Source organism: Mobula birostris, chromosome 1 (genome assembly GCF_030028105.1).
Source record: "Mobula birostris isolate sMobBir1 chromosome 1, sMobBir1.hap1, whole genome shotgun sequence".
Lineage (NCBI taxonomy): Eukaryota > Metazoa > Chordata > Chondrichthyes > Myliobatiformes > Myliobatidae > Mobula > Mobula birostris.
Window position 1 is genome coordinate 216,986,368 of NC_092370.1, and position 72,089 is coordinate 217,058,456.

A 72,089-nucleotide genomic window follows, 5' to 3' on the forward strand; every position below is an offset into this window, starting at 1 on the left:
AGCACCTCTGGTGGGGGGGCCTGCCGTACCCTTTTCAGGATAGCTCATCCACCTTTGGTCCCCACCTGGCGCTCAGCTCTCACTTGTGGCTCCAAGTTGCTGTAGCACGCGCAATGGCAATACCCCGGTAAACTGTCTCGGCAGTCGGGCCAAACCAGGTGAGGGCAGCCGATGGGTATCGGACCCTCGGTGAGTAGGGGATCTGCCTGTCCCAGCATGTGAAGTCTGGCCCTGGCAGATGGAGCAGAGGACACCGATTGATGGTCCAACGGTCAAGGAGGCAGGTCAGCAGGTGTGGTGGAGCGCTGAGAGCACGATAAAGCACTTAGACGTCCTGGTCATCCACTGCAAGAGGTGATGTCCTCTTTAAACTCACCCGGCAGAAGGCAAAGGCAAACCATTGCTGTAACCTGCCGAGTACATGACTTCCCAACATGTCAGAGCGGCGTGGAGGGAAATGATCTGCCAACTGGAATTTCCAGGTGCGACCTAAAGTGAGCGAGAGATCAGTGCCTGAAATAACTGATAAATCACCTCCATAATGTTGTATTCAATTCTTTGAGCAATACGTGATAACTTTCCATTAACTTCCCTCAGTACGTATTAGATATTTCCAAATCATTCACCAATACAGCCAGCAGGTGTATCTAAGAACTGTGCAATCTCTCTATCCAATCATATTATGCCTTTTCCTGTTTCTTACCAAAATAGTCAATTTCACACTTTTCCAACAGTTTGCTTCATTTTTCAGACCAATGCATGCTCACATAATATACATATATCTCTTTATAGCAGGGGTTCCCAAACTCTCTAAAGCCATGGACCAATACCATTAAGCAAGGGGTCCGTGGACCCCCTGCTTCATAGCCTCTCATGTCTTCTTCAGAACTTTTAAGCCTTGATACATCTTGTCTTCCAGAATAGTGACATTTTAAGATCACTTCCAAAAGTAGGATATATATAAAACTAACTTCAAGATGGAAAATTATATAGGATTTTGAGATGGAAACTCAATCATTTGCATACAGCAAATTATTTATTTATTTATTTGTTTATTTGGTGATTACAGCTATTGCCTACACTAGTTAATCTCCTATGGCTGTGAAATTTAGCTGCTTCCATGTTTTGACCTTTGCATGGCACAGTTGATGTATGGTCTACTAACATCTAAACAATTTTACAAGTTGTAAATGGTAGCCAAGGATAATTAAAAGTTGGTGATTTTTGGGATCCAGGTGAGTAAAAACAGAATAGACTTGGTTTATTTCTTTTAATATTTTTCTGCAAAATGTTCCATTTGTTTATGTTCCATTTGAGGGAGTTAGATATGGCCCTTGTGGCTATGGGGATCAGGTGGTATGGAGGGAAGGCTGGGGCAGGGTTCTGAGTTGGATGATCAGCCATGATCATAATAAATGGCGGAGCAGGCTCGAAGGGCCGAATGGCCTACTCCTGCACCTATTTTCTATGTTTATCTCCAATAATAAATCCCTTAGTAAGACGAAGGAAGTAGTTTTATAAGCATACCAGTGCAAAGGAGTGTGAAGAAGAGTGCTCTTCTCTTTGGGTCTTACTATATGTCTCTTTAAAGCCTGAAATTGTAAATGATCTCTACCCTTGAAATGAATGGCCAGTATATTTACAGGTCTGAATGTTGCTTTCACTTATGAGTATATCAACTCCATAATCACACAGTATACAGTTCTGAACGAAATAAAAAATTTTGCCTTGTGGACTGCTCTATCCAGTAGATCCAGAATATTAGCAGATCTGCTACTGCATCACTTTAAAGGAATTGGATAACAATGGAATTGTCCATGCCCTACCAGAAAATTATACATTGGCTACCAGTTTATAGAGGCAACCAATTTTTATTTTGTGTGCTTGACTGTGGTTTTGCATTTCACTTCCTAATCTTTATGAGAATGATAAATAAATGTCATTTATTCCTTTTGGTACTTACATTTCCAAAACAGTGTGAATGATGTACTAAATAAGAGTTACATTTCTAGCTACCTAACTGCACTGCAAGATTCCTGGTTGATTAAAGGAAGGAAAATTTTTGAGGTGGGGCCTGGTTATTTTGGAAATAACTTGTCCTCATTATATTTATATGATGAAATCAATTAGCTACCTGCAGCATTCATTAAATTGCCTAGAAAGATTCTTCAGCTTACATAAGGGCTTCTGCCATATTTGGTTTCAGTACAATACACATCATCTTAATCAAGGCCTTTAGAAACACTCCACCCCTTTGCTAGACTAATCAACCCCAAGGGCAATCACTCACCACGATTGGCAGGAAGCCCTGAAACTGAGGGATGAGTTATTAGAAGAGCTGCAAGGATGCCAGAGCAGTGAGCTTAACTGGAGGCAGCCCTGCACTCTGGAGACATGAAGAAATCATCTTTCTTCTGGCAGATCTAATATACATGGAAACTCCTGCATTTAGCAAATCTTGCGATCCTTCAGGGCATAAACTGAGGCTGCTACTGTGGTAAAGCGGCCACTGCAACAATATCTGTTCCTAGAGCCTTCAACAAGCAAATCTGGAGAGTCACAGGAATGTCTGTTGTGACAGAGCTCACAAACACTGGAAGTGGACCTGTTCTCAAATCTCCCGATGTAAATTGCTCATCTCTTATGATGCATTCTGCCATACATTTACTGCCAAGAGGTAACGGGGCAAAAGTTACACATTGGTCACCAGAGGTACCGTAAAATATACAATGCCATCAATGGCTGGTCATATGCATCTCTGCACCTTCAGTTAAAGTCAATGGATTTTCTGTTTTAAGTCATTGTAAAACTGTAAGAACTTAAGACTCTTTTATTAACAGTGATGCAGCTGGCCCAGCCGTTATCTCATTGTGTCTAAGACCCGGGTTCAATCTGGACTTCGTGTGCTGCCTGTGGGAAGTTGCCATTCTCCTCGTGATCTTGTGGGTTTTCTGAGGGTGCTCCACTTTCCTCCGATGTCCCAAAGACACAGAAACATAGAAAACCTACAGCACAGTACAGGCCCTTCAGCCTGCAATGCTGTGCCCAACACCTGCGTGTATGTTGGTAGTTTAATTGGCCACTGCAAAGTGCCCCAAGTGTGTAGATGGAATGGCAGAATTTGGAGGGAGATTAAAGAATGAATGGACAATGGAATTAGGGTAGGGCCAGTGTAAATGGGTGGCTGATGGTAGTATGGACTAGGTGGGCTGATTGGCCTGCTTCCAAACAGCCTTACGACTAAGTATAAGACATCATCATGACGTTCTCCACCTAGTTATGTATTTCAAGGACAGCATGGCGCCGCAGCAGTTAGTGCCATTGCCACTCAGCTCTGGGGACCTGAGTTTGAATGATCTGCCCATGGGTAATCTGGGTGGTGTTTACATGTCCTCCACCGGGTGTTCTAGTTCCCTCCAAAACATGTTGGGCTAGGTTAGTTGGTGGCTATAGATGATCTCTCAGTGAAGATAAGCAGCAAAAGAATTTAAATGGAGTTAATGGGACTGATGAGGTTGCTCTGCTGGGAGTTGGCATGGTCCTGAGGGCCATGAGACCACTTTTTGTGTTGTAATAAGTAAGATTTGCTGTTTACATTTAAGAATAACTGTGACTTTGGAAGAATGCATGAACTTTTCAACAAGACTCTTAAACATATTTTCCCTGCTTACCAGATACTTGGGAAAACTCCTCCCGTCCCAAAGAGGACTGGCCAATGTGCTGCCTGTCCTCACATCCACTCCCTTGTACTCTCTTGACTATGGGTCAAAGAGAACTAAGATGAAACAAGAAGAGCAAGAACCCCAGTCATCTGTGTAACTCACTGGAGACTCTGAATCACTTTGGGACATCTCCCAGGCAGGGGAACTGGGATAGAAAACATGGAAATTGCCAGTACCGCAGCAAGGCTTAAGAGGTTAGGCAGCATGGGGGCAGGGATTGAAACCTTTAGCCCAATGTAATTGATAACACACTTTTACAGTTTTCAATCTCTAATTGAAAAAATTAAACAAAGATCTCATATTAGAGCTGGTTGTTTATTTTGATATTGAACACATATAAAGGAAGTATTTTGGAGACTAGTATCGTTGTATATTGGGAAAGATTGATCTTTTTTTCATCCCTCATTTGAATGGTGCTGGTGAGAAGTCAGCATGACACAAATGTAAAGTGGCAGCTCAGAACAGGAAGGCAACTCCACTGTGCAAAAAAGGTGGAAGCAAGTGTTAAAAGTGGAAAGATGCAAACCAGGGTTGGCCCAGGGCAAGTGACAGCAGTTGCTGAGTATTCTGTGGGGCCAGAGTGCTCCTGTCTAGTTTGTTGAGTTGTCTTTGGACAGATGTCAAAAATAAAATCTTGTACCAATTTTTCACTTGTTCAGAATGACAAATCAATATAAAAATCACCCAGATTAAGTGTTTGTATGTACTTTGTTCCTCTACCAATTCAGTACCTGTAATGAAGTTTGTAGACTATACAACTCCAAAACGAATGAAAATTGCCAATCTTTAATTGTCTGTCAATTGAAATATTACCTGAATAGCCTTAACAATTCATTCTCTACTTTTCATAGTTATACAACACAGATACTGAGCCTTCAGCCCAATGTACAATAATCCCAAGTTATTTTCCATGCATCATGCACCCCCACCAATTATATCATTAGAGCAATTTACAGTGGCTAATTAATCTACCAACCTGCAACCCTTGCAAATGGAAGAGCTAACCAGCATATGCAAAGGAAATCCCACACATTCATGGGGGTATGTGCAAACTCCACCAAGACAGTATTGACCCCAGTTACCGGAATGGTGAGGAATGCTACCACAAATACATTCTTTGCATTTTAACCTGTGTGCCTGATTGGTGAATTAAAAATGCACATTATAATTAGAATGTGTGTAAAGTGGTTGACACATCATAATATTCCATTTTAGAAAGCTGTCAATCACATTTTAGAATTTCATTTCTATAACACCTGTCCTATTCACTGAAAGTTAGATACTGTCAGCTTGCAGACTACCAAGATGGAATATCCAGAGTTGTTGCTCCATCCTGTGCTTGGCCTCATTGTGGCAGAAGAGGACGCTGTGGGCAGATGTGTCAGTATGGGAATGGGAAGTGGAATTGAAATAGTTGGCTATGGGAGATCCTGGCTGTTGTAGCGTATTGAAAGAAGGTGCTCGACGAGGTGGTCCTTCCGTCTGTGTCAGGTGTCACTGATGTTGAGGAGGCCTCACTGGATGCAGTAAATGATGCCGGTGGGTGAAGCACTGTCTCAGCTGGAAGGGCTGCTTAGGGCTCTGAGTGGTGGTGAGGGAGGAAATGTAGGGGCAGGACTAAAACTTTGCATGGTTGCAGAAATAAGTGCTAAGAGGGAGAAAGGTGAGGAAGGACAAGTGGACAAGGGACAGAGTAATCCTTGCAGAAAGCATAGTGGTGGTGTCTGATGGTACGATCCCCTTGGAGCTGTGGGCTTGTGGGGTGGTAAATGAAGACAAGAGGGACTTTATCCCTGTTACGTTGGGGTGAAGAGCATGGGGGGAGGGTAGACGTGCATGAAATGGAGGAGATGCAGGTGAGAACTTCATGGAAAGCAAGTAGTGATAAAAGCCAGCTTATTTATCAGTGTAATGACACTGAACAGGTTCTTTCTGAGAGTCCTTTGTTTATTTTTACAAATTTGTAAAATGGGCAACCATCTCAAAAGTTTTTGGGATGGCTGTTGGTAGAAATGGATTACATAGGCACGGATATGGGATTCCAAACAGGAAAGGCAGAAATCCATGCTGCCCCCACATGCACTGGAGCTCAAACATAAGTTTGCATTTCTTGGATTTAACATGTTCACCACCTGAAATCAGCCTGATTGACAGGCTTGGATTCCAGGAAGCAATCTAGAGCAGACAATCTGACACAGGTTGGTGACGTGGCTGGGGATGGTGCAGTTTTCATAGCTCACAGGCAGAGCTGGAAGCGTTTATGTAAGATTGCTAGAAAATGGAATTGGCTATGTGATTTAAATGTAACATTTGACATTCAGTGAGATAAAGAGTGATCTTCTACCACAAATTCACTTTCACTCGCTACCCCACAATCCCCTTGACATCCAAGAATTTATTAATCTCTTGCATATACTTTTCCTTTGTGGTAAACAATTTAAAAGATTCACAATACTTTCAGGTGAAGAAATTTCTCCTAATCTGAGACATTAGCCCCAAGTAAGAGGCACCAGCCACACTCTCTCCAATCAGGGTAATCATTCTTAGCTTCCTCTCAAACCAGTTGTTTCCTTTCAGTTGCTGGGTTTCCTCAAGTCCTGAGATATCAAGCTAGTTGTTGTTAATAATGCAAACAGACTAAATTGGAGACCACATATATTATTAAAATATTTTAATTATCCATGCATTTTTAGGAACTGACTGACTACTCCCTCATTGAGGTTAGGTTCATACACAAAATGTAACATCTCACCTAACCTCAGCTCATCAGCTTATCATTTTATGACTCTGAAGCTGAAAACCATTCTGCAACAGAAGGAAAGAATGTTTTCACCTGACTTGCCAGGAACCAGACAAGCCACTGAGTTGTGACAGTTTCCAACTAAATACTGTATCAGAATATTTTTGATATTGGAAGATCAGGGGAAGAGAGGCATTTATTCACAGATCCAAGGTTGATTCTGGTGCTTTTTTGGAGAATGAAGGAAGTTATTGTGCTGGGAAGTACAATATTCCAACAATATTTTGTGTAATTGAAAATTTTAAAGGCACCGGACTCTTGAGCTGACATTTCCGTCAGCTCTAAAACAAATACTAATGGAATTTATTGTTTTGTATCAGCCACTACCCCATTACCTGCAAAGTAACAGCAAGTCATGGTGTGCAAGGAAAGCTAACAAGGAACAACTCTTCCTCTGTGTGTTAAACTTCTGCAGTTTGCTCCTGAGGGGGAAACACCCCTCAATAGAACCTAAACATACCTAAGTGACAGCCGCTACAAAAGAATTGGCTTATTCAATCTCACTACGTAATTAAGATATCAGAGAGATCACATATTCATAGCTTTGGATACAACATGGTTCTACAATGATTTAGTAATTCTCCTCTTCATTACCAGCAGGTCAGTGGCTGAATATTTAGTACAATACTGAGACAAACTATCTGATTCAATCCCTGCATGGTGTTCTGTTAACTTAAAATCACAGCAGTAGCTCCATACATCACCCCCAATGCACCAGTGGTGAGTGAGGCTTTATAGCTGCTGCAGACCCAGCAGCAGTGTGTATGGCCCACTGTTTGATGCAGCACAAAGAAAGCTGCACTGCCAGAGCTCCAGCTCATCCCGACTACCCACAAACCAACCTACATTTATACATTTGTAGGGATGGGTAATGTACTCTATAGCTGGGGCTTCCAACCCAAATGAAAACACCACAAGGTTTCTGATGACAACAAAGTTTTAAGACCATAAGCTACAGGTGCAGAATTAGGCCATTCGGCCCATCGAGTCTGCTCCGCCATTTCATCATGGCTGACCTATGCCCCTCGCAGCTCAATCTCCCGCCTTCTCCCCGATAACCCTTCATGCCCTGAAGACAAGTATATGCCACCTTGCTCTGAAAGGAGGTCTTTCGTTGTCATGTTAACAAATGAGATGGGAAGCTACTATGATGATAATTGCTAGCTACGCAAAAGTTAAATCAACCAGCCAAGAACCTGACCCAAGTTCTGAATTCATACACAAGTTCAAAAACATTCATGAAATGCAATAAATTAAAACAAAGGACAATACAAGATGTATAAATATAAAGTTCATTGAGTATAGGGTTTAGAAAAATAAGTTCAAATCATTTCAGGATATAAACAAAGGTCATATAACAGTATAGACAAACCAGATTATATGTCAAAACTATCATTTAAAATATCTTTGGTATAATAAGGGTGAACACAAAACACGAATACATGCTCAATGTACCATCACCAAGAAGTTAGTGCAGTATAGATGTTTTAGCTATCCATATACCTCACACTGGTTTGATTATGTCTATGTTTATACAATTTAAAAAGTTTATAAAGTTTCATGCCAAATCTACCGTACAGTAAAACAGACTTGAAATCAAAGTATATAACTTGCAATGGCTAATTAAACCTTCCCTTTAAATTAGTACCCCTCAAGAGTAAGCTACAAAACATTAACTAACAAATTCCTAGATATCGAAAAGACATTACTTTTCTTCATGTGCAGTCAAATAAGGAGGTGACATAGTGATACACATCACTTCACACCCCAATAATTATTTTAAGGATCATCAAAATGTTATTTTGCAAGAACCGTTTAGAATAAGAGTTAAAAAAATATAAAGTATAAATAATGCACTGTCTCATACCTTACATGTTCAAAGGTCAGCAGTTCAAAGATGAATTGAAAAGAGGTGACGAGGATTTACAGTAAATCAGGCCATATTATTTTACTAGCTGTTATGTTGATGTTGGAGTACACAAACCCAATAATTATTATCGTAGAAGAAATATGGAGTGTCTTTTTTTCCCAAGATTCCTCCTTAAACTAACTGCAAAACAGTCCTTTTTTGGAAAGGATTTTTAAAAAAATAATTGATGCTTTGAAAGAGGTTTTAAATTTTAAAACAAATCTTAAGGTGAGCATCATTAAAATCTTTGTTCAAACCTCCTGCTGACATTGTCATTTCCTCTGGGAAACTTTTATGCTCATATAAAAATACGCTTATCCAAATAATATGAAGATTGTCTCAACATACAGGCAGGCTTCACATATCAAAAAAAAATCATACTTGGCTACAATTCAATTCTGCTTGGAGAACAATCGTTTTTTTTTCTTTTTTCAATGAGTTAGACAGGTTTTCAGATGCCTAACATTCTTGAAATATATTTAAAACCAAAGAGGCACTGAATGCAAGAAGGCATATTAAGATAATGAACATATTTGCATAAATTTAAAATGCATATATGAAGAGTTACAGAATTTCCATTTCACAAACAGAAAATATGTGTTTACACTTTTTAAAAACGTCATAAGGCACACAGGTTCGGGGAGAAGTTCAAGTAATTGGAAAACATGAGGGTCTGTACCAACAATTTGATTTCTTAGATTTAAAAATCTAACAGCAACAAACTTTCCCAAGTTTAAATTTGCAAGAAACAGGTACGCATACTGAATAGTATGAATTACAATTGAATTTAGTACCATGCCTGTTGAATTTTTGAAATAGGATTAGGTTGCCTGGTAGAAATTGATAATAAATTAAAGTGTTTCTCTGAATGGTAGTTAGGTTGCAAAGTAACAGCATTTCAAACAGTTGAAAAGGATTTCATTAAACTCGCTGACTATAGCTGAAGGTGTTCACCATAAGATTAATGTCACTGTATATACCTACAGTATTATTTTACTGATATAGAAATGTTATATTTACATTTTGTTGGCTGTTAACATAACTGAAGACTTACAAATCAACAAGAGTGATACCTTGACCTATCTTGTTGGCTCTGTGACTACCTTAACTTCAGACAGGAAAACTGCAATGCTGTAGCACTTAATGACTGGGGAAGATCATATAAACCATGAAAACATAACCCCATTGTGGGCATAATCTGAAATCTTGATTAATTACAACCTAACAGTGCAATTTATTTGCTAACCTGTGTGTAATCGATTGTTATATATGGTTATACATTTAAGCTTCCTGTATAATCAAAGACAAATGTTTGAAAATGTTAAAAAATGGCTTAAAATGCAACAGAATCCAATACAGAGTCAGTGGCCATTTTATAAGGTACACCTGCTAGTTAATGCAAATACCTACTCAGCCAACCATATGGCAGCAACTCAATACAGAAATGAAATGGTCAAGAGGTTCAGTGTTGTTCAGACCAAACATCAGAATGAGGATGAAGTGTGATCTAAGTAACTTTAACCATGGTTAATGTCTGATGGGGTGGTTTGAGTATCTCCAAAACTTCTGATTTCCTGGGATTTTCACAACTGACAGTCTCTAGTTTACAGTTCTGTGGGTGAAAATGCCTCATTGATTGAGAGAAGTAAGAGGAGAATGGTCAGACTGGTTCATGCTGACAGTAACTACATGTTACAGCAGTGGTGTGCAGAAGAGCATCTCTGAAAACACAACTTATCAAACCTTGAAGTGGATGGGCTACAGCAGCAGATCATGTTAGTGTACCTAACAGGTATGCCTAATAAATCAGCCACTGATTGTATGCTGGTAGTGAGCAGGAATTGACTCATGAAACAGAAAGGTACTGTACTGGAACAAAAGAGATAAAGGGGTACATTGTAAAGCACAAAGATATTAAAGTCATTTTACTTTTAATTTTGATATTAATAGTATGACAGCTTTGAGTAATCCCAGTGAATGTGTGTTAAGGGACTCAAATCAATGTACAGAAACACCATAAAACATGATATCCCTGGCCAAGATTCAAGTAGTTAATTGAACTAGTCACATGCACATAAAAGTTAATAAAAAATAAAGTTTCCTTGCAGTGCTTTTTTCATGGATTGTACCAATTTGTGATATTCATTTTTACTACACATCCCACCTGCATTAGTATTTTGTGCAGGTTGGTGAGCAGGAAAGGCAAACTTCCTGTCAATTTTCACAGTTTTTATTAGACTCCAGGATATTTAAAGATAAGTTTTTATACTGTCATGGTAGTTCTAGTTATAGTTCTAGTTTTGATATTGATTGTCAGTTAATAGTCATATTAAAAAATGTCAAAAATGTTTCCTATATGATTTTGGTACTGTCTTTAAAAAAGCTGTTTGAAAATATGCAGAGAATAAATTACATTTGAAGAGTATTTCTTTAAACATTTGTCTGAGGAGGAACAAACTGCTTTTTTTTCCATTATATGTGTCAGTTTGTGGACAGTGCATTGGAAATGCTGAAAATAGTGTTAACATTTGCTGATGGCAGGTTGATATCAAACCATGCATATAATACAACTGATAGATTCAAAAATAATAATAATAGACATGTACTTTGAAAACAATAACCAAACTATATTCTTAAGTTCCACTGACTAGATGAGTTTTTTTTGCCATCTTTATACTTTGGAAAAATAAATACCAGCTTAAAACTAAGAATTCTCAAGACTCCAGTAAAAATGTGTAACAGACAATCTTCAGTTATCTCAATCAATCTGCAAGTTTTTTTTTTAAATTATGAAGCACATAAAGTTTGCTATCAAAAACACTTCTGTATTAGGATGCCTTAAAATGCAAGGACGGAAACTATTGAAAAGTTTAATCTGCAAAAGTTAGCCGCATAAGTGTAGAGTGTTATAAATCACCGATATCTTCATCCATAGGAACATTTTGAAGTTTTGCTAGTTCTTTTTCTTCCGTTTCTAATTCTTTGCAGACATTATTAACCACATCATTTACAACGTATTTGGATTTAGAGTCCATCACTGTCAGGTGGTTACTAGGTTTGTTCTCCAAGACTACCAAGTAGTTTTCTTTCACAGGGGGGTGAAGTACTGACACGTGCCCACTACTGAATACATGTGCCTCCTCAGTGATGGGGTTTCTGGGTTTATCCCGCATGTCAGAAGCTCCAGTATTAGATTCTGTTACAGTCTCTTGGCCGGAGTGTGAGAGCAGATTGCAGTTCTGGAGTGTAGCATACTCGTTGTTGGCCATTGACACAGGAACGACATTTGTTTCAGTAGATGGCAAATGCTGATCACAATTTAGAGATGCAGTTGTCGACAGTGGGAGACTCACTGTGAGGCTGAAGCTTAAGGTATTTGATGTATTCAGTAGATTTGAAGTCGTCAAAGGCAGGCTATGAGAAAGGCCTGTGTTTACCAGAGGCGACGACTGAGTTTGTAGTGCTGAAACAGCTTGACTCCCAGTAGAAGTATTAACATTCAATTGATTATTTCCATTCACAGACATCAATTGTGAAAAAATTAGGCCCCCATCCACTGTTTCTTGCTTGACTGGAGGTACAGCCTGTCCTGAATTAGGTAATGCACACATCACTGCATTTGGAGGGAGGGTGGCAGCCAAGAAAACCTTACCTTGCTGAAGACTGGCTGCAGTGCCACTGAGGAATGTTCCTCCCTCAGATGTATTTGTTATCAAAATGTTTCCTGTAAAACAGGATAAAGCGTAAATCATATTGAAGTGTGCACGTAATAACAACCCACTGTAAAAACATATACATGAGGCACCCTATTTAAACTGTAAACATTGTACTGATTTATGAGAACGTACAATGTTGTTGCCATAATTATTTCTATATAATCCGTTTTTTTTTCCCCCTAAACTGGACGGGAGTATAAAATGCTCGTATATACAAAATAACAATAAAGTGATTCAAAACATTCCCAGAAACAAATTTAAGAAGTTTGGGTTACAATCAACTTTTTAAAATTACCGAATGCAATTGCGTTGTTAAAAGCAGAAACTTAACAGTTTAAAATCTATTGTTTATTTCATTCCACATTAAAAAGACATACTGTTATACACAGTAATTGTTAACTATGTTTTCCAACATTAGCATTGCATTTACTTCTGCAGGACATAGCGAACTCGAAACTACTGAAAACCCCAAGCCAGTAGAAATACAAATAAACACAGAGGCTGTGTAATTAGTGGCTGTACTGTAGATGTTTCCCCCAATACAATACCATAGTTGCATCCTTTCTACCCCACTCAACCATACTTGATAATTTTGTTTTTGCCAGGTTAAATCCCTGCTGTCACAATTTTAGCACAAACAAAGGCTGTACTATAACAGGAAAATCCACTTTCTTCAAATGCTACTGTCATCTATGACATGTATTGCACAGATGATGCAAGCATTCTTGAGGAACTGCTGCAAGTTAGTTTAGTGAACCCGGTCAGGTGCCAAATTATTGGTGGACGAGCAATTTGGAGACAGTGACCACAACTCCCTGACCTTCAGCCTAGCTTTGGACAGGGATAGGTGCGATAGGAGCAGATGCTATGAGAAAGTATCTGATTAGGGGAAGGCACAACACCATGGGTCTAGGAGCCTGTACTGTGCTGTTCTATGTTCTATAAAACAAAAAACTGAAATGTAACCTGCGTTAGAAGCAATATAATACTGAAAATGAATACAATTAAACAATCAAATAAAGTGGCATGATACCGTAACACTTCATGGTGCCAGCAATCAGAAGATTGGGGTTTCATTCCCACTGCTGCTGGTAAGGAATTTGTACATTCTACCCATGACCGCATTGTTTCTTTTGGGTGCTCCAATTCCTTCCCACGCTCCAAAGATGCACGGATTAGTCAATGAGTTAATAAGTTGGCACAAGAAGCATGGCGACTCTTGCAAACTGCCTCCAGGACATTCCAGACAACGTATCTCACTGTATGGTGTGATGTACACATGACAAGTTAACCTCTGAATGTTTGGAGCCGAATCGTGGCACAGTGGTAGAGCTGCTGCCCTTGCAGAGCCAGAGACTCGGGCTCAATCCTGACCTTGGGCACCATCTGCATCAAGTTTGCACATTCCCCTCGTACATTGCCTCCCACTGCTCCTGTTTCATATTGGCTCACCGTTGTATATTACCCCCAATGAGTGAAGGAATCTGGGAAAGTTGATGGGGATGTGGGGAAAATTTAAGAAAAAGGCTTTATGTAACTTTGTGTAACTTAGTTTGATGGCCGGTGCTGAGACTATGTAGCCAAAGGGAAAATTTCTACGTTGTACCTCGATGATAATTCTCAGTGTGTGGCACGGTAGTGCAGCGATCAGCACGTCATATCCCAGTGGCAGCAACCGGTTTTCAATTCCCACCGCTATCAGTAAGGAGTTTGTACAGTCTCCCCATGACCACGTGCATTTCTTACAGGTGACCCAGTTTCCTCCCACATTCCAAAGACGTACGGTTTACGCGGTTAATGGATCACATGGTTGTAATTATGTGGCTTGGGCTTGTTGGGTTGGAACGGCTGGTTACTGAGCAGGAGCTCGAAATTAAAATTGAATTAAAGTGCAACAGAATTAAAAACTAAAATGATGGAATGAAATGCAGTGTCTGTCTTTCAAGATCCCTCAAAACTTTTTAAAGAGTCATCACTGTCAGTCAGGGTATTGAGTATACAAATTATGGTGCAATTCTAAAAGACACCAATGAGGCTTCACTTGGAGTATTGTGTACAGTTCTGGTCACCCTGCCATACAAAAGATGTTACTAAACTGGAAGGAGTGCAGAAAAGATTTATGAAGATGTTGCTAGGGACTGTGTTTCGGGAGAGGTTGGATATAAGATTTTTTCCTTGGAGTGTAGGAAACTGAGAGGTGCTAGGAAGGATAGACCTTAAGAGATCCTGGACTACCTGAAAATTATTGCAAATTTATTAATCTAAACTTCCCAGCAGGCATTCACAGCATAACACTAACCAAATTACTCATCAACAGGAAGATTGCACAGAGAACAAAACTATTTCTTCTTCTTAGATATATAGCACAGTAACAGGACCTTCTGGTCCAACAAGACTGCATCACCCAATTACACCCATGTGACAATTAACCTATTAACCCATACGTTTTTGGAATAGAGTCATAGAGAAGTATAGCACAGGAATAATCCCTTCGGCTCATCTAGTCCATGCCGAACTATTTAAACTCCCAACTACTATCAACCTGCACTGGGGCCATAGTCCTCTATACAGCTACTATCCATGTACCTATCCAAACTTCTCTTAAATGTTGAAATCGAGCTTGCATGCACCACTTGTGCTGGCAGCTTGTTCCACACTCTCATAACCCTCTGACTGGAGATGTTTTCCTTCATGTTCCCCTTAAACTTATCACTCTTCACCCCTAACCCATGACCTCTGGTTGGAGTCCCACCCAACCTCAGTGGAAAAAGCCTGGTTGCATTTACCCTATCTACACCCCTCATAATTTTTATACTTCTGTCAAGTCTCCTGTCATGGTCCCGACTGGCAATTCCCCATCTTGCTATTACCTCCTTAATTGGGCCTTAATCCCCTCGTCTGATTTCCAGTCACTCCCAGTTCCACTAATTACAGCATACCTGGTTCCCATGAGCAAACATAGGATAAAACTCGGGCGGCGCAGCCATACTTTGCCAGTTTGTTGGTTGACTCTAGTGTGAATAAAACTGGTTTCCTGATTCCTTGGGACTGTCAGTTCTAAGCTCCGCATCATTTCCTGGATACTCTACATAAACCTTGTCTCCGTGTAAAGACTCTCCTGGATACTGGTTCCCCGTTCGCAGCGGTGCTAATGCCTCACGACTCTGCCTCCACGCCTGTGTCCTGCACTTGGGTTTGTCCTCAGCCTCGTCCTTGCAACAGAATGAACTGGAACCCTATGCTGGGGACCTAGGGAAGTGCTGGGCCTTCTTATTACAATGCTCTTTGGTCTTTGAGCAACAGCCACATACGTACACCTCAGACAGATCAGAGATTGCATACATCATGGGGCTGTTACGAGGGGATGCCTTGGCATAGGCCACCGCGATCTGGGACAACCGTCCAGAGGTCTGTTCCTCTTTCCTCTCCTTCGTCTCCGAAATGAGAAAGGTCTTTGAACAGCCCATTCACAGTAAGGACACCGCTAAGCGCTTGCTAACTCTCTACCAGGGTTTGCGAAGCGTAGCAAAATACTCCATCGAGTTCCGAACATTAGCAGTCGACTCTGGGTGGAATGACAAGGCAGGGCCTCTCAGATAAGATAAAAGATGCACTGGCAGTGAGGGATGACGCGGACAGCCTGGACTCTCTGATCCCTCTAGCCACTAGGCTCGATAATTGACTTCAAGAGCGCCTGAGAGAAAAGACCAGTCCCTCGGGTCAGCCCACATCCCACCCTACCATCTTCAGCCAGCCTCCCGTCCCCAGCCGCTCCAATTATAGCTCCTGCTCCCACCGTCCCCACTACCCTGGGGGAGGAACCGATGCAGCTGGGACGGAACAGTCTCTCACCGGTCGAAAGACTTCGGAGACGGAGAGATGGGGATTGTTACTATTGCGGCCAGCTGGGACATTTCCGGGATACCTGTCCTCTGCGGCCAAAAGGGAGGGCTCACCAGTAGAAAGGGGGACCCTGGTGAGCCAGGCGACACTCCCTTCAGTCCCCCAGACCCGGATGCAGATCCCGGCTACCGTGAACTATCAACGACAGTCCCTGTCTCTATCTGCCTTGGTGGATTCTGGAGCCGAGGGAAATCTGTTGGACGAGGACATAGCCTTCCGGGCCGGAATACCTCGGGAGCCGTTAAGTACCCCTCTAGAGGCCTGGGCGCTGGACAGGAAACTGCTGGCCCGGGTTACCCACTGTACGCCACCCCTGACATTGATTCTGTCCGGAAACCATTGAGAGGAGGTACAGTTTAATCTCATCCATTCCCCTCAAGCCCCTGTAGTTCTAGCATATCCCTGGCTGAACCACCACAACCCCTACTTCAACTGGTCTACCAGGAGGATAGCCAGCTGGAGCCCGTTTTGCCACACCACCTGTCTGCGGTCGGCTCCATCCCCTAGGGAGGCTACCGCGACCCTGCCTGACTTGGAACCCTTCGACTTGTCCTTAGTTCCCCCGGGATTAATAAAGTATGACTATGACTATGAGAATACCATGACCTGGGACAGGTATTCAGCAAACAATGGGCTCTCTCCCTGCCTCCACACCACCCGTATGATTGTGCTATCAACCTTCTCCCCGGGGCCTAGTTACCCACCAGACGTCTTTATAACTTATCTCGACCAGAGAGAAAGGCCATGGAGAAATACATCAGTGAGTCCCTCGCGACGGGCATTATTCGACCTTCATCCTCCCTGGTGGGCGCCGGTTTCTTCTTCGTAGAGAAGAAGGATGGGTTGCTTTGTCCCTGTATTGATTACCGAGGCCTAAACAATATAACAGTTTAAAAATAAGTACCCACTACCCCTCACTAACTCGGCATTTGAACCGCTTCACGGAGCCACCATTTTCTTGAAGTTGGACCTTCGTAGCACCTACCACCTAGTCAGGATGAGGGATGGAGACGAGTGGAAGATGGCCTTTAATACACCTTTGGGCCACCTCGAATACTTGGTCATGCCGTTTGGCCTCACCAATGCCCCCGCTGTTTTGCAAGCCCTCATCAATGATGTACTGAGGGACTTTATTAATCAATTCTTGTTCGCCTACCTAGATGATACCTTAATATTTTCTAGCAGCCCCCAGAAACACATTCACCATGACCGTCTAGTCCTCCAGAGACTGTGGGAGAACAAGGTATTTGTGAAGGTGGAGAAATGTGAGTTCCACATCCCTTTGGCCAGCTTCCTGGGCAACATCATTGAGAGCGGGCAGGTGAGGGCAGATCTCAAGACGATCTGGGCAGTGGAATGGTCCAGACCCACAACCCGCAAGCAACTTCAGCGTTTTTTGGGGTTTGCAAACTTTTAACGCTGATTTATCAGGGATTACAGCTGGGTGGCAGCACCCCTTACCCGACTTACCTCGCCTACCACACCTTTTTGTTGGGACTCCGAGGCTGATTCGGCATTCACTTCCCTGAAGAGGCAGTTCACAACCGCTCCCATCCTGGTCCAACTGGACCCCTGCCGTCAATTCATTGTTGAGGTTGACGCCTCCGACTCCGAGGTAGGAGCGGTCCTGTCCCAATGTTCAAGTCCGGATGAAAAGCTTCATCCCTGTGCCTTCATTTCTCACCGACTGTCCCCCGCTGAGTGGAATTACGACGTGGGGAATCGGGAACTACTGGCGCGGCAGTCAAGCTAGCATTGGAGGAGTGGAGGCACTGGCTGGAGGGGGCGGAACACCCATTTATTGTTTGGACTGATCATAAGAACCTGGGATATATTCAGACCGCCAGACGTTTGAACTCCCGCCAGGCCCATTGGGCATTATTTTTTGGACGGCTCAAATTTTCCCTCACGTACCATCCAGGGTCCAGGAATGGGAAGCCGGATGCGCTCTCCCGCCAATACAACTCCAAGGAGGACACTTCCAGCCCAGAGACTATCCTCCCACCGTCCTGTGTGGTGGCAACCCTCACTTGGGAGATTGTCCACAATAAAGGAAGCCCAACAGGATGACCCTGACCCCGGCAATGGACCCGCCGATCGCCTGTTTGTGCCTGATTCCGTCAGATCTCAGGTTCTCCGGTGGGGGCACACATCTCGGTTCGCCTGCCACCCCAGGAGTGATCGGATCCTGGTTCTCCTGTAAAGACACTTTTGGTGGCCTTCCATGGAGACGGATACCCTTTCCTGTGTCTCTACATGTTCCGTCTGTGCCCGTGGAAAAGCCTCCCATCGGCCACCTGCAGGTTTACTTTATCCCCTACCTGTCCCTGGTCGTCCTTGGTCACACATCGCCCTAGATTTGTCACTGGTCTACCCCCTTCACATGGAAGCACCACTGTACTCACTGTGGTAGACCAGTTCTCCAAGACGGTGCACCAGAGATCCCAACACACTAAACTTTGTAGCCCTCCCTAAACTCCCTTCTGCTCAGGAAACCGCAGACCTTGTCATTCGCCACATCTTCCGCCTCCATGGAATCCCCGCAGATATCGTCTCCGATCGAGGTCCCAATTCATCTTGCAGGTATGGAAGGCCTTCTGTGAAGCCTTAGGTGTCTCGCTCAGCCTGTCATCCAGCTTCCACCCACAGACGAATGGGCAAACAGGTCAACCAGGACTTGGAGGCGACGCTACGTTGTATTACAACCAACAAACCATTTACCTGGAGTGATCACCTCGCGTGGGTTGAGTACGCCCACAACTCTCTGGTTTGTACTGCCATTGGAAGGACCCCTTCGAGTGCTACCTTGGGTACCAACTCCCGCTGTTCCCCACGTAAGAAGAGGAGATTGTGGTGCCATCTGTTCAGGCCCATATCGATCGGTGCCGCATGGTTTGGGAAGACACACACACGGCCCTGCTGAGATCAGCCGATTGCAATAGAACGACTGCCGATCGACACTGGACTCCTGCGCTTGAGTATCGACCTGGGCAGATGGCGTGGCTTTCATCCAAAGACATTCCTCTCAAAAACAAGCCTAAGAAACTCCACCCCTCGCTTCCTGGGACCTTTCAAGGTGGAAAGTATCATCAACCCCACAGCAGTCCGACTTAAGCTACCAAGATCTATGCACATCCACCCTACTTTTCATGTTTCCCAATTAAAACCACTTTCCGTCAGCCCCTTGTGTCCTCTGACCGAAACCCCTCCACCCGCCCGATTCATCGACAACCACCCGGCCTACACCGTCTGGCAGCTACTAGATGCGCGCCGTCGGGGCAGGGGGCTCGAATACCTGTTCGACTGGGAAGGGTACGGCCCAGAGGAGCATTCCTGGGTTCCCTGCTCCTTCATCCTGGGCCCCTCCCTCATCCAAGACATCCATCAGGACCATCCGGACAAGCCTGGATGATCGCCTGGGGGGTGGAGGGAGTACTGTCATGGTCCTGTCTGGCAATTCCCCATCTTGCTATTACCTCCTTAATTGGGCCTTAAGCCCCTCGTCTGATTTCTAGTCACTCCCAGTTCCACTAATTACAACACACCTGGTTCCCGTTAGCGAACATAGGATAAAACTCGGGCAGCACAGCCCTGCTTTGCCAGTTTGTTGGTCAACTCTAGTGTGAGTAAACCTCGTTTCCCAATTCCTTGGGACTGTTAGTTCTAAGCTCCGCATCATTTCCTGGATACTCTACGTAAACCTTGTCTCTGTGTAAAGACTCTCCTGGATACCAGTTCCCCATTCGCAGCGGTGCTAATGCCTCATGTCTCTGCCTCCGCGCCTGTGTCCTGCACTTGGGTTCGTCCTCAGCTTTGTCCCTGCAACATCTTCTCCTAATCTGCTACGTTTAAAGGGATAAAGTCTTAATAACTCAGTTCCTCCAGGCCCGGCAACATCCTTGTAAATTTTCTCTGTACTCTTCCAACCTTATTTACATCTTTCCTGTAGGTAAATGGCCAAGAATGCACACAATACTCCAAATTAGAACTCACCAATGTCTTGTACAATTTCAAAAATTCTAGTCTTCTTTACTCAATATTTTGATTTATGAAGGCCAATGTGCCAAAAGCTTTCTCTATGACCCTGTCTACTTGTGACACCACTATCAACAAACTATGGACCTGTGTTCCCAGATTCCTTTCTTCAACCACACTCCTCAGTACCCTACTGTTCACTGTGTAAGGCACTGGTTATTCCTACCAAAGCACAACACCCCACACTTGTCTGCATTAAATACCATCTCCCATTTTTCCAGCAGGTCCAGATGCCACTGCAATCCATGATAGACTTCCTCGCTGTCCACTACTGCCCCAGTCTTGGTGTCATCTGCAAATTTGCTGATTCAGTTAACCACATTATCATCCAGATCCCAGCACCGATGCCTGCAACACTCCACTAGCCATGGACCTCCAGTCAGAGAGGAAACCATCTACTACAACTCTCTGGCCTCTCCCAAGTTGCCATTATCTCATCCAATTTACTACCTGAATGTGAGAGAACATGAAAACTCCTGAAAGAGTGCAAATTATACCCGGGTCGCTCGTGCTATAAAGCATTACACCAACCGTCACACTACCATGCCGCCCAATGCTTCAGGTAATGCGGCAGTAAATGGTTCTGGGAGATGTACAGCCAAATTTCTGATTGACGTAAACTAACCCAGAACAGTTTCACTTTGACCCAGAGGTGTCTACTAAAGAAAGCAGTACTGCGTTATCAAATTTCCAGGCTTATATACTCCCATTGCAACATTATTGACTATTGTCACATGACACTGTTTCTTTAGAGATGCAGCATGGAACAGATCCTTCCGGCCTAACTAATTGCACTGCCCAGCAACCCACTTATTTAACCAATTAACCTACTAACCGCCATGCCATTGGACAGTGGGAAGAAACCTATGCGGTTAAGGGAAGGATCTACAAACTCCTTACAGAGGATGCCGGAATTGAACTCTTAACTCCAACGATGTAAAAGCATTGCGTTAACCGCCACGTTATCGTGGCACCCTGTTCTATGTCAACTATTCCATTAATGATGAAATGGAAAATCTTTCTGTGAATTTCTCACATTGTAATTGCATTCTCTCACTAATGGTGGGGCTGCAGCATCTTAGTTTGTCACCTCACTCTTTACTACTAGTATCAGCAGTAAATCGCAAATGTCACTCCACTCTTCAAGAAGGGGGAGGGTGTAGGCAAAACTCAGGAAATTATAGGCCAGTTAGCCTGACTTCAGCGGTTGGCAAGTAACTAGATTCCATTTTTAAGAATTAGGTTTTTGGGTACTTGGGGAATCTACTATTAAGGATGAGGTTTTAGGGTACTCTGAGGTGCAAGATAAATCAGGTATGATTCGCTTAAGGGAAAATCTTGCCTGTCAAATCTTATGGAATTCTTTGAGGAAATAACAGACAGGATTGACAAAGGAAAGTCAGTAAATGTTGTTTATATGGACTTTCAGAAGGACTTTGACAAGGTGCCACACATGAGACTGTTAAACAAGATAAGAGCCCATGGTTTTGCAGGGAAGGTACTAGCATGAACAGAAGATTGGCTGACTGGTAGAAGGCAAAGAATGGGAATAAAGCGGGCTTTCTGGTGACCAGTGGTGTTCTGAGAAGGCCAGTTATTTTCATGTTATATGTTAATGATCTGATGGCAATAAGTACTCCATTTTGAGTACCGTTGGCAGGGGGGGGGGGGGTGACCTACCTGGAGGTAGCAATGGCGGCTGTGCCCCTGGCACTGAGTCTGGCCCTGTGGCTCAGAAGGGTAGGGAACAGATGAGGATGGGAGCAGTAATAGGGGACTCTATAGTTAGGGGGACACAAAGGTGATTCTGTGGACATGAAAAGGAAAAACAGATGGTAGTTTGCCCCACCAGGTGTCAGGGTCCATTAAGTTTCTGAACGTGTCTGCAATATCCTGAAAAGGGAGGGTGAGCAGCCAGAAGTCATGGTACATATTGGTACCAACGACACGGGTAGAAAAAGGAGGTCGTGGAAAAAAAGGATACAAGGAGTTAGGAAGGAAGCTGAGAAGCAGGAGCTCAAGGGTAATAACTTCAGGATACTGCCTGTGTCACGCGACAGAGTACAGGAATAGAATGTGGTGGTGGAAAAATGTGTGGCTGAGGGATTGGAGCAGGGGGCAGGGATTCAGATTTCTGGATCATTGGGACCTCTTCTGGGGCAGGTGTGACCTGTACAAAAGGGATGGGTTGCACTTGAATCCAAGGGGGACCAATATCCTGGCAGTTATGTTTACTAGAGCTGTTGGGAGTGGTTTAAACTAATACAGCAGGAGCATGGGAACCAGGATGATAGAGCTGAGGACGAGTCAGCAGGTTTACATGTAGATGATGGGTGTAAGGAAGGACAATCCAATGAATGGGTACAAATGCAGACAAAGAGTTAAATTGTACCACAGAGACAAAATTCAAAAGGACGAAGAATGCAGGAATGAAGGTGCTGTATTTAAATGTGTTAGCATTCGGAATAAGATGTAGAGGTAGGTCTGTATGATGTTGTGGACATCACTGAGTTGCGGCTGAAAGGCGGCCATAGTTGGGAGCTTAACATCAAAGGATATACTTTGTGTTGAAAAGACAGGTAGGGAGGCATAGGCGGTAGTGTGGCTCTGTTGGTCAGAAATGGAATTACATCTTTAGAAAGAGGTGACACAGGATCAGAGAAAGTTGAATCTTTGTGAGCAGAGTTAAGAAACTGCAAGGGTGAAAAAAAAAACCATTATGGATATCATATATAGACCCCCAAGTAGTAGCCAAGATGTGGGGTTGAGATTGCAAAGGCATGCACTAAGGGTAACGACACAATTGTAATGGGGGACTTCAATACGCAAGGGGATTGGGAAAATCAGGTTGGTGTCAGATCATAACAGAAGGAATTTGTTGAATGCCTGCGAGATGAATTTTTAAAGTAGCTTGTGCTTGAGCCTACTTAGGGAAGGATTATCTCAGCTTGGGTGTTGTGTAATAACCCAGATCTTATTAGGGAGCTTAACATTAAGGAACCCTCAGGAGGCAGTGATCATAATATGATTGAATTACATACTGCATCTTAAGAGGGAGAAGCACAAGTCCGATGTATCAGTATTGCAACAGAATAAAGGGAATTACAGAGGCATGAGAGAGGAGCTTGCCCAGATGGATTGTAAGAGGATACAGGTGGGGATGATGGTAGAGCAGGAGTGGCTGAAGTTGCTGGGAATAGTTCGCAAGGTGCAGGTTAGATATGTCCCATGGAAGAAATGGTTCTCATATGGTAGGGAACCATGGCTGATAAGGGAAGTTAAGTACTGCATAAAAGCCAAGGAATGGGCATATAAGGTAGTGAAAGTGAGTGGGAAGTCGAATAACTGGGAAGCTATTAAAATCCAACAAAAGGCAACTAGAAAGCTATAAGAAAGGAAAAGGTGAAATATGAGGGCAAACTAGCCAATAATATAAAGCGGGATCTAAAAATATAAAGAGTAAAAGGGAGCTGAGAGTTGATATTAGACCACTGGAAAATGATGCTGGTGAGGTTCTAATAGGGGACAAAGAAATGGCAATTGAACTTAATGGGTATTTTGCACCAGTCTTCACTGTGGAAGACACTAGCAGTGTGCCAGTGATCCGTAAATGTCAGGAGCAGGAGTGAGTTCCATTGCTATTACAAAGAAAAAAGTGCTAGGCAACTTAAAGGTTTTAAGGTGGATAAGTCACCTGAACAAGATAGACTACATCCCAGAGGTTGCTGAAGAGATAACAGATGCATTGGTCATGATCTTTCAAAAATCACTTGATTCTGGCATGGTCCTCGAAGACTGCAAATGTCACTCTACTCTTTAAGAAGGGAGGAAGGCAATTATAGGCCAGTTAGCCTAACCTCAGTGGTTAGGAAAGTGATGGAGTAAATTATTAAGGATGAGGTTTTGGGGTGCTTGGAGACTAATGATAAAATAAGTCAAATGCAGCATGGTTTCTGAAAAGTGAAATCTTGCCTGACAAATTTGTTAGTGTTCTCCGAGGAAGTAACAAACACAGTGGACTAGGGAAAGGCAGTGGATGTCACTTACTTGGATTTTCAGAAGTCATTTGATAAGGTGCCACACATGAGGTAAACTTCTATGGCGTTACAGGAAAGATAGTGGCATGCATAGAGGAATGGCTGACAGGCAGGAGGCAGCAAGTGGGAATAAAGGGGGCCTTTCTGGTTGCCTGCCAGTGACTAGAGGTATTCCTCACGGGTTAGTATTGGGACTGCTATTTTTCACATTGTTTGTCAATGATTGATTAGAATTGATGGCTTTGTGGCAACATTTGCGGACGATACGAAGATAGGTGGAGGGGCAGGTAGTGCTGAGGAAGCAATGTGATTGCAGCAGGACTTAGACAAATTGGAAGAATGGGCAAAATGTGCCAGATGGAATACAGTGTTGGGAAATGTACGATATGTATTTTGGTAAAAGGAACAATAGTGTGGACAATTATCTAAATGGGGAGAAGGTTCAAACATAAGAGGTGCAGAGGGACTTAGGATTCCTCATGCAAGTTTAATTCACAGGTTGAGTTTGTGATAAAGAGGGCAAATACAATTTATTTCAAGGAGAATAGAATATAAATGCAAGGAGATAATCCTGAGCTTTCATAAGGCGCTAATCAGGCTACACTTGGAGTATCAAAAACAATTTTGGTCCCCATATTTCAAAAGGGATGTGTTGTCATTGGCGTTGCCAGAGGAGGTTCACGAGGATGATTCTGGGAATGAAGGGGTTAACATATGAGGAGCATTTGGTAGCTTTGGGCCTGTACTCACTGGAATTTAGAAGAATGCTTGGGGATCTCATTGAAACCTACCGAATTGTGAAAGAACTAGATAGGGTGGATGTGTAGAGGATGTTTCCTATGATGGGGGTATCCAGACTAGAGAGCACAGCCTCAAATTGAGGGGCAATCTTTTAGAACAGAGGTAAGGAGAAATTATTTTAGCCAGAGAGAAGTGAATCTGTGGAATGCTGACACAGACTGTGGTGGAGACCAAGTCCATGGGTATTCTTAAGGCAGAAGTTGATCGTTTCCTGATTGGTCAGGGCATCAAAGGAAATGGCGAGAAAACAGGCGTATGAGGTTGGGTGGGATCTGGGTTCAGACATGATGGAATGGTGAAGCTGACTCAATGGGCTGAATGGCCTAGTTCTGCTCCTATGTCTTACGTTCTTATCTCAGAATTGATGGCTTCGTGGCCAGGTTTGCGGATGATACAAAGATAGATGGAGGGGCAGGCAGTGTTGAGAAAGCAAGAGGCCTGCAGTAGAACTTGAAACAGATTAGGAGATGGGTAAAGAAGTAGTAGCTGGATTGCAGTCTGGGGAAGTCTATGGTTATGCACTTTGGTAGAAGGAATAAAGTAGTAATTATTTTCTAAATGTGGATACAGTTCAGAAATCAGAGGTGCAAAGAGGCTATGAGTCCTATTGCAGAACTCCCTGAAGATTAACTTTCATGTTGAGTCTGTAGTAAGGAATGCAAATGCACTGTTAACATTCATTTCAAGAGGATTAGAATATAAAAGCAAAAATGTAATGCTGAGGCTTTATACGGTGTTGGTCAGACCACATTTAAAATATTACAGCAGTTTTGGGCCCATATCTAGGAAAGGATGTGCTGGCATTGGAACAGATTCAGAAGATTTACTGGAATGATCCCTGGATGACACGAGGAGTGTTTTATCTTTCTGTACTTGAACGGGGGTGGGGGGGGGGGGTGTCTCGTTGAAACCTCCGAAATATTGAAAGGCCTAGACAGTGTGGACATGGAGATGATGGGAGAGGGCACAGCCTCAGATTAGAAGGATGTCCCTTTATAAAAGAAATAAGGAAGGCTTTTCCAGCAGGTTTGTTGAATCTGTGGAATTCGTTGCCACAGATGGCTGTGGAGCCCAAGTCCTTGGGTATATTTTAACAGAGGTTGATAGGTTTTAATGGCATCAAAGGTTATGGGGTGAGAGCAGGAGAATGGGGTTTAGAAGGAAAATAAATTTGCCATGATTGAATTGCTGAGCAGAGTCAATGGGCTGAATGGCCTACTACTTCTTCTATGTCTTATTGTCCTGTAGTACTACAGAGAAACTCCCTTGCTTGCTGGCCCCCCCCCCCCCCATCCATGTCTTCATTTCCTAAACTACTTTCAGTACTGTAGTTAACTTGACATAAAAATAATTGGAAGTAGAAAGGTATTAACAAATAAAAGGACTGAGTGCATAGTTTTAGAAACGGTGACTGAATTTTTTTGTGTAGGCTTTTCATTCTCCCTCTATTCCCACTTCATTCCATTTGTTTTTGACTGTCCATGTGAAATGAAATAGGATACAGTCAAGATTAAAAAAAAACAGAAGCAAAATTAAGAACTAAATCAATTAAAACATGAACATACATTTTTATATAGTGGTAAAAGATAGTTGTGTACCTTCCTTGCCAGCTCAATAACTCTGGTGAATTCTGATCTCCTGCATTTTCTATGTGGAAGTTTGCACATTGTTCCTGACTAAATGGGTTTTCCAGTTTTCTCCTAAATATATACTTCTGGTGTTTCTGTGTTACACCTAGTGAAGGTGACAAGTGGAACAACCATGTAGCTTTCAAGGGTATACATGATGGAATGGGTCACAGGGAAATTAGTGTGCGATGGGAATGACTGGTAAAAGAGATCCTCAGCTCAGCTGAGACAATGGATTGAGATTGTTAACAATTTTCTTCACACAGCATCCAAAGGGCAGGATGGAACTGATTCAGAAGGAGTTTGACTTGGGACCTAAAGGTAAATGTTTCAGTCTCTTTCACAAATTTCAGTTTCTAGCAAACTTCTACAGATGTACTGTGGAGAACACCCTAACTGGTTGCATCACCATCGGGGATAGAGGATGCAAGTATCAGAAAAGGCTATAGAGAGTTGCAAACTCAGCCAACTCCATCAGGCCACCCCATCAACAAGGACATCCTCAAAAGGCAATTCCTCAAAAAGGCGCCTTCCACCATTAAGGACCCCCATCACCTGGGACATGCCCTCTTCTCATCCCTACCATCAAGGAGGAGGTACAGGAGCATGAAGACATGCACTCACCATTTTAGGAACAGCTTCTTCCCCTCTACCATCAGTTGGACAATGAATCCATCTGATACACGATAAATCCGTACGCACTACCTTATTATTTTTTTCCTCTCCTTTTGCACTACTTACATAGGTGAAGATTTACTTGGGTGAAACTACAGGGAATCCATAAATAGACACTGAGTAAGTGGATTAACAAGACAAATACCAGAAAAATTAATACAGCTGGTGGTGGGGTGGATTGTGTGTAGAGCTTCAGAGAAAGAATGCAAGAGCTAGCATGGGAGAAGGAAAGCAAGTGTAGTCTAATTGCTAGGAGACTTCAGAAGCAGCAACTATGACAATGCGGGGGGGGGGTTCATGGAATCACTAAAAAGGTAAGAGTGGAATCAGAATAAATTTCAGATTGAAGCAGATGGTCATGTCAAAGGTATGCGACAGATCAAAAAATACAAAGTAATACACACAAAATGCTGGAGGAATTCAGCAGGTCATGCAACATCTATGGAGAAGAATAAACAGTGGACATTTCATTGAGATAAATGTCAACTGTTTATTCCTCTCCATAGATGCTGGTACACTGTTGAGTTCCTCCAGCATTGTGTGTGCGTCACTCTGGATTTTCAGCAACTGCAAGATCTCAAGAAATGCAAAGAAGAATAGTTCAGCCACACAAATTGTACTTTGTTATTAAATTTACATTTGTTTCAGAGTCTGGCTAAACCAAAATAGAGTGATTGAATGATGGTGCTGGGGGAAACACTAGTAGAGATTTGTGAGATGAGAACTTGAACAACTAACGGCATTGACATACAGGACATACTGCACTCCACCTGCCACCAACACTACCACCACACCCAGCCTCCAAGGATGAAGGAGTCACAAACAAGAGGAAATCTGCAGATGCTGGAAATCCGAGCAACACACACAAAATGCTGGAGGAACTCAGAAGACCAGGCAGCATCTATGGAAAAGAGTTCAGTCGACATTTCGAGCCGACAGTCTTCGGCAGGACTGGAGAAGAAAAGTTAAGGCGGGGAGAGAGCAACACAAGTTGATAGGTGAAACCAGAAGGGGGAGGAGTCAGTTCCTTTCTTTGAGGATGATGATGCTGGTAGATTTGGAAAAAGAGATCTGAGAGAATCATTCAAAATATTGGCAGGCCCAGGGGCCAGGAAGAGAAATTGAATAATGAACAGTTCAGTGATGTATGATTGGGATGGACACAGGTGTGACACAGGTTTGCAATGGACAGAGGCTCGAAGGGAGATGGAGAAGAAATTGGTTTGGTGGTAATGCAGAAACAAGGTTGAACTGGGCAATACCAACTGAATGAATGGTCTTCATCTTATAAATTAATGACTTCAACACACATGTCTGAGTGTGGGGTGGTGGGAGGGTGGGGTTAGAGGAAGAGGGATGCTAGGGTATAGATAGTACTGAATAGTCCTGGTCTGGTGAGCAAGGCAAGTCAAACCACGTCTGTGATAAATGAATCTAAGCATATTTCTAAAACGTGCTTATTTTTCAAAACTAGGACATTGGGAATAATGCCAGTGAAGAAGTGTTTGACAGCGAATGCAACTGAATGTATGTTTGATAAAGACAAGTTATTCTTTAGAGGAGCTGCAGTTTGCAGAGAACTGGAGACAAAGCAGAAACATTTTAATGGTTGAGCCTGGAGATGACAAATTATCTGGATGATGCCTTCAAAATATGAGGAGAGTGGAAATAGGGCATTTTATGCTGGAAAGCAAACAGGATTATTGTAAAGTTAAGACAGAGGACAAGATCAAACATCAAGGAAAAGGGAACTAGGAGAGATAGAACAGAAGGAAGGAGGGTGACAACAGAATCTTTTATAAAGATCTAATGTCCCTTGAGGAGACTGCTAAATAGTTGGGGTGCTAGTCCATCCAACTCATAGACATGTTAAATAGAAAACAGTATTTTCCTGTAATGCTCAAGTCACTGAAGGGTGGCACGGTAGTATAATGGTTAGCATAATTGCTTTACAGCACCAGCGATCAACGAGTGGGGATCAATTCCTGCCGCTGTCTGTAAGGCATTTATAGATTCTCACCATGACCGCGCGGGTTTCCTCTGGGTGCTCCAGTTTCCTCCCACATTGCAAAGGTGTTCGGTTAGGGTTAGTAAGTTGCGGGCTGCCCTGAGCACAATCTGCTCTAATTTGATTTGATCACACACATTTCACTGTGTGATTTGATGTACTTGTGACAAATAAAGCCCATCTTTCTGGAATTATACAGCATGGAAACAGACCCAAACGCCCAACTTGTCCATGCCAACCAAGATACCCAGCAAAGCTGGTCCTATTTGCCACCATTTAGCCTGTATCAGGGTTACCAACCTTTTTTATGTCATGGACACCTACCATTAACTGACGGATCCACAGACACCAGGATGGGAACTCCTGCTCTAAACCATTCTTATCCATATACTCATCCAAATGCCTTTTACATGTTGCTATTGGACCTGTCTCAACAACTTTCCTTAGCAATTAGTTTCATATGCGCACCATCTTCTTCGTGAGGAAGTTGCCCTTCAGGTTTCTTTTAATTCTTTCCCATCTCACATTATACTTACGTCCTCTAATTTTTAATTCCCTTTCCCTGGGAAGACTATGTGCACTTACTCAGTCTATGCCCCTCATAAATATATACACTTCTTTAAGGTTGCCCCTCTTTCTCTTACATTCAAAGGAATAAAGCCCTAGCTTGCCTAACCTCTCCTTGCAACTCAGACTCCTGAGAATATTCTCATTATATTCTTTGCACTCTTTCAATGGTTCCATTTAACATCAGAGAATGTATACAATATACAACCCGAAATTCTTACTCTTCACAGACATCCTCGAAACAGAAGAAAAACTCCAAGAGTGAATGACAGAAAAAAAGTAAGGCCCCCAAAGCCCTCCCTCCTCCCTCCCATGCACAAGCAGCATCAACCACACCCCCCACTTATTCCAGTATAAACATCAGCATTCACACCACCCAAGCAAAAGCAAAGACTCCAAAGAGAGACCATGGTCTACAGTCAATCAAAAACTAATTGTTCACTCCAATATATCAACATCCCACTGGCTCGCTCTCTCCCTCTAATAAAGGAAAGACAGACACCACTCCTTCCACAATGAGAGGAGAGACAACAGTCATCTTTCCTATTACAGGGTGACCACAAAACTGTACACAGCACTCAAAGTACAGCCTCACCAATGGCTTGTGCAATTGCAATGCGATGACCCAACTCCTATACTCACTTCTCTGAGCGACGAAGGCCAGTGCACCTATCACTTCCTTCACTAACCTGTCTACCTGTAATGCCACTTTCAGTGAACTATTTACCTCTATTCCTAGGAACCTCTTTTGGAGGTGGAAGTGGAAAAAGTACCTGTAAAGTGAGTGGGAAAAGGAAGAACAAAATTGATCATCTTAAATAGATGCTTATCCTTAGATTTCAAAAATCAATAAAACTACTTGTTGGGGAGAATGGTTAGAAATACAAGAAGAAATAAAAAGCTATAAAGGAGTAAAATTTTAAATTGAATGTTAATTTCAAATAGGTGGGAAAATTCCCTTATTCATGCCTCAAGGGCTGGAAAAGTTGCTGGATCAGTTCGTGCAACATCCGTCCTGTTTTAAATTATTACTAACACCATTAGTACAGCTCAAGTTAGAAATGAAAAAAAAATTAATGCCGAGAGCAGGAATCTATTCTGGTACCTGGAAGACTAACAAGTTAGTCAAGATGACTATCATAATTTGAGTGATACTAGACTGTTATGAGTTTGGTCCATCTTACCCTCAACTACACCTTTCCAATTGATTGGCATCCATTTGAACTTATTCATCTGGCAGATATTTAAAGCAGTTCCAACTGCACATTGGAAAAAGTTGCTAATGTACAGTAACAATATGATTATTTTAATTCAATGCTCTTTTAAATATTTCTTGGATTTTTAAACTGATAACAGGCAGGTTTTGTGAATGTACATGATTATATTTCTCTTAAGACAATTCCTTCATGTTGAACTAAACAAAGTAAGACCATAAGATATAGGCGTTTGTCCTATCAAGTCTGCTCTGTTATTTCCTCATGGCTGATTCATTTCCCTCTCAATCCCAATCTCCTGTCTTCGCCACATAATCCTTCATGCCCTAAGTCCATAAAATGACACTTGGCTTATGTTATTGGATTTCTGTGCCTGGAACCAAGTTTTAACAAATACAGACACAGAACAGTGCATGCTCAGTTGTTTAACTTTCATTTTAGCACTCTGCCTGTAAATGACATGGCTCGTTTCCAAGAAAAATTATGGATGACACTTACTTCCTATTGATTAATAAAATAAATCAGAAAGCAGGTACCAAAATCAAGGCTGTCATCAGCAACAAAACTAATAGGCAGTGAGTATTTGCTTTCTACACATTACCAGTATGCAGAACAGAATGGGCTTATTCTGATAGATCCTGGAGAGGTTTCCAGATACCTTTGATAAGGTTATTGGTGCATTCAATTCTGATCTAAGGTCAGACAAGGAAACTTGGTCTGCTCTAAAAACATAAAGAGCCACAGCAATAGAAGTTTAATGGTAAAGAACAGAACAAGATGTAAAGACAATTTTCCAAAGGGAATCAGGTTTTGCCAATGCCTTGTGACTTCCACCCAGTGACCTTGTTCAGTGACTGAACCATACTGGATAACAGCAATGCTGCCAATTTTTTTTTTGTATAGCAGTTGGTATTCACTATGCAAATACTGCACTCATCACATTTCCAGCACAGGTCAGGCATATGTTTCTTTTTTTTTTGTTGTTGGAAATTTTATATTGCAAAGTTAAATTCCATGATGCATTTTTGTTTTGTAGGTGAAAGTTACAAAACAGTTGCTCAAAGATTCAAAAGGATTTTTCCACAATATACATGTCCAAATACCAATCCAGTTAAGTAAGCTGATGATGTTTGCATGCAGCTGGTCAGCTGTTAAAGAATGAATAAGGCCTACACTTGTCAGACATGATGCTTTTCAGCTCAATAGTGCCACCTCCACAAAGTGCTATGTCAATTTTATCAATACATTGCATTTGGCATTATGCAATCAAACTAAACTATTCATTTTTAAGAGTTAAGAGTTCAAAATATATAGACATTGTCTAGATCAGAGAAAAGGAACTGCAAGTGCAACTTGCCTTGAGATGAAGTAGCAGAGACAGAAGGCAGCTGCAGTGAAGGGATCCCAACATTTCCATTAACCAAGTGGATATTATTCTCCGAGTTCTGGAGCTGCACAAGGCTGTACTGGCTTACTTGCGTCGGGCCTTGGTTCACTTCTGTAGAACCCGAAGGTGCCTCTTCTTGAGAGGGAACGATGTGTACATTTTCAGTTTTAATTTCTGTGCCATTAACAGAGCCTGGGAAGAGTACACATTAATTTGGATTGGAAAGTCATAATCAAACAGGATGCCATTTCTGACTAGTTTTTAAATGATCTTATTTGAAGAACAGCAATTCTTTTAATCACTTACCATTTGAAATATTATTAACCAGCACACTTGGAGTGGTTGCTACTGGACTTAAACTTATTGCTTGGGCATTTCCTAATGACAGGCCATTTACAAGGACGCCAGTGGGTCCTTGAATGAAAGAACCTCCATTGTAAAAAACGGGAGATCCATTTGAAGTTACTAGGTTTCCATTCAGTAGTATGCCAGAGGAACTCTGGGAGGGCTTCAGTTCCCCAATGTGATGCATGCACATGCCTTCTGGATGAATATGGATATTGGATTGGTTCATTCCTTCAGATGGATTGGATAGTGGCCGAGGTGACATGTCATCTTGACCCTTGGTGGATTCATCCTCAGTGCTGTGATTACCATCTGACTCACTGTAAAACAAGATGAGAATTACTCATGCTATGTTATTAATCTTTATTACAGGAGAACAATATTTTAAAGCTATTCTTTAAGAATATTTCATTTGGCATAATAGGGTTGGATAGTATCTTAATCCTTTGTCCTACAAGTGCAGAACATTAGCATGATAGCATATTTGCAAATGACATGCATCGAACTTCTAAAGCTAAACTGGTAGTGACCACCTAAAATTTCTGCTCAATAATATGTGAGCAAATGTGATGCATGAACATGGCTTGTGGGGTGTGGATGAATATGGATGTTGGACAGGTTCATTTCTTCAGATGGATTGGACAGTGGCAACTTCATTTTATATAATATCTGATCCCAAAATAAATATATAAATTATCAATTTCACCTTCAAGTGGTCCTAAAAATGAAATTGAACTTTAATTTTAATAACTAGATAGGACAGAGGATCACTCAAATCCACTAAAAATACATTATATATAGAAAAAGATCTCATACACCACATAATGAGGGTATCTGCTTGAAATGTACACTTCAACAAATATCAGAATAAACATTGTTTTAAATTTACCATAAAGTGATTTTCCAACATACTGAGCTAAAGGAGAGGCTAGGTCATCCGGAGATTTAGAGCATTAATTATTAAATCCTATGAGCAGTGCTTCATCAACTTCCGAATGATGGGATAAAGACTTTCTGCTTTCTGCTAACATGGCTCCAGAGGTGGAAAAGAATCAACGGTAATTCAGTTTACACTGGACTTGGGATATAATGCGTTCCAACTAATAATAAAGATAATACGATTGACAATAACTCTTTACTTAAATTGATACAGAGAAGTGTACAAGAATACACAGGACACAGACACTTTGGTGTATATATGCCGTGTGTAGGTATATAGAAGTTACAAAAACGGGTGGTGCTGGGGCATGAAAGCATTGTGGTTCAGTTATTGGACTAACATACAGATACAAGAGTTTTGAGTCCCACCTTGGTTGCTCAAATATAAACTAACACTATTTCATAAATCTGGAATAAGGACATCTGTAATAGTGATCATAAAACTGAGGAAGTTCGCAACCAGCCCCTCAACTTTACACCAGGTATGGAGTATATCTTTATTTATTTGTGTTTTATAATTAAGTTCATTTACCTGCACAGACATTTAAAATAAATTTATGTTCACAAATGACTTTGATCACTTTGAACATTGAATGTCTCTGAATCTCAAGAAATATTTAGAAGTTCAAAGCCTTTTATGGTAGTGAGAGGTTAAAAGTACATCAGTGTCTGAATTGTATAGGGAGTGGGTCCTTAGGATCTGTCACCTGAGGCCTAGTCATGGCTTACAAATGATACAACTTTTTGGAACAACTGTATCCAGACCTCCAGGAGAAAGGCTCTGGGACACTACAACCTATGTGGTTCACTGATATCTTTCAGGACTTGAAAATATGCTATGCAAAGCTGGTATGAACTACATGTGACTGCAGATACACCTGAGTGTTGTCTCTTAACTGCTTTCTGGAATAATCAGCAAAGTCATCATTTGAGGCTGAGGGAAAGTAGATAAATGCCAGCTTTCTCTGAATGTATAAATAACTGAGGCTGTAGTTAGATCCATTCTCAGTGAGTGATACAACTTTTATTTTATTTAAAGGTAGAGCACAGTCTTCCCAGCCCAGTGAGCTGCATCACCCAGCAACCTACTTATTTAACACTAGCCTGATCACAGGACAATTTACAATGACTAACTGGTACGTCTTTGGACTATGGAAGGAAATCAGAGCACTCAGAGGAAACCCACGCGTCCCGGGGAGAGTATACAAACTCCATACAGATGGACACCAGAATTGAACTCCAATGCCTTAAGCTTCGCACCAGCAGCTATGCTACCTTAACGCCCCACTTATAGAGTACCCCAAACTCAGCCCACCATGACTCCCACAACTGCACTTCTTGTAGTCTCCCAGGCGCATTCTTCTGGAAATTTGGGTACAGTCGTTCCAAAAAGTTGAATCGCTGTAAGCAGTGACTGGGCCTCAGGTGACAGATCCTAAAGATTCACTCCCCACACAATTATAGAACTGATGTACTTTTAACAACTACCAAAGGTTTTGAACTTTTAATTATTTCTGTGATTCAGAGACATTCAATTTCAAAGCTATGGCCAACTCCAACCTGAGCTCATGCTGAGTCCTGCAGTGCGGTGGGAGGTTGGTCAGATGTCCAGCTGCCCTGCAGAGCACACAGGAGGTGAACCGCACACGACATAACCGGTAGTAGTTTTCAATGGAACCGCCTTCAACTATCCAATAGTATTCACAGTATGCTAAGATTCATTACAGTTTGTGTATTGCAGTCAATTTACTTGCAATGAACACCCACAATAACAACATAAGTGTCCTGGAGTTTCTTAACCCAAATGATCGAACTTTGAGTAAATGTTGAGGAAGGAATAAAGTTTGGGTGCGACACTGGTGACAACTAAACTTCTCACCTTTAGCGTTACCTAAGCCGCAGCTGGGGCTTCAGTTTGTTTAAAAGGCAGGCAATATCTCCGATGACATAGCAAACCTTTAGCACTTAGGCTCCAGCTACGAAAGTGGGATGTCAAAACTGAAGCCCTGGGCTCCAGCTACGAGACAGAGTCAACGAAGCACAATGACCAGGAAGTTACTCTGAAAATACGTCGGCACAATTGTGAATGATTATAGACAAAACAGCAGGAAGTATGAAAAGGATGGTGCAGAGCTCAATACATGAAGACCGATGGTTATGCAGCTTTCTAGAAAAGGTGAATATTTCCACTATAGAGCAGAAAGGCTCACTGCAGTTCTTATGGGTGTCTTAAATAATGAATCATTGACAACCATTAGTAATCACTTAGACTGATTTCAAAGTATGTAAGATAGACAACTGGATTTCAAATAACTGGGAAAAAGGACTTGAGGTGATAAACAAAAAGACTTCATGCCTTGAATGGCTAGGATTTAGAATATATTTCCTGACAGGATGGTGGGTACATTCTAAAATTGCTAACATGTGAAATTGTTAAGTACCCAGGGGTTACACAAACCGCAGGGAAATACTGAGAGAAATGGGAATAATTGGATCATTCTTCAAAAGGGGCAGCAGGATGATTTTTTTTCCATGTTATACCATAGGAGAGAGCCCCCTCCTTCCCACCTGCTAATCAGCAGGTACCATTCATGTTCCTGGTAAACTGGATTCCTTGTTTACTTTCCCAGTATGTAAAATATGACAGTAGCTAAAACTAATACTAATAGATATGCACTTCCTATGGTTGTATTTATCCCTTTAAAAATAAATAACAAGACTATTAAAACAAACCATGCAAATTAATACCTGCAGCGATAGTTCTCAACCTTTGATAATTATCCAATAGAACTTCATTAATTTTAGGAGATGCACCAAGAAACAAATGTCTCAAAAAGTTAAAGTATTTGATAGTTGGTAAAGAGCAACAACGCCTGCTTCTATTTTTACAGTTAATCATGATACAATGTTTTGTTCAGAGGGCATCATACACCATTGTCAGACCAGAAATTTACATTTATGTTTCAGCTTGAATTTGCTTTCCAGATATTTGGTTTGTCGGGTTATTTTATGAAGATTTGAAACTATTATTCTTCATCGGGTGCACAGTGATAAATAGAACAACCTATGTCATTACGGGCGTACAGAAGCTTTCAACTGACTTTCATGATTTGAAGACCACAAATTACCCTGTAAACAAACATTCTTTAGGAATGCTTCCTGTTCCTTGATATGTTTCTAGCAAATTCTTATTATGTTACGGATTCGTCTTTCCAGTTAACATTATTAAAAATATTTAGTAAATCAAATGTCTGTTGAAAACACAATTGTAAAGATGCGCGATCACTGTTGAATCCCCAATGCTCCATTATCCATTTAATCTTTACGTTTTAGCAGAGTCCTCCTTTCGGACTTTCAGTTTGGACTATAAATACCACCTTCGAATACTTCAAGCGCTCCCTTCGCAGCGGCGGCTTTCTTCCTCCAGCCATCGCGATCAAACAACCCCGACAGTACAACTCAGTAAAGACTCCTATGACCTTTAGGTCTTACAACGTAATAAAGTTGCAACTGAGTAGTTCTTTACCAAATCGTACCGACGATTCACGTAAGCGTCCATGTGTGCCTGTTTAGCACCAGGTACCTTGTGAAAAAGCAATAAAAAAGTAGGAGACAATAGTGGCTGATGAGTCAGAAGCCCGGTTCCTTACTTGTGGAATTTGACTTTCCCTATACAACTGAAGGCTGCACTGATCGAGTACAAAGGCGTGCTTTACCTCGTTTACTTTACTAATGCCCAGCAGCAGTTTCTTACATCACCATTTGAAAAGAATACAGTTCGAACTTGTCGCTCGACACTACCTCCGCCAGGTGCGCACTCACCCCTCAAATACAAAAGCATTTCGACAACTTCATGCAGCAGGGAAAAACGAATCCGCCACACTGCATTAGATCCCCCACCCACCCACCCCCAAAGAAAAAAAAGGGGTAAAACAGATAAGAATCAGCTCAATCCCCCATCTAACAGTGGAAAAGGGAGAAGCACCCTAGAGGTGCGAGTTGGTGCAGGAAGAGTTCGATGGAAGAATAAGCAGCAAACTTGCTGCCGAGAAGTGAACTCGGCTGAAATTCGAGCCGAATGGGAAAGACTCAGGTTTCAAAACAAAGCCAACAGCCCGGCCATGCTGCAAAGCAGCTTCAAAAACACCCAAAATAACCAGCGTGGACACACACTCGGTGCTTTCTGTCTTTGAGGAAGAAAATCAGAATAACACACAACAAACGAATGGCCTCTTTGTTCTCTCTGCTCTTGTTTTTTTTAAGCAGAACACTTCCCTTAACAGTTCGTGTGCAGCCCTCCTCTCGGAGGCAGCGGTGGCGGCCCCACACTGCCCACTGGCCCGCAGGCTGGGCCGGGGATAAAGACTGGGGTAGTGCCGAGGCACACTGCACACCACCAACGATCCTTCGGCGTGATCCTTTGTAACTTTGAGGTAGGAAATAATGGACAAGATAAGCGCCATTTTGTGGCATTTAGGAAGCGCCCCCTGACTGGGAAAAGTTGGGAAAGTTTTGCTGCCTCACCTTTTCGACTGCGTTTCCGACGGGTTTCGGTCCCGCTGGCGCCTGTTTTTGAACCAGTTGCTGACCTGGGTGAGAGAGAGCCCCGTGATCTTTGCTAAGTTGCGCTTCTCTGCTGGCGAAGGGTAGCGATTCTGCTTGTACAGCTCCTTGAGCGCGTTGCGTGACTTCTCCTTGAAGCAGTAGACCCTCTCCTCGCCGTCCCATATGGTGCGGGGCAAGGGGAACTTCCTGCGCAGTCTGTACTTGTCCACGGCCCCCAAAGGCCGGCCCCGGACCTTCTCGGCTTCTGTGTACCGGGCTTTGTACCACAGGTCCTGCAGCGAAGTGTGGCACGACGCGTCGAAGTTGTGGCTTTCCAGAATGCTGTAGAGTTCTTTGTATCTGTGCTGGTGGAAGGCCACCAAAGCCCGTGCTTTTAAGATGCTTTCGTTGCCACGTAGCAGATCGCTGGGAGGCAGAGACCAGAGAAACTGGGCTAAGCGATCTAGGTTCCCTCCTTGCTGCAGAGCCTCGCACACGCACGCCACTTGCTCCGGGGAGAAAGTCAGAGCGGACGCGGGGTTGCTTAAAAGTTCAACGGGAACCTGCTCGGTAATCTCCGGGCTTGCAGACAGTGCATTTACTTCAGGCTCCAGAGTGGCTGGAGAGCCCAATACATTGATCTTTGGCTGCAGGCTGCCGTTCTCCTCTTTAACCTCAAGTGTGCTGGTGACTTCGCTGGAAGCGGAAGACATGATTCTCCTTTCCCCCCCCCACCCTCCCAAGTTACGCCCTAAAGCGCTCTTTTCTCGGCTAAATTTAGCCGATCAGGTTTTCCCCCCCATGCAGATGACTATCTCCCAGGATGGATCTGTGTGTTTTCAACGTGACGGCGACCTACTCTGCTGTAGGATCGGATCGTCCTCTCTACTAGTGATTGGTCAAATTTTCCCGAGGGTGGGTCCAGACAGATTAAGACCTGGTCGTTTCTATGGAAACTGTCAATCAGCTGAAATTAAATTTCCCTGACTTTCCGGGAGAGAAAGTCGTAGCTAATAGGATGTCTCTTTCTCCATAAATCTATGGATACTCAAGATTGTTTTCAATTAAGAAGGATAATAACATTTTGCTAATATTACTTATTACATTGTGGACTTTGCGAACTCTAGGGAAATCAAGAGTTTAACTCAGAACGAATGAATTTGTAAATCATATTGGAATGGTTGAACATTTCGTTTCTTTACTCTTATTTACTCATAAATATACGTGTAAAAAGTAAGTAATGACCCTTTGACAAATTAGTTTACGTTGAAGGGGTCTGATTAATTTTGTGTCAGGTTTGGGGAGAGACTGCAAGTGCTTGGAATCTGGAGCAGGAACACAAACTGCAGGAGGTCCGCAGCGGGTGAAGATGCATTTGTGGAGGAAGAGGGACTGATCGACGTTTCGGGCGAAGACCCTGCACCAAGACCTTGAGAATGGTAGATTTGGTTTGGATTGCGTCTTTCAGTGGGATAGAACCGGAAACGATTCTTATCAGAACAAGACAGCAGAAACTGAAGCAAATAACAAATTCAGCCAACGGGAAAGAGTTGAAATCGCTCGATGGACTTGGCTCCAGGGACTTACGTTTCTTGCGAAGTTTATCTACGGCCCCCTTCCGGTTCATTCTTCTTTCGTGGTTCATATATCCATGAATTCTGACGATTTCCTTTCATATTCGTTGATATTTTAATCTTATATTCCCCGTCTTGTTTTCCGTCGTGATCTCTAGTTCAAGCCCACCTTGCACTCTTTTATGTATAAATTTCGGTTAAGGATTTTCCCCCGATTTATTTTTAACCTCGATTTGTTATCCATCGTGGTTAGCTATTTTTCAGTTGGGAATCACTTCTCATGAAAGCTGTTAGTCTCCTATTGAAATATGCTTTATTGTTGTATTACCTTGATAATATTTTTGTCCTTTTACCTTTCTTCGGACACTGGCCCATTGTTGGCTTTTTCTTTGGTCCATACAAAAGACTGAGCAAGTTGAGAATCTTTGAAAGTACTGTAGAATAAAACAAGCGGAGATCTTTAATCTATTACCTTAAAGGAGCTTTATATCTTATTTCATTCCTCTTCCAGCCACTTTAGGATTAGCTGCAATTATGAATGATTGTATTTTTTAAACTCATTATGAAATACGCCTAGTGGCCACCTTATTCGGCACAACCGTACACCTGCTGGTTAACGCAAACATTTAATCAGCCAATCTTGGGGCAGCAACTCAATGAATAAAAGCATGTAAACATTGTCAGGAGGTTCAGCTGTTCAGATCAAACATCAAAATGGGGAAGAAATGTGATCTAAGTGGCCTTGATCATGGAATGAATGATGGGGTGGCTTGAGTATCTCAGGAACGGCTATTCTCCTGGGATTTTCATGCACAACAGTCTCTAGAGAATGGTGCAAAAAAATCCAGTGAGTGGTGGTTCTGTGGATGAAAATACCTTGTTAGTGACAGGAGTCAAAGGAGAGTGACAAGGTTGGTTCGAGCTGGCAGTGCCAACTCTCATTCTACCAGATTCAAAATAGTTTATCATACAAATAAATGATTTGGATTTAGAAATCAGAAGTACACTGTCAAAAGTTGCAGATATGAGGGACATGATTAATTATTTGGACATGTAGACAAAATGTAAGGACACATAGACAAGCTTATAACATCAGAGATCCAAGAGTGACTGTAGATGCTGATCCGGAGCAACACACACAAAATGCAGGAGGAATTCAGCAGGTCAGGCAGCATCTATGACCAGTCAGTGTTTTGGGCCAAGGTCCTACATTAGAACTGGTAAGGAAGAGAGCAGAATCTACAATAAAAGGATGGGTGGGGGGGGATGGTGAGGAGCATGTGGTGGCAGGTGATGGGTGAATCCAGGTGAGGAGAAGGTGAAAGCGGGAGGGTGGGGGGAGGGAAAGAATGGAATGGTTTAAGAAATTGGGGCATGATAGGTGGAAGAGGCTGAAGAAGAAAGAATCTGATAGGAGAGGACATTAGATAAGAAAGGAGGCAGGAAACCATAGGGAAGAAGGTGAAGGTGATGAGGCTGGGGAAGGGGAAAGTGACGGGGTAAAGGGGTCAATAAGCCATTGGGATAAGGAAAAACAAAAGCAGTTGCTATCAGACGTTAGAGAAATCTACTTTGATGCTGTCATGTTTGAGGCTATCAAGACAGAAGCTCCTCCAATCTGTGCCTGGCCTCAACAAGGAGTAGCAGAAGTCACGGACAGACATGTCAATGTGGAATAGGAAAGCTGGATTAAAATGGATGGCCACTGAGATATCCTGGCTGTTGTGGCAGATAGAGAAATCCCCCTATCAGAGTTGTATCTGACTGATGTAGATGAGACCAAACGGGGAACACTGGATACAATATATGACATTGATGGATTCACCTGTGAAATGCTGCCTCACCTGGAGGAACTGCTTAGGGCCCTGAATGGCGGTGAGGGAGGAGGTGTAGGGGCAGCTGAATGGTAGGATAAAAGATAAATAATATTTATTAGAGTGAAGTAAGGTGTAGTTCATGTTGATAGACAAGAAAGGAGACCTCTAATATCTTGGGTAGATTAAAAATTAAATTGAATAGTGGAGGAAAAGATCTGGGGATATAACACGTGCAAACCATAAGACCATATGACATAACTGCAGAATTAGGCCATTCAGCCCATCATGGCTGATTTATTGCTCTCAACCCCATTCTCTTGCCTTCTCCATATAACCTTTGATGCCCTTAGTTACAAAGAACCTATCAAACACCACTTTAACTATGCTCAATGATGGTCTTCACAGCTGTCTGTGGCAAGGAATTCCACAGATTCACCACCCCCTGGGTAAAGAAGTTTCTCCCCTAACAGGATGTCATTCTATTCTGAGGCTGTGTCCTGAGGTCCGAGACCACCCCCCCTCCACCCTTCCTCCCTGACTATGGGAAACATCCTCTTCCACTCTATCTAGGCCCTTCAATATTCAATAGGTTTTAATGCCTGGTACAGACATGGCAGATGACAAATGCAAAATAAAAACACATTAATTTCAATTGAAAGTATGGCTATTTTAAAATCATGTAGAAATTGGTGGAATCTTATGTGTAGTAGTGGTTTCCACTCAACAGAAAGGAGATTGAAACACTGAACAGAGTGCTGATTAAAATAACATGCACAATCTTTACCAGGCTGGAAAGAATACAACTGTCAGCAAAGAATGAACAGGGTCAGGTTTATCACTGGAAAATGAAAGGGCTAGAGAAATCTTTAATCTATTGAAGTCTTGGTAATGTTTAATCAAGTGAATGCAGAGGAAACATCTCCATTTGTGGGTGAGTCTAGAACAAAGCAGTGTAAATATAAAAAGCCACTAATAGATCAAATAAATAATTTAGGCTGAGCTTCTTAGCACAAAGTGATGAGAATATGGAAGTTGCCAGTAGATGGATATTTGAAGATGAAGCACACAGAAAGTTCCTGATTCCATTAGTGAGCCAAATAGCTGATCTGTTATCAATGGAGCCTCAAAGCACGATAAATTTGTTTGGTTAGGATATGAATGATCAAATTTGCATTGAAATTGGCTTAATTCTGAAGGTCCAACAGCTCACTGATTCCAAAGAGACTCTGCTTATCACTATTCCAAAGGAGAGCATCAAAATTGTAAAAAGGCAAATGAGAGGCAAGGATTTGCGCCCCCACCCCACCCTTGGTGGGTAGTGTAACCAAGAGTAACAGATACAAGATGCTGGAGGAACTCAGTGGGAAGTGTCTATGGAAAGGAATAACCATCTACATTTTGGGCAGAGGCCCTTCGTTAAGACTGGAAAGGAAGGGAGAAGAAGCTGGAATAAGAAGGTGGGAGGAGGGCAAAGAGTACAAGTTAAAAGGTGATAGGTGAGTACAAGTTAAAAGGTGATAGGTGTGGGGGATGAGGTGAAAAGCTAGGAGGTGATAGGTAGCAAAGGTAAATGACTGAAGAAGAAGAAATCTGACAGGAAAGGAGAGTGGACTATAGGAGTAAGGGAAGGAGAAATGGCACCAGGAGGTGACAGGTGGGTGAGGAGAACAGAAGAGGTAAGAGGGGAGCCAGAGTGTGGAATGGAAGAAGATGGAAGGGAGAGGGGAAACTACTGAAGGTTAGAGAAATTGATGTTCAAGCCATCAGGTTGGAGTCTACCCAGACGAAATATGAGGTGCTGCTCTTCCAACCTCAATGTGACAGTAGAGGAAACCATGGACTGATATGTTGGAATGAGAATGGGGATTAGTATTAAAATAAATGGCCACTGTGAAATTCTGCTTGTTGTGGTTGGAGCAAAGGTGCTCAACAAAGGGGTCCCCAATCTACGTTGGGTCTCACCAACATAGAGGAAGCCAAATCGGGAGCACGGGATGCAGCAGGTGACCCCAACAGATTTGCAGGTGAAGTGCTACCTCACCTGGAAGGAGTGTTTGGAGCCCTGAATGGAGGTGAGGGAGGAGGTGTAGCAATTCTTTTTACAGGTAGAAATGCCAGGAGGGAGATTAGTAGAGTTGAATGGACAAAGGAATCATGGCGAGCTAAGATTCTCTGCGTATGTCCGAGGTTTATTAGTCCAATCAAAACTCATCACCTCACATTTTATTTTCAGGATTAAACTCCACCATTTCTCTGCTGAAATTACTAACCCATTAGTATTGTTCTGAAGCCAAATATTGCCCTCCTCACTATCAACTACGTCATCAGTTTTTGGATCATCTGTAAACAATTGTCCCATTGCCATTTGCACTGAAAGTTCAAGCTGAACAAGAATGAAGTAGGTGAGGTGACACATTTTGGAAAAAATGCCATGGAGTTATTAAATACATTCATTATGGTGGTAACTCAGGCAGATATCACCTCTGCTTCTGCAGATATTATAAGGTGTTGCTTAGCAGAGTAGTAATGACACTTTGCCAATATTTCAAGATTTATATGCTGAACAATTAGGAGCAAAAGTCCCCACTCTGTCTAAGGCATTGTTTACTTTATCCCAAATCAACACATGATACTCTTAATTGTTACAAACTGGAAAAAACACACATCACATTCTGCGGCATGGTGGCACAGCAGTCTTTGTTGCTGCCTCCCTGTTTGAGGTACATGAGTTTAATCCTGATTTCCAGTGTTATTATAACAGAGAAGGGTGCAGCACAGAAACAGTTGATCGGACTACTGTCTGTGCTGAAAATAATGCTAATTCTCTTCTACCCCAATATGATCTATAACTTTCCATTCTCTGCATATTTATATGGCTATATAAGACTTTCTTAAAAGCCACTGTCATATCTGCTTCCACTGGTAGCCTATTCCTGGCCACCCAGCACCCTCTGTATAAAGAAAACCTAGCCCTTCTCACGTTAAACCTGTCCCTTCTAGTTCTAATTCTCCTGCTCTGGAGAAATGATTCTGAGTATCTATACCTTCATAATTTTGTAAAGTTCAAAGTTCAAAGTAAATTTATTATCAAAGGATATATATTGAATGTCACCATATACAACCCTGAGATTCATTTTCTTGCGGGCGTACTCAGTAAATCCAAGAACCATAATAGAATCAATGAAAGACTGCAACCAATGTGCAAAAGGCAACAAACTCTGCAAATAATAAATAAATAAATACATATAGAGATAGATAGATAGATAAATAAATAAATAAATATTGAGAACATGAAATGAAGAGTCCTTGACAATGAGTCCATAGGTGGAAATAGTTCAGTGATGGGGCGAATGAAATTGAGTGAAGTTAACCCACTGGTTCAAGAGCCTGATTCATGATTGAGGGGTTATACCTGTTCCTGAACCTTGAGGTGTGATTCCTGAATCTTCTGTATCTTCTTTCTGTTATCAGCAGCGAGAAGTGACCATGAGCTGGGTAGTGGGGGTCCCTGACGAAGAACACTGCTTTCCTGCCACAGTCTCTGTAAACCTCTACAAGGTCACCACTCTGTCTCCAAAGTTCCACTGAAGATGAATCCAGCCTATCCCATCTCTCTTTATAACCATAGTCCTCCATTTCAAGCAACATCCTAGTGAATCTTTCCTGCACTACCTTTATTGCCTCAACCCTTGAAGACAAGCATATCAAGTGCCTTTTTTACTACCTATCCAGCTTTGCCCACATTTGAAGAGAGATATGGACTTGTACTCTAGGTCCCTCTGTACATCTATGCTCCTCATGTTCCTATTATTTAATATATATGTCCTACCAGGATTTGACTTTCCAAAGTACACATGCTGTTTGTTAGGTGAATCAGCTGTCTAATTTGCCCCCGTGTGGCTAGGTGGTTGCAGGGAATTTAATGTGGGAATGAGATTGGTGGGATTACTCTAGAGCAGAGGTTCCCAACCCAGGATCCACGGACCCTTTGCTTAATAGTATTAGAACATAGAACACAGAAGAGAACAACCTGGTAGCAGACCATTCAGTTTACAATGTGCCGAACCAGCTAAAAAGCATATCAAAAACACCCAAACGCTATTCATATCCCTCCATCTTCCTTACATCCACATGCCTATCCAAATATCTCTTAAAAGCCTCTAATGTATTTGCCTCTACCACCATACCAGGTAGCGCATTCCAGGCATCCATGACTCTCTAAATATCCTCCTTGAACTTACCCCCTCCCAACTTCAATCCATGACCTCTGATATTAGACATTTCAACCCTGGGAAACAGATACTCCCTGTCTACACTATCTATGCTTCTCATAATCTTGTAAACCTACTCTCAGCCTCTGACGCTCCAGCGAAAACAAACCAGGTTTATCTAGCTTCTCATGGTAGCACATGTCCCCTAAACCAGGCAGCATCCTAGTAAACCTCTTCTGCACCCTCTCCAAAGCCTCAACGTCCTTCCTATAGTGGGCCAACAAGAATTGTACACAATACTCCAGATGTGGCCTAACCAGAGTTTTATAAAGTTGCATCATGACCTCCTGACTTTTCAACTCAATGCATCAACTAATAAAAGCAAACATTTATTGATCCGTGTAGCCACTTTCAAGGAGCTAAGAAACTGGATCTCAAGATCTTTCTGCTCAGCAACACTTGCCCTTTACACTATACTGTCTGCCCTACTGAGGTGCAACATATAACATTTATGTGGGTTAAACTCCATCTGCCATTTCTCTACTCATATCTGCAACTGATCTATATCATGCTGTATTTTTTGCCAATCTTCTACACTATCCACAATGCCACCAATCTTGGTATCATCTGGAAATTTACTAACCCACCCATCTACATTTTCATCCAAGTCATTTATATACATTACAAACAGCAGAGCTCCCAGCACAGATCCTTGCTGAACTCCACTAGTTACAGACCTCCAACTTGAATAAGTCCCATCAACCACTATCTTCTCTCTTCTATGGACAAGCAAGTTCAGAATCCAGACAGCCAATTTGTCACAGCTCCCCATGCATCTTAATCTTCTGGATTAGCCTCCCATGAGGGACTTTATCAAATGCCTTCTAAAATCCATGTAGACAGCATACACCTCCCTACCCTTATCAATCTCTCTCGTTACCTTGTCAAAAAGCTCAATCAAGTTAGTAAGGCATGAACTGTTAAGCACAAAGACATGCTGGTTCTCCCCAATTAGGCCATGGGTCTCCAAATGCACATATATTCTATCGGTAAGGATTTTCTCTAGCAATTTCTCTACAACTGATGTATGACTCACTGGTCTATGGTTCCCAGGATTTTCTCTTGATCCCTTCTCAGATTGAGACAAAACATTAGCCACTTGCCTGTGAATAGAGAAGACACAAAGATACTGGTCAAGGGCCCAGCAATCTCATCTCTTGACTCCTTTAATAACCTGGGGTAAATCTCATCAGGTCCTGGGGACTTATCTACCTTAATACTCATTAGGAGGCCCAACACTTCCTCCTGCTTGACCTCTAAATGTTCTAACGTTTTTATACACTCACCCGCAGTGATCTCCTGGTCGTCCATGTCCTTTTCCTTGGTAAGTACTGGAGCAAACTACTCATTAAGTACCTCACTCACATTTTCAGCATCCAAGCAAATGTTCCCCCCTTTATCCTTGAGTGGTCCCACCCTCTCCCTAGTTATCCTTTTCTCTTGGTGTATGTATACAATGCCTTGCGATTCACCTTAAGTTAGTCCTGATGAAGGGTCTCAGCCCGAAACGTCGACTGTACCTCTTCCTAGAGATGCTGCCTGGCCTGCTGTGTTCACCAGCAACTTTGATGTGTGTTGCTTGAAATTCCAGCATCTGCAGATTTCCTCGTGACAGTGTATTTTAAATTGTTCTGCATGTATTAGTATTTTTCAGTTTTCATTTTGATTTTTCTGAACTGATTTGACTGAAAGATGAGGTAGATTCTCAGGATTGTGCCTGTAATGCTACAAACCAATTGCTGGGGATGCTGAACATTCCAGGGGGCATAAGTTCATATTCAGAACACCCATTGTTGTTTTACAGGTGCTGGTTTGCTGTGCAATGAGAACATGACCTACTGTTGAGTGATTCATGTCATTAGCATGCTGTGAAAGGTGTTTGTATGAATGCAGGAAAATCACCAGGCCAGTCTTTGAACGATGTTGATTTGACAAATTGGACATCAACAAAACATCTAATCCAATATGCTCATATCGTAACACTCAAAATTTAGTTGCAGAATGAAGTCCTCCTTTATCTACAATTCATTTGAGTTATTTAAATGAAACATCATTTGTTTATAATTTGTTGGTACAGGTTTGTAGGGTTCTTGGTTCTTTAGAATGACTTTGTACTTTAGACTTCAATACTATTTCTGAAAATCACAGGAAGATGTGGTAGAAGAAAGGTAAAAACTTTAGCCAAAGACTTTTGCTGCACGATGTAAAGGCACTAGTTAAATTTTTTCTTGTTGCAATCCTAATTCGGGCAATGAAGAGAAGGTTTGCCTTCAAGGGGTTCTTTGGCAAAAGGGCTCTATTCATCGTGAATGTTTTGGGTGCAGTTATATGCATCTTTTATTTTGCTCCTCTCCACACGTTGTGGTGCATCGGGTGGCGACCCTGCTGTTTCTTTAGCATTTGTCTGGTTTTTTTTTTGTGAGGCTGATTTGCTAGCTTGACTCTCAATCCAGCACAGATGGAAAGAGTTCAAGGAGCCAGCCAGATTCGAATCTGGGACCATTCACCTCAAAGACTGGTGCAGATGTCACTACAGCACCAGCCAGCCATATGCATCTTAGTAAAGGTTGATGCTTGATACCCATTGGCTTCTTTTACTTCTTCAAGATACGCTACATGTTGCAGGCTCACATACAACCACAGAATAGGACTAAATGTGTCAGGAATTTTAACAATAATTCACACTTTGGAACATCCTGCTTCTTTCAGGAAATCTTAGTATCTTGCTCCATGAGTGTGAGATTCATTTTCTTCTCCCTCAGAGGTTAGCAGCACATAACATTTGCAAAAATCATGGACTTCATGATGGTGGAAGGTGCTAATATGAAGGCTATTTGTTTTTTCCTTTGAAATTTACAATTTTATTTGTCTTACAAATTCAAATCTCAGTTTTGATGAGATATTAATTATCTACAAAGAAATGATTCTTGTCAATTAGATTCTGCCTGACTTAATGTTGCGTTTTCATAATTTTCTCTTTTATATCAGATTTCTATCATCCAAAATGTGTTTTGCAAAGTAAAATCCTGTCCTCCAACATTAAAAAATGAAGAAATTGCAGTAAAACATCGCACTGTCCCAAAGAGCTTTGCTGGTGAAACTGGGTACTTTTGAAATGTTGCCATTGTTTTCATTTATGAAATTCAATAACTTTTTAAAAATTAAAATTATGGCATTGGTATCACAAATATCCTTTCTTCCACGTTTTTTGTTGTCATAAGCCATCTAATTTGGACACATTTCTAATTAATTGTTAGGAAATTGTCTATATTTAAGAACCAAAATCAACATAAAATGTGCTTTTTTTTGCACGTTATTTATAGAAATTACAAACTTTTTTTGGAAAATGCTTAAATTTTAAATATGAGAAAGTCTGCCAGTGCTGGAGGTCCAGAGCATCACACACAAGGTGCTGGAGGAACTCAGCAGGTCAGGCAATGTCTAAGGAAATGAATAGATAGTAGATGCTTAACTTTGGTTCAGGAAATTAAAAATCATCTTATAAAGAAAAGAAGTGTTGTGTATGTACTGTATACAGTAACACCGTTCAAGATTCAGTTACTTGCTGAAGTGGACGTAACAGTGTAACATCTTAACTGGTAAAGTAATTTCAAGTCAGCAAATACTAAGGATTTTTTTTTCTTAATTAGGCTGTAGAAACAAAACAAAATGTGAGTGAGGCATATTATAATTTAGATCCAGTAGGTATCTGGAAGCAAAGTGAAATTGTACCAGTCTAACTACATTGACAGATGGGAAAAATGTATGATTCCTTTCAATGTGTAATTAGCTACCACAGTTTGAATTAACAATATCAAAGAAAGAAACTGTATCTGTCATCCACATTGTATGTTCAAGCCACAGCTGCCATAAAATGAAATGGCATTTGACAATTCCCAGACAATTGTTCTGTAGTCAAGCTAGCACATAACATTTGGAAGATCAAAAGTTTGTGCAAGAGCAAACCCAAATCAATCAACATCAACTGACAGCAATCTTAGTAATAGGCTATTTCAGATTAATCTTTAGTGATAGCTAAGGATGTTTAAAACGAAAGAACAAACATTGATAAGATCCAATGCAGTTGGGCTAGTCCCTATTTTTCTTACTGAGAAAGCTAGAATATTTAGGATTGATTTATTTATTTAGCAATACAACATGGAGTAGGCCCTTCCAGACATTTGAGCCACACCGCCCCTGCAGCCCCACAACCCCGATTAACCCTAACCCAGTCATGGGACAATTTATAATGACCACTTAATCTACCTGATACATCTTTGGACTGTGGGAGGAAACCGGAGTACCCGGGGTAAAACTGATTAATTCCACAAAAAGGGCACACAGAGCCTCCTCACAGAACAATGCCAGAATTGAACTCTGAACTCTGAACTCCAAAACGCCCTGAGCCTGACTAGCAACACACTAACCGCAATGCTACCGTGGCACCTGTGTTTAAGTTGTCTAATCTTGGTTAATTAATTGAATTCATCCGTGGTTAAAAACTAATCCTGTCCCATTTACTTTGGAAACGAAGTAATGTTGGAGCACATTCTTTTTACCAAGTGTGGGCAAATACTTAAAGGAATGTCAAACTAAAGACTGCCGGAAAGGCACATCAGATTGACCAGCACATGAATAGGAAAGCTGGATTAGCATTTCTCATGCTCACCCGGACTCCGCAGAACCTGAGTCCCACTCGTTATGGTGTTAAATTTCAAAGGCCGGTTAATCTGCCGTCTACTTGCCTTTCATTTCAGATTTTTAATGTTTCTATATTTTTTTATCTGAGCAAAATAGGGTAAGTATAAAATGATTATTTCTGTTCAGTGGTTATCAGTTCATCCTAAGTGGCAGAAATCAAGTCTGCCAGTTGTTTTAGCTGAGCTGTGTAAAGGAAACAAATGCTGCCTACCTTGTGTGAAGAGAAAACAATGCTATACCTTCTTTTTTTTGTCAGCTGCAAGGTGAATCCAGGGGTTTCCAGGTGGATGTGCTCTCTAAGCATGACAAATTAGCTTGATTTTAGGTTTGATTCTAGACCTGTATGCAGTTACCTGAGTTTGCCACATTGATAAAGTTATGGGCATGGGTCTCATAGTTCATAGAATAAAAACGTGCTGGAAACTGCTCTTGATTGTCATTAAACAAACTCAGCATGCAGGTCAAATATTTTGACGACAGTGAGGTTTTACCTGGCAATCTGAGGTTCACACTTGGAGACATAAGAGATACTGCCATTGCTGGAATTCTGGAACATTGGACCCTTCTGTGCTCGACAAAGTCAATTGTCCATTTTCCTACATAGACGCTGCCTCGCCTGCTGAATTCCGCTAGCGATTTGCGTGTGAGGCGCACATTTGGACAAGGTTTTGAGCAGCACAAATGGGATATTTCAGCCATCATGGAACGGTGGAGAAGGCTCAATGGGCTGAATGGCCTAAATCTGCTGCTATGTCTGATGGTCTTATGACATGGTGAAACTGTCAAAGAAAGGAAATGTGAAGAGAGTAGAATCAGAAGGAGAATGATGTTGGACAGAATAAGGAAGTGAAGATAATGAAACAACTAAAACCGAAATTCCTGCTGCACTATAACAAGCACAAGTACACACAAGTTCAAGAGACAAAAAGACAGGAAACTATTATTCCCAGATTTTGAAATAATACCTACTCCTTGACTTAGAGATGCAAAAACAAATTGCCATATCAGGCAGAAAGAAAATTACTGAATTCCCTGCTTCCACCCAGTTTATAATGCATGAAGTGCCAGTAGAGTTATTCTGTTTACTTTTTAACTTGTGTTGCAAATGCATCTTATTGATTTACTAGTGATAAGATTATTCAATGTGTTATTGTGAGAACTCTATAGACTGTGTTGTGCGCCTTGGTTAGGAGGAAAGTTGTTTCGTTTGAACATATATATGTGTGTCTGCGTGACGATAAACTTGAACTTGAAAATGTCGGTAATGTTGAAAATGACAATAACATTAATTTGCAAATTCAAATTAAAATAAATCAAATAAATATTCAAATTTTAAAATATATGATCTATATCAGTGGCATCATGATTATTGTGATAGCACAATAGTTAACCTACCCACTTGTAATCCAGAGACCTGGTCTGACAGTCCACAGTTCATATCCTACCATGGGAACTGTCAAGTTTAAATTTAGTGAAGAACAGCAGCTTCTAACAATCTGTGTTAGGGAGATGGAGCTGGAACCGGATGAACTCAGGATCACTTGGGAGGCTGAGCGGTTGATAGACAGAACATACAGGGAGGTAGTTACACCCAAGGTGCAGGACACAGGTAACTGGCTGGCCATCAGGAGGGAGAAAGGGGATAGGCAGCCAGTGCAGAGAACCCCTGCGGCTATTTAGCTTTGGATACTGTTGGGGTGTGGGGTTGTATGATCTAACAGAGGAAAGTCACAGCAGTTGGGTCACTTGCACTGAGTCCAGCTCTGTGGCTCAGAAAGGAAAGGAGGAGAAGAAGTGAGTTGTAGTGATAGGGGATTCATTGGTTAGGGGAACAGAAGGAAGCTTCTGTGAATGAGAACAAGATTCCCGGTTGGTATGTTGCCTTCAGGGTTCCAGGGTCAGGAGAAGGCAGAGAGTTGGTATAAATGAGTGTTTCTCCGGTTGGCAGTCAGTGGTGAGTGGGGCGCCTCAGGGGTCAGTGCTGGGCCTGCAGCTGTTTACCATTTACACTGATGATTTGGAAGAGGGGACTGAGTGTAGCGTAGCAAAATTTGCTGATGACACTAAACCGAGTGGGAAAGCAAATTGTACAGAGGATGTGGAGAGTCTGAAGAGAGATATAGATAGGTTAAGTGAGTGGGCCAAGGTCTGACAGATGGAATACAACGTTGGTAAATGTGAGATCAATTACTTTGGAAAGAGTAATAGAAGGGCAGATTATTATTTAAATGGTGAAAGATTGCAGCATGCTGTTGTGCAGAGGGACTTGGGAGTGCTTGTTCATGAATTGCAAAAAGTTGGCTTGCAGGTACAACAGATTATTAAGAAGGCAAACAGAATGCTGGCCTTCATTACTGAGGGATTGAATTCAAGAGCAGGGAAGTCATGCTGCAACTATACAGGGCACTGGTGAGGCCGCACCTGGAGTACTGTGTGCAGTTCTGTTCTCCATACTTGAAGAAGGATATACTGGCTTTGGAGGCAGTGCAGAGGAGGTTCACCAGGTTGATTCCAGGGATGAAGGGGTTAACCTATGAGGAGAGATTGGGTCGCCTGGGACTATACTCTCTGGAGTTCAGAAGAATGAGAGGGGATCTTATAGAAACAAACAAAATTTTGAAAGGGATAAATAAGATAGAAGTAGAAAAGTTGTTTCCATTGGTAGGTGAGACTTGAACTAGGGGACATTGCCTCAAGATTCAGGGGAGAAGATTTAAGATGGAGATTAGGAGAAACCGTTTTTCCCAGCGAGTGGTAAATCTGTGGAATTCTCTGCCCAGGGAAGCAGTTGAGGCTTCTTCACTAAATATGTTTAAGAAACAGATAGATAGGTTTTTACATAGTAAGGGAATTAAGGGTTATGGGGAAAAGGCAGGTAGATGGAGCTGAGTTTACAGACAGATCAGCCATGATCTTATTGAATGGTGGGGCAGGCTTGATGGGCCAGATGGCCTACTCCTGCTCCTATTTCTTGTGTTCTTATGTTCTTATGTCATGGACAACTTGGATCGAGTCTACAGCATTCTTAAGTGGAGGGTGAGCAGTCAGGGGTCGTTGTCTATGTCAGTACCAATAACACGGATAATAGGGGTGGTGAGGTCCTGCAAAGTGAGTTCAGGGAGTGAGGTACTAAGTTAAAGGACAAGACCTCCAGGGCTGTGAACTCAGGATTACTATGTGTACCATGTGGTAGGGAGGCCAGACATAGAAAGATCTTACAGCTTAACACGTGGCTAAGGAGATGATGCAGGAGAGAGGGCTGCAGAATTTTGGATGATTGGACTGTCTTCAGGAAAGGTGGGATATGTAGAGAAGAGACAGTTTGCACCTGAACTGGAAGGGAAGAGATATCCTAGTGGGAAGGTTTGTTAGCACTGCATGGAGTGATATGGGATTTAAACTTGAGTTTCAGGCGGATGGGAACCAGAATGCCAGAACAGATAGTGGAGTAGTTGTGGAGGAAGACATTATTAAGTGTACATACAAGGTCAGGAATCAGTAGGTTCAGCCTGGTGAGACTCATGATCAGAGCTGCATATTTCAATGCAAGGAGTATTGTAGGAAAGATGATGAGCTTAGGCCATGGATCAGCACGGGGAATTATGACATTGGAGCCAATAGTGAGATTTGATTGCAGGAAGGGCAGGACTGGCACCTCAATGTTCAAGGACTCTGTTGTTTTAGGTATGATAAAGCAGGAAGGATTAGAGGGGGAACAGTGGCATTACTAGTCAGGGAAAATGTCATGGCAGTGCTCAGAAAGGACAGACTGGGGAGCTCGTCTAGTGAGCCTTCATGGGTAGAACTTGTTGTGTTCAATAATGAGGGATAGTGCAGAGGAATAATAAAGGTAAGACCACATTAATGGGATTATATAATAGACCACCCAACACTCTGTGGGACTTAGAGAAGCAAATTTGTAGAGAGATTGCAGGCTGTAGCAAGGAACACAAGTTTGTGATGGTAGGTGATTTTAATTTTTTATATATTGACTGGGACTCCCATACTATAAAAGGGCTGGATGGGAAAGAGTTTGTCAAATGTGTTCAGGAAAGTTTCCTTCATCAGTACTTTGAAGTCCCAATTACAGAGGGTGTGATACTAAATCTCTTATTAGGGAATGATACAGGGCAGGTGAAAGAAGTTTGAATAGGGGAACCCTTTTCATCTAGTGATCATAATGGTATTAGTTTCCAAGTAATTATGGAAAAGGATAGGTCTGGTCCTCAGGTTGAGATTCTAAATTGGAGAAAGAAAGGATGTGGCAAGTGTGGATTTGGGGCAGGTTGTTTTCTGGCAAAGGTGTATTTGATAAGTGGGAGGCCTTCAAAAGTAAATTTTTGAGACATACAGAGATCGTCTGTTCCTGTCAGAATAAAAGGCATAGATAACAGATTTTGGGAACCTTGGTTTTCAAGAGATATTGAGGCCTTGGTTAAGAAAATGAAGGAGGTGCATTGCAGGTATAGGCAGGTAGGAATAAATGGGGTGCTTATAGAGTATAAGAAATGCAAGGGAACTCTTAAGAGCGAAATCAGGGGGGCTAAAAAAAAGGGCCATAGGTTGCTCTAGCAGTTAAGGTAAAGGAGACACCTAAGGGCACATTGAGTACAGGAGTTGGGATGTTATGTTGAAACTGTAGAAGACATTGGTGAGTCCTAACTTGGAGTATTGTGTATAGTTTTGGTCACCTACCTACAGGAAAGATGTAAATAAAATTGAAGAGAAAATGTACAAGGATGTTGTCAGGACTTGAGGACCAGAGTTACAGGGAAAGGATGAATAGGTAGCTCATTATTCCCTAGAATGTAGAAGATTGAAAGAGGTTTGATAGAGGCATGGACAATTATGAAGGGTATAGGTGGACTTTTACACTGATGTTGGGTGAGACAGCAACTGGAAGTCATGGCCTTTGTGCAGATTGATAGGTCCGGGAAGAATAGTGGTTTGGTATGGACTAGATAGGCTGAAAGGCCTTTTTCTGTGCTGTTGTGTTCTCTGACTCTATGACTTCAATAATCTATTATTGTAACAACAGCTTTTCATAATAATGATGATCCCAAGAATCTGTTATCCTTATTTGCTTTTACCTATCGTTTCACTCTATGTGATTGTCACTTAAAAATGCACTCTAAACTAACAAGTTAAGCCATTAAGGTATCATCATGTTCCCAAAGGGCTATGCCAATAATGCCCAGATACTGAAAAATGATTAGACGAGTCCTGAGACACATCATACTGTACTTTTTTTTCACAGTGCAGAAGAAAAACCATGAAATGTTAGAAATCCAAATGAAAATCATATCCTTATTTAACTATATAACTGCGATTTGGCCCTACTTTGTATGCATTTTGGAAAAAAAGATCTGCAACCAAACAGAAGTAATTAAATACGGTTTACTCAATAAGTCACTTGATAAGAATAATATGTAATTGATCTGTATAAATGAATGTAAATGGATGTCAGTACAATGCAGCTTGATATCAGCCTTACAGTCTTTTGACCCAAGGAATAACAAAGCAACAAGACTCCCCCTGGAAAGTATTTTCAAATGCATTTAGGTGGGGACATGATTGGTCTTTTCAATGATATTAATTATCATTCACATCGCAGATTGATAGTCTCAAGAATCGCCCCTTGAGGAACAACATGTTCTTCTTTAAAGTGGATAAAAGTGTTCAGCGAGGAAGTAGACATAAATTAAAGCACTGCAGAACAAAAATAATCAGTAAGAATTTAAATACAAAGCTACAAACAACAATACATAAGATCGAAAGAAGAACCACGTAGTACGATGAAGTATCGTAGTGGGACAGAATACAGAATCATGGTTATTTATTGGATTAGAGAAATATATTGTGGTACATTTGGTTGTCTTCAAGAGTTTGAAAGCAGAATATACTTCACATTCCAGATTCCTTCAGATACTGTTCCAAAAATACTTCCTCAGCTTCATCTAAACTTTACTAATGTTGTCATTTCTATCATTCTCTGCTCTTTTTGTGAGGTAATTATATATCTTCACTTGATGATGTGGAGTTTCCTGTTACATTTTTTAAAGCCCTGAATAAATACATTTTATGGGTTAAAGCTGAGGCTGCAATAGGCGTAGGATAGTGCCATTCAAATGTTTGTCTGTTAGTAGACCATTCACTAAAATTCTTTATAAAAAAAGTTCCTTTCGTAGTAAGTTACAGTACTGTGTAAAAGTCTTAGACACATGTAAAAAATATGTAAAGTGAAGATGCTTTCAAAATAATGAAATGAAAAGTTTTTCAATGTCAAAAAATTACTATAAAAAGCAGTAAACAGTAACGCATTTGAGTACCCTTTGCCTTTAAAATTGGATCAATTCTCTTAGGTACACAATTGGGCAGTTTTATAAGAAAATTGGCCAGTAGATTGTTCCAAGCATCTTGGAGAACTTGCCACAGTTTAATTACAGACTTCGGCTGTCTTGCTTGCTTCTGTCTCTCCAGGTAATTGCAGAGAGTCTTGATGATGTTGAGATCAGGCTTCTGTGGAGGCCATAATATCTGAAATGAGATTGAAAATCTAGGGTGCCTAAGACTTTTGCACAGTACTGTAAATACATAGAGGAGCCAACATATTAGATTAGAATATCAGGAACTTGGTTTTCAATGGGCTTTTTTTTCACCTTCTGTATTGGAATGAATTGTTCAGAGAGATGGCAGCATTGCTGGAATGAGATTTTTTTTTTTGTCCCAGTCAAAAAGCCAGAAGGTTTGCTCCATCCTTCTTAGGACATAAAAATAAGCATTATTTTGCTAAATAGAAAAAAATAAATAATCAAAAATTTATTATTCATATCACTCCTCCTGTGCATTTAAGTTCTAATTATCATTGAAATATTGGCGTATGTTGATCAACACATATGTTGAGAAATTAGGTGGACTTAAGGGATATTTAAGAAGAAAATGTGGGTGCATGGATCCAAGTTCTACATCAGACAGAATGTCTTTTTAACTGAGATCTTTGGTTGTCATATTGTCTACTGAGAGAGCATTTCTTTTTGGGAACCAGGATGATAAAGCTGAGGATGAGCCAGCAGGTTTACAGGGAGATGATGGGTGTAACATGAATGTAAGGAATGAGTGGGTACAAATGCATGCAGAGCATTTGGTTAAGTTGTACCACAGAGGCAAAATTCAAAAGGGTGAAGAATGCAGGATTGACGTTGTGGGCATCACTGAGCCATGGCTGAAAGAAGGCCATAGTTGGGAGCTTAACATCAAAGGATACACTTTGTATAGAAAGGACAGGCAGGAAGGCATAGGCGGTGGCGTGGCTCTGTTGGTAAGAGATGGAATTACATCTTTAGAAAGAGGTGACATAGGGTCAGAGAATGTTGAATCTTTGTGGATGGAGTTAAGAAACTGCAAGGGTAAAAAAAAAACATTATGGGTATCATATATAGACCTCCAAATAGTAGCCAACATGTGGGGTTGAGATTGCAAAGGGAGCTGGAAAAGGCATGTAATAAGGGTAATGACACAATTGTAATGGGAAAACAAGGGGATTGGGAAAATCAGGTTGGTGACAGATTGAAAGAGAGGGAATTTGTTGAATGCCTACGAGATGAATTTTTAGAGCAGCTTGTACTTGAGCCTACTTGGGGAAGGGCTATCTTAGCTTGGGTGTTGTGTAATAACTCAGAACTTATTAGGGAGCTTAACGTAAAGAAGCCTTAGGAAGCAGTGATCATATGATTGAATTCATATTGCAGTTTGAGAGGGAGAAGCACATTAGGTGTATCAGTATCTCAATAGAATAAAGCGAATTACAGAGGCATGAGAGAGGAGCTTGCCCAGGTGGATTGTAAGAGGATACTGGCGGGGGTGACGGCAGAGCAGAGATGACTGAAGTTTCTGGGAATAGTTCACAAGGTGCAGGATAGATATGTCCCACAGAAGAAATGGTTGGTAGTGCTGAGGGAGCAATGCAATTGCAGTAGGACTTAGATGAATTGGAAGAATGGGCGTAAAAGTCGCAGATGGAATACAGTGTTGGGAAATGTATGGTAATGCATTTTTGTAAAAGGAGCAATAGTGCAGACTATTATCTAAATGAAGAGAAGGTTCAAAGATCAGAGGTGCAGAGGGACTTAGGAGTCCTTATGCAAGACTCCCAGAAGGTTAATTTACAGACTGAGTCTGTGGTAAAGATGGCAAACGCAATGTTGGCATTTATTTCAAGGGGAATAGAACATAAAAGCAAGGAGATAATGCTGAGCCTTTATAAGACATTAATCAGGCCGCACTTAGAGTATTGTCAACAATTCTGGGCCCCTTATCTCAGAAAGTATGTGTTTTCATCGGAGAGGGTCCAGAGGGGGTTTCATGAGGAAGATTCTGGGAATGAAGGGGTTGATAGATGAGGAGCATTTGGCAACTTTGGGTCTGCACTCAATGGAATTAGAAGAATGCAGGGGTGTTCCATTGAAACCTACCAAATGTTGAAAGGACTAGATAAGGAGAGGATGTTTCCTATGGAGGGTGTATCCAGAACTAGAGGGCACAGCCTCAAAATTGAAGGGTGACCTTTTTGAACAGATGTAAGGAGGAATTTTTTAGGCCAGAGAGTAGTGGGTCTGTGGAATGCTGTGCCACAGACTGTGGTGGAGCACCTATTTCAGGCAGAATTTGATAGTTTCCTGATTGGTCAGGGCATCAAAGGATATGGGGAGAAGGCAGGTGTATGGGATTGAGTGGGATCTGGGATCAGCCATGATAGAATGGCAGAGCAGACTTGATGGGCTGAATGGCCTAATTCTGCTCCTGGGTCTTATGGACTTATAGAGTCTCAGGTATCGTTATTCCTGCAAGTGAACCACAACCTTGTCAATGACATGGAGAGCTATGTTGGCTGGAGTCAGGGCTTTATGCTTTGGCTCTGTGTAGGGTCATCCATGCCAAACAGGTCAAAGGGTAAAGGCCAGTCTATGGGTGGTCCACTGATCCTCCAGGTTCAGGGGTTCAGCTCAGGGTTAGCAACCCTGTCTGGTCAAACAAAATTGTTACGGAAACAGAAATGAAGGGTCCTTCTCCGTCTGAGTGTGACTGTATTCCTGAGCCTCGACCCAGGACCTGCATGTTTGACAGTAATTAAGGCCAAGGGAAAGCTACTGACATGACGAAGGAAGCCCTGAACACAACCAGGGAGGGAGGAACTTCATTGTTGCCCTAAATGCCAGTGGAGTAATGTACAGTAAGTAAGTTATCTTTATTGAGACAATTGTTGCTCAGTGTAATAAGGGATACGTTGTTGTTTTCTGTGTTGGTTTTCATTATATTACACTGACATTTCATTGTGATACTGAAGGGATGCTGGACAACTGATAGTGACATCTTCCAGATGACATATTGATGTATTTATAAAAGATGCTTAGGTAATTGTTTAGGAAGAGCTAGGAGTTTTCTCAGTATTTTTACCAGGATATTTGTTCATTCAATAGTATCACATCAGTTAACTAGTTATTCACTTCATTGCCATTTGTGGAACTTTGTAGTTTACTTACTGCTTGTGAAGCACGTGGCTACAAGCAGCTAGTGAGTTTCTTAGTGTGGCTTTTCAAACTATTGAAAGCAAAGCAGGCAGGGCAGGTTATGGCAAATTTTTCCAGTTAGCTTAAAGAAGACATGAAAAGTCAGCCAACCAACTGAAACATAGATGGGCAGCTGGCCAATTAAATATGCGGGTATGTACAGTAAGACATATAGAGATAGCAAATGTGAAAGCACCAAGATATTTAGTTTACTTGGTTTTCATTTTCCAGGTATGAGTGCATTGAGAAATGGCTTTCTTTTTAAAGAAGTGTACTTTGACTTAGCAAACACAAAATACTCTTCAGATGCTGGGGTCAAAGCCACACTCACAACACGCTGGAGGAACTCAGCAGGCCCGGCAGCATCCATGGAATTGGATGTTTCGGGCCGGAACCCTTCATCAGGACTGTAGGGGGAAGGGGCGGAGGCCCTATAAAGAAGGTGGGGGAGGGTGGGAAGGAGAAGACTGGTAGGTTCCAGGTGAAAAACCAGTAAGGGGAAAGATAAAGGGGTTGGGGAGGGGAAGCAGGGAGGTGATAGGCAGGAAAAGTGAAGAAGGAATAGGGGAAAACACAATGGGTAGTAGAAGGAGGCGGAACCATGAGGGAGGTGGTAGGCAGCTGAGGGAGGGGCAGAGTGAAAAAGGAATAGGGGAAGGGAGGGGGAGGGAATTACCGGAAGTTGGAGAATTCTATGTTCATACTAAGGGGCTGGAGACTACTTAGATGGTATATGAGGTGTTGCACCTCCAACCTGAGTTTAGCCTCATCATGGCAGTAGAGGAGGCCATGTATGGACATATCCGAATGGGAATGGGAAGCAGAGTTGAAGTGGGTGGCTACCAGGAGATCCTGTCTGTTGTGGCAGACGGAGCAGAGGTGCTTGGCGAAGCGGTCCCGCAATCTGCGTCAGGTTTCACCGATGTAGAGGAGGCCGCATCGGGAGCACCGGATGCAATAGATGACCCCAACAGACTCAGAAGTGAAGTGTTGCCTCACCTGGAAGGATTGTTTGGGGCCCTGAATGGTGGCAAGAGAGGAGGTGTAGGGACAGGTGTAGCACTTATGCTTACAGGGATAAGTGCCGGGTGGGGGATCCGTGGGGAGGGACGTGTGGATCAGGTAGTCCCGCCACCACAACAGGGACAGAGTTCCCCTTATCCTCACCTACTACCCCACCAGCCTCTGGATCCAGCACATTATCCTCCACAACTTCCACCACCTTCAACAGGACCCCACCACTAAGCACATCTCTTCCTCTCCACCCCTCTCCGCTTTCCGCAGGGATCGGTCCCTCCGCAACTCCCTGATCCACACATCCTTCCCCACGGATCTCCCACCCGGCACTTATCCCTGTAAGCACAAGTGCTACACCTGTCCCTACACCTCCTCTCTCCACCATTCAGGGCCCCAAACAGTCCTTCCAGGTGAGGCAACACTTCACTTGTGAGTCTGTTGGGGTCATCCATTGCATCCGGTGCTCCTGGTACGGCCTCCTCTACATCGGTGAACCCCAATGCAGATTGGGGGACCACTTCTTCGAGCACCTCTGCTCCGTCCGCCACAACAGACAGGAACTCCCGGTAGCTACCCACTTCAACACTGCTTCCCATCCCCATTCGGATATGTTCATACATGGCCTCCTCTACTGCCATGATGAGGCTAAACTCAGGTTGGAGGAGCAACACCTCATATACCGTCTAGGTAGTCTCCAGCCCCTTGGTATGAACATAGGATTCTCCAACTTCCGGTAATTCCCTCCCCCTCCCCCTATCCCTATTTCACGCTGCCCCCTCCCCCAGCTGCCTATCACCTCCCTCATGGTTCCGCCTCCTTCTACCACTTTTCTTGCCTATCTCCTCCCCACTTCCCCTCCCCCACCCCTTTATCTTTCCCCTTACTGGTTTTTCACCTGGAACCTACCAGTCTTCTCCTTCCCACCCTCCCCCCACCTTCTTTATAGGGCCTCCGCCCCTTCCCTCTACAGTCCCGATGAAGGGTTCCGGCCTGAAACGTTGACTGATCGTTTCCGCTGATGCTGCCCGACCTGCTGAGTTCCTCCAGCATGTTGTGAGTGTTGCCTTGAGTTTAGCAGAAGTATTGAAAATATTCTCGAAATCACTAAGGTGGCTTTTTAATGCTACTGTCATCATAGTCAGAGGTAATGGCAGTATATTAATGTTGCATCTTGATGTATTGTGCCAGTCTCTGAATGTCATGCTACTGTGTCTTTATGAAATATTAAGTTCATAGTCTCCAAATTCTTCCTTTTTTTGAGACAATTGCACTCTGCACAAGCTGCTAATGAAATGCAGTCTGACTGTGTTGTTTCTTAGTGATCAGCAAAGAAATGATATCAGGGCATATCAATAGTGTAAAGCGACCTAATATCTACTCCTTACTCAAAATGATTGAGAACTTGTGTGGCATGTTTTATAAGCTTCGACTGGGTACCAATATTGATGGAATGAATTGTTTGAAGAAAACTGCTGATGCTTTACATCCAGAATATATACATAGAACAGCACAGCACAGTTACAGGCCATTCAGCCCACAATGTTGTGCCGAACTAGCTAAAATGTAATTAAAAAAACCCAAAAATTAATGTCTCCTGCCCTCACAATGTCCATATCCCTCCATCTTCCTCATATTCATGTACCTATCAAAATGTCTATCAAAGGCCTCTAATATATTTGCCTGTATCACCATACCAGTCAGTGCATTCCAGACATCCACCGTTCTCGAGTAAACAACTTACTACTCACATCCCCTTCGAACCTACCCTTTTTCACCTTCAAAGCTTGCCCTCTGGTATTAGACTTTTCTACCCTGGGAAAAATATACTCCCAGTCTCTCCATGCCTCTCATAAACTTATAAACCTCTGTCAGATCTGCCCTCACCCTCTGCTGCTCCAAAGAAAGCAACCAAAGTTTGTCCAGCCTCTCATGCCCTCTAAACCAACAACATTCTGGTAAACCCCTTCTGCACCCTCTCCAAAGTCTCAACATCCTTTCTATAGTGGGGTGACCAGAACTGTATGCAATACTCTGGTCTAACCAGAGTTTTATCAAGTTGTAACATAACCTATTGACTTTTGAACTCAATATCACTGATAAAATCAAGCATTCTTTAAGCCTTCTTAACCACCTTATCGACCTGTGTAGCCACTTTTGAGGAGCTATGAAGTTGGATTCCAAGATTGCTCTGCTCAGCATCACTGTTAAGGACCTTGCCTGAACAGTGTACTGTCTCCTTGCATTTGCCCAATGAGTGCAACACCTCATATTTATCTGGGTTAAGCTCCATCTGCCATTTCTCAGCCCATATCTGCAACTGGTCTATGTCGTGCTGTATTCTTTGCCAGTCTTCTACACCATCCACAACTCCACCAATCTTGGTATCATCCACAAACCTACTAACCCACCCATCTACATTTTCATTCAGGTCACTTATATACATCACAAACAGCAGAGGTCCCAGCATAGATCCCTGTGAAACACCCTAATTCCAACCCTCTAGCTTGAATAAATCCCTTCGACCACTACCCTTTGTCTTCTATGTGCAACCAGTTCTGAATTCAAACAATCAGTTTGGGAAGCCCATGTATCCTCATCTTCTGGATTAGCCTCTCATGAGGGAATTTGTCAACCACTTACCCAAAAACCACATAGACAATATCCACTGCTCTACCTTGTCAAAAAAACTCAATCAAGTTGGTAAGACATGATTTGTCCTGCACAAAGCTATGCTGGCTCTCCCTAATTAGGCTTTGGAATTCCAAATGCTTATATATCCTATCGCTAAGAATTTTTTTCCGGCAATTTCCTTGCTCCTTTCTTAAATAAAGGTACAACATTAGCCACTCACCAATCCACTGGGACCTCACTTGTGCTGGAGAGGAGATGAAGATACTAGTCAAGGCCCCAGCAACCTTGTTTGTTTCCTCCCTGCCTCCCTCAATAACCTGGGGTAATTCCCATCAGATTTATCCATCTTAATACTCATTCCGAGACCCAACACTTCCTCCTCCTTGACTTCTAAACATACTCAGCACTAATCTCCTGGTCCTCCATATCTTTTTCTTTGGTAAATATGGAAGCAAAGTACTCATTAAGTAACCTCACTCACATTGTCCGTATCCTAGAATAATCCCACCCTCTCCCTAGTTATCCTCTTGCTTTTGATGTATGCCTAGAATGCTTTGGGATTCACCTTAATCCTACTTGCCAAGGGCTTTCTATGGCCCCTCCTGACTTTCCTAATTCCCTTCCTTAGTACTTTTCTGGCTTCTTTGTACTCCTCATGTGCTTCATTTGATCCTAACTTCTGAAGCTTTACATACTTTTCCTTTTTCTTCTTGACTAACTTAATCACTTCTCTGGACATCCGAGGTTCTACTACCTTTCCATCCCTGTCCTTCCTTCTAATAGGGACATGCCTTTCCTGTACTCTGCGCAGTTGATGTTTAAACACCCTCCACATGTCTGATGTGGACTTGACAGAAAAAAAGATGTTCCCAATTAACTCTTCTTTGTTCCTGCCTAATGTCCTCATAATTTGTCCTGTTCCAATTTTAGGACTCTCCTACAAGGATCATGCCTATCCTTACCTATAGCTATTCTGAAAATTAAGGAATTGTGCTCACAGTTCCCTAACTGCTCACCCACTGAAAGGTTGGTCACCTGGCCAAGCTCATTACCCAGCACCAGGTCCAGGACAGCCCTCCTGTCATTAGACATCTACATATTCATTTAAGAAACCTCCTGGATACACTTAACAAACTCTGCCCCCTCTAAACCTCTTGCACCAAGAAGGTCTCAGCTTATATTAGGGAAGTTGAAATCCCCCATGATAACAACCCTATTATTTTTAGACATTTCCTTAATCTGATCACATATCTGTTCGTCAATGTCCCAGTGGCTATTAGCAGGTTTGTAGTACAATCCCATCAGTATGATTGCACCCTTCCTGTTCTTGAGTTCTATCCAAAATGGACTCAGTGTCTGACCTCACAATTATGCTTCCCCTGGGTACAGTTGTGATATTGTCCCTGATTAGTCATGCAATTCCCTGCCTCCCTTTACCTCTCTTACTATCTTTTCTAAAACTTCAAAAACCTGGTATTTAATCACTCATTCCTGCTGCTCTCTCAACCATGTCTCTGAAATGGCCACAACATCATAGTTCATAGATCTATGCTCGAAGTTCATCACATTTACCCATAATATTCCTAGCATTAAAATACACACTTCAAACTGTCTGACACATCATGCCTGTATTTTCAATTTTGTCTTTCAATACTTTCCTGACTTCTACCTTCCTATCTGATCCTTCACTTACTGACCTGGTGCACCAGATCCCAGACACCTGCAAAACTGGTTTAAACCCTCCCAAGTAGCAGTAGCAAACCTCCTGGCCAGGATACTGGTTCCCCTCCGTTCAAGTGCAACCCATCCCTCTAGTACAGGTCACCCCTTCCCCAGAAAAGGTTCCAATGGCCCAAAACCTTGAAACCTTGCTCGCTGGACCACCTCCTCAGCCACTCATTCATCCATGTTGTCGTGCCATTCCTATCTGTCCTAGCCCATGGCACAGAGAGTAATCTGGAGATTATTACCTTGGAGAGACTTCTCTTCAGTCACTTTCCTAACTCTGTATACTCGATGCGTAGGATCTCTTCTCCTTTTTTGCCTATGTTATTGCTGCCAATATGCACTACGACCTCCGGCAGTTCACCCTTCCCCTTGAGAATATCCTGCAGTCGCTCTAATACATATTGGACCCTCGCACCTCTGAGACTATACACCATCCTGGAGTCTCTTTTGCGGCCACAAAATCTCCTGTCTGTTCCCCCTAACTATCGAATCTCCTATCACTACTCTACTGTCTGTCTTTACCTTTCCCTGCTGAGTGTCAGAACCGGCCACAGTGTGACCAGCCTGGCTGCTGCCACTGTGCCCTGGTGGACTATCCCCTCCTCAGCAGTATCCAAACAAGTACATTGGAACCTTTTTCACAGTGAGGCTGGGATGGAAGAACACAATGGACACTTTGCTCGATCTTGATGCCATTCGAGGGCATGCAGGATCAGGTGAGGTGCTGTAGTTGCATGACGTGGAAGCTGGCAGGCCCCATTGTGGTTTCTGGTGAGCACATCTGTAGCAAGTGCCAACCACTCGAGGAGCACAGGCTGGAAGCTGACGACTTGAAATCAGCTTCAAACACTGCATTGCAACAGGGCGTGGGAGAGTTAGCTGGTCACTATTTTTCAGGAGGCGTTCACGTCCTCTTGTCCCTGACTACAGACCATGTTTGAAGTACTGGATTAGCTATTTCAAATTTGGTCTGTAGTTAGGGACAGGTGGGCGTGACTGACTGTTACCTGCCTAACAGTCAAGATCCAAGAGATAGTGCTGGAGGAGCTTCAGCCCTTAAGCTTGTCTGAGATTCTTGCTCCCTGTGTTAGTGGGAGTGGGGCTTTTAGGAAGACACTATGGTACAGGAAACCATTCGGGGGGGGGAGAGGAGAGATGAGAAATGTAGTTGTAATTGGTGCTAGCATAGTCAGGGGAATAGACACAATTCTCTCGCAAAAGTCAAGAGTCCTTAAGGCTGTGCTGCATGAATGATACCTGGTTTCCGGACATCACATTTGACCTGAAGTGGAACTTGAAATGGGAAGGGAAAGATCCTACTGTTGTGGTCCATGTGAGTACCAACAGTATAGGAAGAACAAAAAAAGAGGTTCTGCTGAGGAAAATTTGAGCGGCTAGGGACTAAATTAAAACACAGAACCAAAGAGATAATAATATTTGGTTTGTTACCAAAGCCATGTGCAATTTGGCACAGGATTAATAAAGTCAGAGAGTTAAATGCATGACTCAGAGATTCGTGTGGGAGAAATGGGTTTGAATTCCTGGGATTTGGCATCAGTATTGGGAAAAGTGATTCAGATGGGAAAGGCTCCATCTAAACCATGTTGGGACCAGGGTCCTGATGAATTGCATTAGGGCTGTGGATAGAGTTTAAAACTAAATAGTAGGGGAATGTGTTCAACACGGTGGAAAGGTATGCAAAAAGTAAAAGGGATGGAGGGTATAGATAATAAAGAATAAGACAGAAAGTTAAGAAAGAGGTAAGAGAGTCTCCAGGTAACATGACTGGGCCCAGTACCAACCCCTGAGTTACACCACTAGTCACAGACCTCCAGTCTGAGGAACAACCTTCTACCATCACTCTCTGTTTTCTAACAACAAGGACAACATCCCTTTATGCATTAATTGGACATGATGAGAACTCATAGTCTCACTCAGTCTCCAGGAATCACTGCTTCTCCAGGTCAAATGATGCAATGTGAATAGGTCGAATTCATTGCACTTTTATCCTAGTTTAGCCATTTGCCTTTTGAAATATTGTGTAAAATATCTTCAATGATGTTTCAGGAGGCACGGCAATGTAGTGGTTAGTGTAATGCTCTTACAGCGCTCTGGCTGTGGGTTCAATTCCCACCACTATCTGTAAGGAGTTTGTACGTTCTCCCTGTGGCCACATGGTTTCCTCCAGGTGCTCCTGTTTCCTCCCTCATTCCAAAGACGTAAGCGTTCATAGGGGTTATTGGTCACATGGATGTAATTGGTTGGCATGGGATTGTTGGGCTGGTTACCGTGCTGTATCTCTAAACAAAAATAAAATTCTCAGTCTGCATTTATAAATGCTGATTCACAAATTAAGATTGAATTAATATTTTGCTTTCAATATAGACAATTTTGGAACAACTTAAGTATGCGTCCACTTAAATGAGACTCACACTACCATCAACTACTCCCCACGATTAATGCTTTGAATTTCATTATGTGTCAAATAGTTGCTTCTGCAGGGATTGAACCCACTCCTTCAACTTATTTTTGACTCCAATGCTTTGTTCATTTTAAGTACCTTCCTGCCATCTATGCATGCTGCTATCAGCTCTGCTAGCTGCTCGACTGCCGGAACTGAAGGAAACTGTTGAAGTCTAAACCCTTACATATAACCATATAACAATTACAGCACGGAAACAGGCCATCTCGGCCCTTCTAGTCCGTGCCGAACTCTTACTCTCACCTAGTCCCACCGACCTGCACTCAGCCTATAACCCTCCATTCCTTTCCTATCCATATATCTATCCAATTTAACTTTAAGCGACAACATTGAACCTGTCTCAACCACTTCTGCTGGAAGCTTGTTCCACACAGCTACCACTCTCTTAGTAAAGATGCTCCCCCTCATGTTACCCCTAAAATTTTGCCCTTTAACTCTCAACTCATGTCCTCTTGTTTGAACCTCCCCCACTCTCAATGGAAAAAAGCCTATCCACGTCAACTCTATCTATCCCCCTCATAATTTTAAACACCTCTATCAAGTCCCCCCTCAACCTTCTACGCTCCAAAGATTAAAGACCTAACTTGTTCAACCTTTCTCTGTAACTTAGGAGATGAATTCCAGGCAACATTTTAGTAAATCTCCTCTGTACTCCCTCAATTTTATTGACATCTTTCCTATAATTTGGTGACCAGAACTGTACACAATACTCCAAATTTGGCCCCACCAATACAATTTCAACATTACATCCCATCTCCTATACTCAATGCTCTGATTAATAAAGGCCAGCATACCAAAAGCTTTCTTCACCACCCTATCCACATGAAATTCCACCTTCAGGGAACCATGCACCATTATTCCTAGATCCTTCTGTTCTACTACATTCTTCAATGCCCTCCCATTTACCATGTATGTCCTATTTTGATTAGTCCTACCAAAATGTAGCACCTCCCATTTTTCAGCATTAAACGCCATCTGCCATCTTTCAGCCCACTCTTCTAACTGGCCTAAATCTCTCTGCAAGCTTTGAAAACCTACTTCATTATCCACAACGCCACCTTTCTTAGTATCATCTGCATACTTACTAATCCAATTTACCACCTCATCATCCAGATCATTAATATATATTACAAACAACATTGGACCCAGTACAGATCCCTGAGGCACACCGCTATACACCGTTCTCCAATCTGACACACTGTTATCCACCACTACTCTCTGGCGTCTCCCATCCAGCCACTGCTGAATCCATTTTACTACTTCGATATTAATGCCTAATGATTGAACCTTCCTAACTAACCTTCTGTGTGGAACCTTGTCAAAGGCCTTACTGAAGTCCATATAGACAACATCCACCGCTTTACCCTTGTCAACTTTCCTAGTAACCTCATCAAAAAATTCAGTAAGATTTGTCAAACATGACCTTCCACGCACAAATCCATGTTGATTGTTCCTAATCAGACCCTGTCTATCCAGATAATTATATATACCATCTCTAAGAATACTTTCCATCAATTTACCCACCACTGACGTCAAACCCACAGGCCGATAATTGCTAGGTTTGCTCTTAGAACCCTTTTTAGACAATGGAACCACATGAGTAGTATGCCAATCCTCCAGCACCATTCCCGTTTCTAATGACATTTGAAATATTATTGTCAGAGCCCCTGCTATTTCCACACTAACTTCCCTCAAGGTCCTAGTGAATATCTTGTCTGGACCTGGAGACTTACCCACTTTTATATTCCTTAAAAGCACCAGTACTTCCTCTTCTTTAATCGTCATACTTTCCATAACTACCCTTCTTGTTTCCTTTACCTTACACAATTCAATATCCTTCTCCTTAGTGAATACCGAAGAAAAGAAATTGTTCAAAATCTCCCCCATCTCTTTTGGCTCCGCACATAGCTGTCCACTCTGATTCTCTTAGGGACCAATTTTATCCCTCACTATCCTTTTGCTATTAATATAACTGTAGAAACCCTTCGGATTTATTTTCACCTGATTTCCCTTTGTATGAATTGAAACAAACTGAGCTGAATGTCACCCCACATTACCAGGTGTACTCGTTCTGTAAATGGATGTAGATCAGTCAGAAATACCATCTTCCTGACAATTAAATTTGAAATAGGGCCAGATTGTAAAGATGGTAGTTCAATTGTTCTGTACATGAGCCATTCAGAAAACCACCTAAAGAGTAAATTGTGGTCTTATTTTCAGCTTCTTTATGGATCAAAATGAATAACTAGCTTTTATTTAAACAGGGCATCATTCGACTTCACTATTCAAGAAAATAAATACTCGGTTGTTTAAAATGCAAATATGAATGAAAGCAATGTGTGTGTGCATAATCAGCATAATTCACAATCATGGAAGTGAAAGGAGATTTTTATTTCTTTTTTTTACATAAACACATATACAAGAATGCACACACACATACACACAATAGGCAGATAGCACAATTCTAGACATGGAAGGCCTTTTCACTCACATGGGCTTGCTTGATAAATGAGACGTTAATACAAGTCAAGTGAAATTTATTGTAATTTAACTACATACATGTATATAACCATGTAAAAAACCTTCGAACCAGGGTGTAAAGCACATAACGCACAATAACTCATGAAGGTAAGTGTAAAAACTACAAATGAATCACACATAAATAACAAACTAAAGTGCATTAATATTAAACATTGTAAGGTACGGAACGGATTAACCAGTGACACTTTGAATATGATGTTGCCGGGAATTCAGAAGCTTAATGGCCTGGGCGAAGAATCTGTTCTCATTCCGACCGTTCTTGTTTTTATGCATCATAATCTCCTGCCTCATGGTCGAAAATCAAACAGGATGCTGGATGGATGGGTGGGATCCTTAATAAAACTAATGCCCCTGAGTGTACAGCACTCCTGATAGATGTCCCCGGGGCATGGTTGGGAGACCCTGTAATAGTCTCAGCTGTTTCTTTCAAAAGATTTTTTCAAAGGATGTGATGACACGGAGAAGCAAAGTTACAATCCTATTGCAGACTGTATCCAAGGAATGCACAGTTTAAGTGAGGTCTTTAATATAATGCAGCATTATAGAATCTCTCACAATGAGTGTTGCCATTGCTTCTTTTTTAAAGTGCCCTCATTAACACTTTATTTCATCATAGATGCCTCCTTAGACTCATTAGGTTCTCTAAGTGGACTGAAGGTTTCACTTCATTTACCTATAATATCCTGAAGTTATTCACAGAGCTGATTTGCCTAGGGTGCTGCGATGACTGGGATCAAAATTATCATGTCTTTCAAATATGTACATCCTTTGTATGAACAAATCGTCTGAGATGAACAGTGATAGTCCTCAGGAAATGACCATTTTAAGAGATTGCAGGTACTGGAAATGTGGAGCAATCAACAATCTGCAGGAGGAACTCAAAGAGTATCTGTGGGGTGAAAGGAATTGTGCACATTTCGGGTTGAATCCCTTCGTCAGGATTATGATTGCCTTTATTTAATTGCCTTTTGTAATGATAGAAAAATAATATATACAATATTTCCTGCTTCACAGAAATGAATCCTTTCCAATGAATGCCTTTTAGTACCTGGCTGTCTCACAGTTTCGCCTCTCAAACAAATGCAGTACTCGCTTTGTTCAAGCCAATAGGATTGATTACCTTGCATGCAATAACTATGTGACCTTTATCAATTTCTGGAAAAAAAAACATTGTCTTTGTAGATCCTGAGATAACCTCAAAGCCACCTCAACCTGATTTTTTGTATTTGCATTCTACATTACTTTTTAAAGTAATCCTGTGAAAAAATTGAGCATTAAAAGTTTAAAATATGACTGTAGATTGTTTTGGTATTTTGTTCCTGGCAGGATGTTTCGATCTATTTCTCTTTCTGTCTCTTTGTTAATCTATCCACTGTGACATTTTATGTTATATGAAACTTAAAAATATTATAACTCAGATCCAACAAATCCCTGCACCATACCAAAGTAATGTATTTTTTGTCTTATTCATACACTCTCAACTTTACCATTAAAAGTAAACATAAACATTTTGCCAAAATATAATAAGGC

The 72,089-nt window shown here is 42.0% G+C and overlaps 1 protein-coding gene across 1 annotated transcript; it reads right to left on the minus strand.

Moving 5' to 3' along the window:
- Positions 1 to 6,332: 6,332 nt before the first annotated feature.
- On the minus strand, positions 6,333 to 38,946 carry LOC140204676 (homeobox protein SIX4-like). Its single transcript, XM_072271369.1, has 4 exons — positions 38,211 to 38,946; positions 32,709 to 33,067; positions 32,373 to 32,594; positions 6,333 to 12,155 (listed from the first exon to the last, which is right to left on the minus strand). Exons 1-4 carry the CDS (start codon positions 38,942 to 38,944, stop codon positions 11,338 to 11,340), a joined length of 2,133 nt encoding a protein of 710 aa, XP_072127470.1. The 5' UTR covers positions 38,945 to 38,946; the 3' UTR covers positions 6,333 to 11,337.
- Between the last annotated feature and the right edge of the window lie 33,143 nt (positions 38,947 to 72,089).

Excerpts from the sequence above, each read along its gene's own strand:
- LOC140204676 (XM_072271369.1), bottom strand. The coding sequence starts at position 38,944 with ATGTCTTCCGCTTCCAGCGAAGTCACCAGCACACTTGAGGTTAAAGAG. Across the intron at positions 33,068-38,210 it reads TCGGAAACGCAGTCGAAAAG|TGAGTCAGATGGTAATCACA; the intron begins GTGAGGCAGCAA and ends CTTGTTTTACAG. Across the intron at positions 12,156-32,372 it reads CTCTGCTACTTCATCTCAAG|GAAACATTTTGATAACAAAT; the intron begins GCAAGTTGCACT and ends CCTGTTTTACAG.